Below are 72,089 nucleotides of genomic sequence, written 5' to 3'. Positions count from 1 at the left end.
CACTCCTGGCAACGGTGTGGGCATTGAAGAATTACCGCCCGTTTATCCAGGGGGAACACATCATAGTGGAGACTCCACACCAGCCTCTGCAATATCTCCAAAGTGATAGAATCCGGGCCGGAAATGTGAGTAATTGCAGAATTACTTCCTGGATTCTGTCAATGCAAGGCTTTCCTGTGGAGGTCAGATATGGCCAAAACAAGAAGAGTCCCCTCGCGCAAGGTCTGGCTGACTTGCATGATTGTGCCAGAGAAAACTGTCTCGAGGACGAAAGTCTAAAAATAAAGGACAACATGGGGGCATACCTTAATTCCCCCCACAAAGTCTTTGAAGAAGACAAGTGTGAGGGAATGCCCACTGTCTATGTGGATGGATGCTCTTACCATGTTGACAACGACGGGGAAAAGAACTGGTGGTCGGCGTAGGGAATGCATGGGTGAAGGAGTTCCCAGAACCCTCCGCTGGGTACAAAATTGGTCCCCGAAGTAGTCAGGTGGCAGAATTGATGGCTGTGCATCAGGCCATCCTCACTGCTGTCCAGCATCAACTCCACGAACTGGTCATAATCACAGATTCGGATTATGTACGGAACGGGTTCGTGGAGCACCTGGTTAATTGGAAAACCAGAGGCATGTTATGTGCTAACAACAAACCCTTGAAACATGGGAAGTTGATTCAAAACATTGATGATCTGGTCACCTCGAAGGGAATGACCATCTATTGGAAGAAGATCAAGGGTCATTCCAAAGTAGAGGGACCAGACAAAACTGGAAATGACTTAGCTGATCAGCTGGCCAAAACCGGGGCCATCCAAGGGGATCTAATTGAGATTGAGTCCCTGTTGGGGGAAATCCAGGTCACTGCTATCACTAGGTCCCAGACAAATGCTCACAATGACCTCTCAATTGCACAATGGAGCAAGGAGACCCCTGATGCTGATTTGATTACCGCTCAGAAGGGGGATCCAATAATTGGTAAATTTTACCAACACCTTGAGGACCCTGAGAACTTTCCCCTGACGGATACCGATTACATTGGGAAAGAGGACCTAAGAGTGTTGATGAAATGTCCAAAAATGTTCCGCATCCAAGACGGTTTGCTGGTAAGGAAATCCAAAGCTGGCCACGATCAGTGGGTGGTTCCTACCTCATTCCGAAGCCTGATGTTAAGTCACGCCCATGATGCGGCCACCGCCGGTCATAGGGGGTTTCACACAACATTGGAAATCTTAAGAGAGGTTGCATACTGGCCACACATGGGGCAAGACCTCGACCAATACTTGAAGGGGTGTCTTGTGTGTGCACAATTTCAGCCATCATCCCTCACGCACCGCGCGCCTCTCCAAAAGCGGGGGATGACACTGCCATGGTCAGATTTACAAATCGACTTTGTAGGCCCCGTGATTCGCTCTGCTAGGGGGAATAAGTACATGTTGACTGTGACATGCTTGTTTACCAAGTGGGTGGAATGTCTCCCAGCCCCAAATTGCAAGGCAGAAACCGCAGCTGCCCTGATGATTAACCATATCTTTTCCCGTTTTGGTCTACCTAAAAGGATTGAGTCAGACAGAGGTAGCCACTTCACCAGTGAAGTAATGACAAAGATGTGGGAGATACTGGGGGTCAAAAGGAAGTTGCATATTGCTTATAGACCAGCTTCTTCTGGGGCAGTAGAGAGATATAACCGAACCATTGTGAGCATATTAAAGAAGTTTGTGGCAGATTCTGGGCCAAGTTGGGATATCCGATTACCTCTGGTCCTAATGGCCATCAGATCTACCCCTTCATCTGCAACCAAAATGTCACCATTTGAGTTGATGACTGGACGCAAGATGGTGCTTCCGCAGCATTTGCTCTATAGGACCCAAGAGCAGACACTGATAAATGCCTCCACTACTCATGAGTATGTGGAGAATTTAAGGAAACACCTCCAACATGCTTTTGCTTACGCTCAGCGGAATCTAGAAAGATCGGCTGATAGCATGAAGACCCACTATGACCTGAAGACTTCCAGAAAGGAATATCAGGTGGGAGACCGGGTCTATCTATACAACTTCCAAAGGAACCAGGCCAAGCAGCGGAAATTCTTGCCTACATGGAAGGGACCCTTTGAGATCATCGACAAGATCTCCCCTGTGGCCCACAAAATCCACATCCCCAAAGGTCCTTTGGCAGAGGGGGAAGACAAGTGGGTCCACCTAAACCAGTTGAAATGTTGCAATCCCAGGCACGCTCTGCAACAACTGGAGGAATCCTCTGGAATCCTAGCGGGTACTGTCTCAGACTAATTCAGTTCCAACCATAAAACATACCACACCTAGTCTCTAAAATATTGTGATTTGCATGAAATTGTCTCTTAGTTATACTGTTTTTTTTTCAAAATAAGAATGTAATGTTTTGTTATGATGAAATGCATATGCTGCCCCACTATCTCAACAGTGGTGGAAAAATGTCTATGAGTAGGTATTGCCGCTCTTCCTTTGTCGTCCTAGGAGAAAGAAAACCGGGAGACGGGCCAAGGACGACGATCCGGAGACCGGGAGCAGAGACGCAATGGGCCCGGGGTACCGCCCAATATTCCCATCAGGACCGGCGAGGAGAACCGATCGATCCGACCGGATGGAGAAAAAGATGCTGAACTGTGCCATCTATTGGAAGAAGATGAGGAAACATCCCAGGTCTTGCGAGTCCCATCAGTGAAACAGAATGGCCATCGCAAGAGGGGGGCTTGTGGGATGTTTTTATCCACGCATCCAAGCCCTACCTCAAAACTGTGCAGTACTGACATGGACAACATCATGATGGCCAGAGCTTCCCAGAAAATGCATAGGGAAATGCATGAAGAATAGGCTGCCGCTCATTTTTGCCGATGTTATGGGCACAGAAGGACACTGCCTAAAACCACCATTGGACTACCCACACAGTAGTCTGAAACCATTGGGAATGGCAATGCTGATTGCCAAAAGCAAACCCATAACTGTTGGGAATTCATTTTCTTAAATCCCAAAAAGGGGTGCAGTACCAGTACTCACCACTATCAGAAAGCCGGCGTTTTAAAACCACCAGATTTTACTTTTTGTAGAAAACTGAATAAATGAACCCAAAACAGGCCAAAGAAAGACTTACTGAGAGGTGGATCCAATGTAAAGTTATATTCTGAAGTGACTTGAAGGTTTATAACAAGACTGGCTGAGCTGTGGATTTCAGCAGTTTAAGTAAATTTGGACTGAAAGACACTACAAATCTAAATGTTTAAAAGAAATGAGTGACCTACTTTGAGTGTCACATAGGTTGCAATTGTTTAAATGTCATAGTTTTAAACTTAGAATCAGCATCCTAGCTGCATATGTAAAAAAATGTCTTGACTTAAACTGGGGAACAGAAATGACATGTAGCTAAAAACTGGCTTAAAGAGATTCCAATTTTGCCTGGCAACTACCCCCCATCAGGAGTGAAATTTGAGTCACAGCTGTGTTCCCAGGCCTATCTGCCTTTTGCTGGCCACACTAAGGATATGCCATCTCTCTGATAATTGAATTAAGGGGAGCCCCCACAGAATACAAAGCCCTGTCCTGACCCAGGCAGATGGTTTATTGCAGATGTTGTAAATGTAGCTTCCTCCTGGAAGTAAAGGGGAGGGGCACTCCTGTGAGAGCAAGCTGGCTTGGCAGAACTGGAAAAACCAGAAATTCAACCTTGTGCTGGAGGAAAACCACACCCCTTTGGGGCCAGAACATAACTCTAAAAAGATGAATAACTCATAGAGCGGACATGTGAAAATTTTATAAATGATACCATAATTCTTGTGATTTTTCTGCCCACATTTTAAGAGGTTTTTAGAACCGGTGGTATGTTCAGGGGAGTTTTAGCGGAAAAGAGGATATTACTCAAAATGTGTGCATGTGAAAAATCTGACACTTCATCAACTAATGTCCATACTCCTTGCGCACATGTGTGTAAATTTGGGTTAATGTCCGGTATTGCAAACCAGTTAAAAAGTGCAAAATATTGCCATTTCTGAATGCAAGCCCCCAGGAAGAGCAGAGTTTGAACAGGGTATACCTCCTGTGATATGTGATGGGTGCGTGTAATTTTAAAACAATATGTACCTCTGCAAATATGTATTTGGTTCAAATCTAGATTTGTGTGCAAGTTGACAGGAGGAGTGGACTTTCTGCAGGCTGTAAAATGACATCACTCTGACACAACTTAGCTCCCCCAATCAGGGGAGAAATGAAAGCTTGGCCAATGATAAGTGGAGATGGGCTGGCTAGTGATGCTGCTCACACACACCCATTTTCAAAACACATAAAAGCAGAGAGACAGGACAGATAGGGACCTTCAAATCCATTTGCTGCGGGACGCTCTGCTGGAAAATCCATACTTTACCTCCATCAACCTTCAGAGACCCAGACCAGCAGAGTAGAGCTGACCTGTTAGCAGAACCAGAGAGAGCTGATCCAGACCACTGTTAGCAGAACCAGAGAGAGCTGACCCAGATCACTGTGAAGTGCAGAGACCAGAGTCCAGTCTAAAACCTGACCAGATCCGTGGCAAGGCCCAGTTAATTCAAGAATATAGTGTGAGTACATAGCAAACTGTGCAGAACCAATCTCTTAGTTAAAATAATATAATTCAATCCTATTTTAATCTAAGTAGAACTGTCTCCTAACTGTCACCTGTCATTTGTAAAGCTGTCACTTGTCATTTTCTATTTGCAAGCTGCACTTGTCTTTTTGAACTTTAACATTCCAAATCCGAAAAACGACCTTTATTTAATCGCTCATATCTCCGTAACCGTTTGTGCATTCCTACCCCCTATAGTTTTGCCGTAATCGTGAAAAACGCACTCGCGAATTTTGCCGCGATTTGCAAATTTCTCCACGTGTGAAAACAGAAGCTGCTTGCCTTCCATTTGCCAGAAATTCGTTTAACCTGCTAATTATCCCTGAATCATTGCTAGTGTGAGCCTGGACTAATATTAACTAGATACCACTCACCCTGAACCTCTAGAGGGAATTAAAAGCATTTTAGCATATTTTTCACTTTATTGCCAGCACATATCAAAGCATTTTGCCTGTGTTTTAAACTTCTGTAGTCTAAGTTGCTGGGTGAACTGAATTACATTTGAATTGCATTTCTGAGAATTGTGTGCCTTCCTTCCATTTCCCTGCATTGCATAAAAGGGGGGGTGAATTGTCCAAGAAAGTGATTACATTGTCTTTTGCTGAAATCCTATCAAGTTATTTTCTGTACTGCATTTCATTCCACATTGCATCCATTGGAAACCATAAAAGTATTGTTGCTATCTTATCCATTTCATGTCAACTCCTTAGTGATTATAAAGAAGTGTGCTAGTGCCAGATTCTCCGTTGTTAATCTTTATCATATCAGATTAAGTGTGATATTCAATTATTAATTTATTATAAAGCGTGATATATATATATATATATATTGTTTAAATTATCAATTAAACCTTTTAACTTGCAAAACAGAACTACTTCTTGGCTCAGTGGGGTCAGGAGGATTCCAAGAGAGGGGTGTCATATAGGGGTAGTCATCCAGAACGCATGAACTGGACATAAAGATATATCAATAAGGGTTTTCATTCAGTATTATAGACTAGGTGTTGACTTAGCTGTAGTGTTGAATTGAATCCTCTTACAAGTGGGATGTGGAAGAACAGAAGGTAAAATGGACGGGTGAAAACCTTGACTGCAATAGAAAGGGCTGACCTTGAGTGCAGAGTGATCGGAATTGTTGTAGGCAAACTCGGCCAGGTGTATGAGGAGAGACCAGTCATCCTGAACCTTGGCGGCAAAACAACGAAAGATATTGCTCCAGAGTTTGATTTACACGTTCGTGGCTCCGTTGGTTTGTGGGTGATAACCTGATGAGAGAGCGCGTTGGATCCCTAGAATGCGACAGAGATGTTTCCAGAATTGTGAGACATATTGTGGTCCTCGGTCCAATATGATCTTGGAAGGAAGTCCATGGAGACAGAAAATATGTTCCAGGAAGATTCCAGCAAGTTCTGAGGAGGATGGCAGCTTATACAAAGGTGTGAAATGAGCCATATGGGTGAACAAGTCTATGGTTACCATGATGGTCGTGTACCCTCGGGAAGGTGGTAACTCCACAATGAAGTCTGTAGAAATAAACTCCCATGGTCTTCTTGGCAGTGATGGTTGCAGTAGAAGACCCGCCGGTCTCTTGTTATCATGTTTGTTTTGACTGCAGACAGTACAAGCCTTGACGTACTGTTGTATGTCGGTCTTCATTTGAGGCCACCAAAACTGTCTTTGTATAAGACGGAGGGTGTTAGTTATACCACAATGACCGGAGTGAGGGGTATCATGGCAGAGGTTTATTATCTTGTGTTGTAATTTCTGCGTAGGAATGACCAGTGCATTGTCCTTGAATAGATATTCTTCCTTGACTCTTAGATTCCATGGATTCTTCCTTGAAATCTCCTTCCAGAGGTCAGAGGACTGGGTTTGAGCTCAGATTTCTTCCAGGAGGTTGATTGCCTGAGCTACAAAGATAGTTTGGGGAAACATCTTAGGATAGGCCTTATCCTCAGTGGTTGCGTAGTCTGGACGTCGAGATAAGGCATCAGCAATCATGTTTTGTGATCCGGGAACGTGAGTGATTTGAAACTGGTATTGGGCAAAGAAGTATGCCCAACGGAAGTATGTTCCTGCACTCCAAAGAGTGTAGGATTTGGAGATTCCGATGATCTGTGCAGACCTGAACTGGATATCTAGCACCCAGAAGTAGGTGTCGCCATTCAGTGAAGGCTTGGCGGATGGCCAAGAGTTCCTTTTCCAGGACGGAATAGTGAGTCTCACTGGGGGTCAGGGTTCGTGAAAGGTAAGCAATGGGGTGTTCCAGTCCATCCTGTTCCTGTTTCTAGACCGCCCCTATGGCGTAGTTAGAGGCATCCGTTTCCACTAGAAATGGGCGATTTGTGTCGGGTTGGGTCAGGATGGGGGCTTGCGTGAACTCTGCCTTCAATCGTTGGAATGCCTGATCTTGCGATGTAGACCAGAGAAAGGGGGTGTCCTTCTTCAATAGAGCTACGATCGGCTGAACAATCTCTGAAAAGGTAGAAATAAACTTCCGGTAGAAGTTGGTGAGCCCCAGGAAGGATTGCACCTGTTTCACAGGCTTTACATTCGAAGGGTCCAAGCCAATTCCTTCTGGGCTAAGGATGAATCCTAGGTAGTGAACAGAAGTAACGTGGAACAAGCATTTTTCGGGTTTGGCTAACAGTTTGTTTTCACAAAGTCGTTGTAGTACTGCCTTTACATGTTCTTCATGTTTTAGAGGATCCTTGGAAAAAATCAATATGTCATCCAGATAGACAATGACGAAGAGGAACAACATATCAGAGAACACCCTGTCCATAAAACGCTGAAAGACTGCAGGAGCATTGGCTAGTCCAAAAGGCATGACTAGGTATTCAAAGTGACCAAAGGGTGTTCTAAAGGCTGTCTTCCATTCGTCCCCTTCCCGGATTCGAATTAAATGGTAGGCACCCCAGAGACCCAGCTTCGTGAAAATTACGGCTCCTCTCGCAGATTCCAGGATATCCGAAATCAGGGGCATCGATCTTTGAGGGTGCATTGGTTTAAGCCTCGATAGTCGAGGCAAGGTCTGAGTTCCTTGGTGTCCTTCTTGGGAACGAAGAACAACAAAGCACCCGCTGGAGATTTCGAGGGTCTTATGGTGCCGTTTTCAAGATTGGTGTCGAGGTATTCCCGAAGGGCCTTTTTCTCAGGTTCGGAAAGGATGAACATTCGGCCGAAGGGAATTACAGCTGAGGGATCTGTATCTATGGCACAGTCTTCAGGCCTGTGAGGGGGTAATGCTTGGACTATGGCGGTAGAAAATACATCAGCATACTCCTGATAGGACTCTGGAACTTGTATGATATTGGAAACCATGAGTGGTGTTTGTTGGTCTCTTGGAGGTTCTTTAGGAGTTATCGAGGAAGGGTCCAGGGATAGACAGTGGGACATACAGAACTCTGAGCCCAGGAATAATGATCTTGCTGTCCAATTGATATACGGATTGTGTTTTTGTAGCCAGGGCATACCCAAAACCATGGGGTAATGGGCTGACTTAATGATGTCAAATGTTTTCCGCTCTTGATGATGATTTATGGAAAGTTGGATCTCTTTAGTCTGCAGGCTTATGAGTCCTGAAGAGAGGGGTCTTCCGTCAATTGCTTCCACCGGCTGCATGGTGTTTCGTGTCTCGTACGGAATTTGATGACTAACTACCCAGTCTTGATCAATAAAAATTCCCATAGCTCCGCAGTCCACCAAGGCCAGAATGGGGTAGGTCTTGTCTTTGGAGGGCGAGAGGAAGGCCTGTAGAATCACCAAACTATTTTGTCCAGGAGAGTTCAAGGATGGAATTGATGTGGAGCAAACATCTCTCTCCCGACACCTTGCTCCATCTAGGATCGGGAACTCGCGTTTCCCGAACGCCGTGGAGGGGCTAGAGGGCATTCTCTAACAAGATGTTTATCCGAGGCACAATACATGCACAGGCCTGTGTGGATCCTTCTCATCCTTTCTTGAGGGGAAATAGGCCCACGGAAGGCTCCGATTTACATGGGTTCCGGATCTGTGTCAGGGGTTGGGTCTGAATCGGTTTTAACAGAGGACTCAAGGGAATTATTTTGAAAAGGTGTCTTGGTCTTTCTTCTTTCAGCCTTTCTTTCCTGGATTCAAAGGTCTATCTGCAGGGCTAGATCCATAAGAGCCTGTCAGGAACTAGGACGAGCTACCCGGGCTAATTCATCCTTAATGTCCTCGTTTAGACCCCTGCAACATAGAGTGAAACTTACTTCAGAGGACCAATCCGCTTCCTTGACCAGTTGTTTGAATCTAGTAACGTATGTTAACATATCCTGGGTACCCTGTCGAAAATCAAGTAAGCGTTCTTGAGCACTAAAAACCTGTTCTGGGCGGTCGAACATAGTATTGAGTGCCTGAATGAATCCATCATAATCATCCAGGAGGGCATCCCCTGAGTTGACTAAGGGCGTAGCACAGGTTAACGCGTTCCCTGTGAGGTGCGAGATAATGAAGCCCACCTTCGCCCTAGAAGTTGAAAAATAATAGGGCTTAAAGGTAAAATGCACCAAGCTGGAATCCAGGAATCCACGTAAGGATTATGCTGATCCATCATATTTGTCCACCACTCCACCAAATAACACACTGTCCTTGTTAGCGGGGTCGCGAGACAACACTAGCTGCTTTAGCGCAGCATTCTCAGCCTTTAAGTTCTGTACTTCAGTTGTGAGCACTTGCATGCCAAGCATAAGGTCCTGGCCTGGTTTCTACATAGCAGTATCAGTGTTGGTCGTTTGGTGTCTCAAACTGTCATAAATCTCCCCCCGTCTCACCTGGGATCGCTTCTTGCTCTGTTCCGCGGGAGGATTCCTCTTGTGGACGGATAGGGTCTTGTATAGACTCGCTCGAGTCTCGTCCGGCTGCAGAGCGCGTTCAGAGTTCTGGGAAGGCCGTTGTTCCAGGATAGCCAGGGAAGTAGGAAGCGGTCACTACAAATGGGGATTCCAGGAGTCGAGAAGAGGGAAAGGAAGAAGGAAGGAGGAAGGGAACCAGGATCTTGGATAAAAGATTTGCCGAACAGCACACACACGTCGAGTCACTACCAAATGATAGCGTTGAGACACGCGGGGACGCGGGGGCGTGGCCATTTTATAGGACGTGCCGTGTGCGTCGTGAGGCTAGTCACTTGTTGCGCCCATGTTGGGAGTAATAAGGAATACAAGCCCCGGCGCGATAAGAACCAGGAGGTCCAGAAAGGGCAAGTTCTATGGCTCATGACAACAGGAAGTCATCTCCTAGTTTCAACAACCGCTCCTGCCGCCATTGGTTTGTAGCTTACGTCTGTTTAGCTAGACAGAGTTGTGATGCTCACAGGTATTTCCTCACGCCTAATCTTGTTGTTATTTACAATCTACATTAGGAACCAGCCTTAGACATCCTTTTCAGCCTTCTATTCCTTCGAGTTCAAGACCCATAATCTGCTCTATGCTATTCATCCCTGGGGCTACTGTTTGTGGGTAAGATCCCAATCTCTTATTGCATTTCTCTTTTCGCACATTGGACATAATCTTACTCCTTATATGTTCTATTAGGCGCTTTGCCAACATTAAACATCAGATTGAGATATAAAAACCTAGTAGGGAATAGGCTTGTCAGGGTAAGCTCCTTTCTATACCCTCTACTATTTCACTAGACTTGGGAAACCATATTCTTACTTACCTGCATTTCTACTCTTTTGAATTAGAATCCTTCCTGACAAGAATCCGGACCACATTAAAACTAGCGTGAGTCTTCACCAGCTGCTTGCAGGAACCCACGCACCCCAGCAGCGCATCACAGGGTTTTTTCCCCTATTGGGGTTTTCCCTGGAGATTCCACTTCTACCTAGCCTTTTGGCTGGGTTTAAGAGGGGTTTTTAGGTAATTCTCTCTTTCATCTATTACGAGACTGTTGATCATCACAGAGGTAAGTGTTATTTACAACTGCCGAGAGACATATTTGGTTTCATGTGCTTTATTATTATAAAGTAATTACATCAGGATACTATTTAGATCATCCTCGAAGGAACCTAACGGTCCAGGTGGTCTACAGATCACATAGATGGTGAGGGTACGGTTGCTGGATAGGTGAAGCTTAGCTGTGAGAGTCTTGCAGGACTGGAACACAGGGGTAGTGGTAAGTATCATGGTCAGGTTAGATTTATGGATGATAGCGAGACCACCACCTCTGGCGTTTGGTCAGTCAGCTCTTAGTAGTTGGTAACCCTCTGGTGCAGCTAACATAATGGCAGGGCCTGCGGCCTTGTGGAGCCAAGTCTCGGTTATGACCAGCAGGTCCAAATTCTCATTAGTTAGGGTGTCCGCAATATCAGTGGCATGAGCCACCATGGATCTGGCATTGATAAGCGACCCAGATAGTAGTAGGGTGCTTGTGAGTTTGGTCGTGGGGTGTTGTTTAGTTTTGGTTTGGGTAGCTATTTGGCAGTTTGTTTGGGTTATGGCCGGGAGGGCAGAGGACAGAAGGTTATGGTTATAATATTGTGTACGATTATTGGCTGATCCAGTCAGATGAGCAGCCTTACACGAGAATCCTCTAATGGTATGGTTTGTAGAGGGTTTGTGGAGGCGAGACAGTTTAGATCTCAATCTCATATTTCTATCCTTGGGTGGGCATGAGGCAAAGGAGGCAGAGGCCATTATGGATAAGGAAACCTCTTATAAGGTGGATTATGTGAGTTCTTAAAGTTTTCCTCATGATCAAAGGCATGGTAAGCAGGTTATAAATAGTTGCAGGTTCATGCTATTGCATAGTTAGGCATAAGTTAAATGCAGCGCTCAACTATCAGGCAGGAGTAGGCTAAATGGAGCATTCAAATATTGAAGGCAGATAAAGGCTAATGTAACATTCAAAAGGCAGGCAGGTAAATGCTAGATGCAGCAATCAGGTGATAAGGCAGGCATGGGCTAAAACAACATTCAAAGACAACCTCTTGTACTGCTCACTTTACTCTTGAGATAAGTCTCGCTGCTCAGCCACTGCTACCACATTACTGTGTAGTACGGGCTTGTACCAAAGGTGAAATTGTACTTGCACTTGTAGTCTTAATTGTGTGTAGTGTTCCCAAAGGTTACTGCATGTGATTCTGCCTAACAGTATGTGTGATGGAATTGAGTATTCTATGCGCACAGCCATGTGTGATGTGTGTTAGACATGGTCCCCAATTCAAAATAGCTCATAGCCTAGTAGTTGGACTCACCCAGCAGCCAGGTACACTATGCTGTTTCAAGCCCCCCCCCCAATTCAAAAGTGCTCATGGCCTGGTAGTTGGACTCACCCAGCCGCCAGGTACGCTGTCCACTGTGACGTGCCATGTACCGAGGCAGCGTGGAGTTGCGCAGCACCATGGAGTCATGGATGGAACCGGGAAATCTGGCACAGCAAAGGGTGATGATGAGGCGGGCAATCACACACCATCTGCACGTTCAGCAAATGATATAGTTTTCTGTTGTGGTACGCAGCCTCCACAACATGCCTGGCCACCAGCTCCACATATGTGCAGTCCAAGGCACCAATGACGTTCGGCATGCCTGCACGGGCATGGAAGGCTATTTTTGTGAGGTTTACCTGGTCTGCTGTTCTGGGTAGACTGATGTGGTCTCGTACGTGCCGTAGGAGAGCATCAATGACCAGGAACAGGACATGTGAAAAACAGGGTTGTGATATCCCATGGAGCTCTCCGGCTGTGTGCTGGTTTGTGCCTGTGGCAAGGAAGTGTGGCACGGACACTACCTTGAGCAAGGGGGCGTGGCTGTGCGGATATTTCATGGATTAGGTCCACTATATTGATGATGGTGTCCCGGTCTAGCCAGTACAGGGTGTGGATCTACATTTCGCTCAGGTTTAATGGAGTGGCCCTTAAACAAGGGATTGGTGGATGTCGGTGTGATGCAACAGGCTGGACAATGGGGTTTTGCTGGTTCATGATGGCCCTACTTCTCCTCATATGCCCCCACTGCACCCTCTGCCTCCCTGCCTCTTCAAGTAATAGTCCTGCAGGCATGGCCTCCAGCTCCAGTACTGCTACTGCTAGCATTGTGGTGTTGTAGGGTTGTGGGAGCGGTCCTTTTCTGCTGTAGCACTGCTGATTTGTAGTACCTGTGCTGATTATTTGCACCTGTGGCATGTTTCTACACACTGAGTCTACTTAAAGCCTGGTCCGCGATGCCAGTGTTTACGGCATCAATTTCACATTCATACCGGCATGTACATGCCGGTAATTGCCTGACCGTGCTGCTCGTAATGTACACTTTGTTACGCCATGCCCGTATGACAGGAACGGCTGCAGCGGCACTCCACAGATACCGGCAACAGTGTTGCCGGATGCGGTAGGTCACTTACGGTGCCAGTGATGCCGGCATCCTGACTTATACTGTCCTGGTCCCGAAAAAGGTGCCAGTACGGAACTACCGGCACAGTTGTCTCCGGACAGGCACACTTGTAATGAGGCCCAGTCTCTTGGTGGTACCACATCAAATCATCTTCTTCGTGACAGTACTTGGCAGGTTAGTGAACCAAGTCTTCCCAATGAGCTAAGAATGAATCAAGAGAACTTTGTAAATCATCTTCTCGTGACTGTACTTGGCAGGGTAGTTAACCAGGTCTGTCCAATGAGCTGAATACGGGCCTGGCACCCACAATTTGAAAAGGCAAGAGACAGTGACCCTCTCCCTCGTGGTTATACTTGGCAAGCCAGAGGACCAAGTGAGCTATACTGGGTAAATCTGTGTGATGAATCTGAGGATGTCATCACTCCTTTCCCAGGGGAAGCCTCTCTTTCATGTGGCCAGGAAACGGCAGCCGCTGCTTGATCCTGACCCTGGGCGTGGCTATATGAGGGAGGATCACATGGGAGAGGCAACCCTCATGGATGGTTTGACAAAAAGAGATGAGACATGGTATCCCCGTTTCCCTTTTAGGGATGCTCCTTTTAATCCTCATGCCTTGATGGCATATTGTACTGGCTCCCTTCAACCACCTAGAAAACCTACTGGTGACACCTTTCAATGTTCTGTACTGTCAAGTACATTGTCACGTTGAATATGGGTTTGTGGTCCTGTTGCTTTGCTTCTGGTTCTTCTCTTGTCCTCCAGAGTTCCAACCAGTGGTCAGTATGGCTTAGGGTCTGACCCCCGGGCACCCATCTGGGATGGGTTAACCAGAACAGGAACCTGGGGGCCAACTCTCCACACCATGAGGCAGCTGTTCATGGATTAACGTGGTCTAGAGACAGAGCTGGCCAGGAAAGCTGGTAAGAGCTGTGCAGATGATGAAGACCTTGCACCAGTAGGCAGTCACAGAAGGAAGGAGGAGACCACCTCAAGGGCTGATGGACAATGACTGCAGACCAGCAGCAGGAAGTCCTCAAGACAACAGTGGCTGGAAGCAGCAGAATCAGATAGCACAGAGAAACAGGGAAGAAGGCAGAGAAGTGACAGGCAGGGAACCGAGGTAGCCAATGCAAGAATAGAATTCAGAGATTCAAGTAGAGCGAACATATAGAGCCTATAGAGATGCGTCTGTGCCAGGGAAAGCTGGGTTTAAACAGCCCGCTGCTAGCAGGATGCAGTCATTTCAGAGGGCATCATTGCCTAGCAACATAGGACGCAGTGCACGGAGCACAGGCACAGAGAGGCAGTGTCCAGACCTCCATGCATACGCACCGCGGGTCATCATGGCAGCGCCCATGCACAGTGTTATACCAAGATGCCTGCCTCTGACTTGTGGTCTGGACTGCAGCCCACCGCCTCCAGCCTGCTGGCCGGTCTATTCATTCTGAATCCGCCAGCGTGGATGCAATCTCCAGATGAGCAGCCCTGGGCCGCAGCGGTGACGGGCCTGGGGCGTAACATATACATAGCATACCAAGAACTGCTTATAATTCACATACATGTAGAAATACTGGGACAAGGGGGCTGAATGAAGCAGTGAGGATCAACAAGAACAAAAAGCACACAATGCACTCTAGTGGTTGCGAGCGTATAATAGGTGCTGGGACATTTAAGACCCTTACCCAGCAAAGTGAAGAGAGAAGCTGCTTGGGGAAGTTTTACCCTCTTGGTGCTGACCGAGAAACCATCGAGCCTAGAAGTCCATGGAGCAGGCCGGCTGAGGTAGAAGGTAGAAGAAGGAGGACTGCGAGAGCCGGTTTGCTGTGTGGAGACCACGGGAGGAAGGAGAAAAGGGATTTCCTCACGGCCACAGAAACCTGGGAGCAGCCTCGACTAATAGAATGAATGCGAGAAATGTAAAAATTTGCAAATGTATAAAGTAAATCACATGAGAAGCCCTTGCAGGAGAGTATACCAGGCACAGTGCAATTTGCAAGTGTGAAAAGTAAATCACATGAAAAGTCCTGGCAAGAGAGTATACCAGGCACAGTCAAGATTAAAAGTGGGTAAGCAAGTCACATGAAAAGTACTGCATGGAGAGCATACAACGCACAGTCAAGATTACAAGTGTGTAAATCAAGTCACACAAAGCCCTGGCAGGAGAGTATACCAGGCACACACAAGATTTCAAGTGTGTAAAGCAAGTCACATAAAAAGCCCTGACAGGCGAGTATACCAGGCACAGTCAAGTTGCAAGTGTATAACGCAGATCACATAAGGAAGAACTGGCAGAAGAATAAGTCAGGCAAACTCAAGTTTGTGAGCAATGTGCGACAGGCATGGTATCATGAGAGAATCACAGACAAAAATGATTCAAGTTTATGAAAACCTTTCTTTTGTAAAGAAAGGGGTTTGTAGACTGCCTAACTTGCCCTACATCTATAACGGGAGTAGTCGCGACCATCAACTGAAATATAAATCCAAAGTCAGCCAGGTTAGTCAAAAAGTGTCCGTGTTAAACCTATGCTTGCCTCACACTCTATAATACGATAATGTGCATGGGATTGCACTAAATAAAAAGGAAATACCCATATTGATTGAAAGAAAATGCTTGTATTGAGCATTTGACCGAATTCAGCCACTAGAAATACATCAAAGCCGAAAAAGCTAAACATGAGGAGCAGGAGTTGCAGGGGAATCCACCGCTCCCCATGTTCGTTATTATGGCTTTTGGGATTTGCAGGGGTGTTCCCACTTCCTAGATATTGGAAGTGGGAGACCCAAAAAAAACGAAAATAGAGGGACGGAACTGATGCTGCAGGGGTATAGGAGAAGCAGTGGTAGCCAGGTAAAAGGTGAGTAGGGGCCAGGAGTTTGGAGGTTTGGTCTGTGATATGATAGGTTATTTATAACGCGCTCAATAGCCAGAGGTTTCTAAGCGCAGACCCGGGGATCGGACCTGTGTTGCTCGTGTCATCTTTTTTCCAAGGCGAGCACATTGCTGCTGAGCTATCCTCCCGAGACAAATTTGTTTTGTTTTACCAAAGTACAAACCAAATTGCAGCAAAATCGACTGCGGTCAATTCTGCAGCGATTGTTTGTACTTCAATGAAACAACCCAAATCCAATAAAAAGGTTGCTTCAAAGTAAAGGTCAGGATAGTATTGGAGCTGGTCCATAGCTCCCTTCCCCAAGTCATTACCCACTTGGGATTCAGCATGCATTGCTCCGCTTTCAAAGGCTCTGTTATGCAGGGTACACAGAAAGCAGTATATTAGAAACAGTAACAATGCTTACCGGCCTAGTATGGATCCCTGGAGGAAGCAGTTGTGCCTTTGGGAAACAACCACCTTTGACATGAATAATACCGTCACAATGATCAACTCCACTAGCTGAGAAAGTGAAAGCTAGTGCAGTGAATCACTGAGAAGGGCGTGGTTCCCTATTACGGGGAACCGGTGTAGTTGGGCTGCTTAAGCCGGCTCACTGGACGAAATCTTCTCTCCTAAAAGAAGATCGCTGCATATTACCCCACTGGATATTTACTCTAGCAAGGAAATCCAAAACCCCCTTTGCAGAACTTGGTGACTTCAAAGAAAACAAGGAAAAGAGGGAAGTTAGTAAAGAACTACACCAGTACAGCACGAGGGACGCACTAGTGTCGGGCTGGTGCACTAATAGCAGCAAAGCGTCTATGAGTGCAGCGCACAGTACAGTAGGAGGCAAAGCAGATTCCAGAAATGAAAGCCCAAGTCTCTCAAATAGTTCAAGAAGAATTCCAATCAGAAGAGAAGCAGACATTAAGCAGAATAATGTGGGTTGCCATTAAAAGGTTATACCCAAAAAAAGTAGCGACCAGTGGTTGATATGCAATGATGTCGGAAACACCAGGAAGTGGCTTGCCCTTAATGGCTATGCAGCAGATTGTGAGTTGTAGCAGTTGCAGAAATCCGGAAACAAATCACTTACTTCGTGCAACGTTATAACAACACAGACGCGGAATGAACAGTCCGCCTTGGAGATCAAGATGACTGATACCCACGTCCTCTGTGCCATGTTGAAGTGTCTGTCAGGGTCGATGAAAGGAGCTGCAAGCTGCGGTCTCCGTGCAGCGTGGGAATGGGCTGCAAGCTCAGTTCGGTGCGGGAATGGGCTGCAAGCCTCAAGCTCCGTGCGGTGATGAGCGGCAGCTGGATGCAGAAAGGTGGAAGAGGCTGGTAAAGACGCCAACCGAATTTGCTAGCTTCAAAACTGGAAGCAAACTGCTAGCAAAAGCAGAAAATTGAAGGAACAGAAATGCCGTAAGAAAACCACAGAAGCAACGGTGGAATGCTACTTCGCTGGAGTGAGGGGAAAGGTTCAGCACAAATTAACACTGATCAGAAGCACTGGAGTAGGTTACCATGGTGCTTAAATGAAGACAGACACGCCCCCAACCATGGGACACTAACCCACGTAACGTGCTGATACAGAAAACTCTTAGCAGCATTTCCATGGAAATCTCCCAGAGATTCTATACCGGGAGTGGAAGGGTCTAGCAGCCATTTTGGTTGCAAAGTTCTGTTTGGGTTGCAACACCTTAACTCTCCTTACAGGTGTTGGAGCATGGACAAATGCAGCCTGTCTGGACAGTCTGGTAGGCATGAGAGGCACTGCATACAAGTCCTTTTTACAAAGTTCAAACGGTTCTGGTCGCACAAGTTCAAAGTTCCTGTAGGCAACAATTTCCTGTGTCACTTCTCCTCAGGAAGTCTGCTACTTATCACTACTTCACAAGATTTTCACAGTTCACAACCGGTTGGTGTATTGGGGTATCAGAGCCTTTCAACAACGCCCAGTATTCCTCAGCCCCAGGTGGGACCACTCTGACACCTTGGCTCTCCTCACATAGTTATTCAGCAGTTCAACGTACCAGAGATTTTCGATGTACACACAGTACTTCCGGCCCTGTGTGAGACCACTCTGATACTAAGGCCTATCGTTCAGTTTTCTCTTCTGATCGTGCCCCCCCAGCTCCTTTTTGCTTGGCTTACTTTCATCAGCGTGCCCCTGGCACCTTTTACAATTCAACTTCAGCTTTTCTCAATATTGTGCGGCCAGCACCTTTTTACAATTCACAACCAAGTTTTCACAGGGTTTCCGGCATGCCTTTTCCCTCAAGCATAGCCCCCCTTTATTTGCTTCTATATTCGCTCTCTGTGAGCTTCACTCCTGTACACAATGTCTCTTTTCACTAAAGCTCCTTTCACCACGTGTTAACATACACGCGAACGTTCGCTACTTTGTTTCCCTCATCTTTCAACTTTCACAATGGACAATCAAAGCTTTCCTCTTCAGCGCGCTTCTTATCCTACGGTCATCCTTATAGTTATCTTTACTTCTTGCTAAATGTTATCCCTCGTGCTTTGCCGCTATCATCAGCCGGGTTCCCCTCTGGCTTTGAACTCACTGGTTGTGCTTTCTTTAATGTTACTGTTGCGGTCTCATCGACTGAAGACCAAGGGCTCCTTGCAAGCTCCTCCAACCCTTGTGGGCGGCTTTACTGGCCCAGGATAACGAACTTCTGTCCACGGACTTCACTCTGGAGAACCGCTTTGCACTTAACCCCCTTCTGGCTCCTTAGAGACACAGCTACCTTGCCATTCTTTTGTTAACCCTTTTACATAGTAGGCTCTCAGCGTCTTGATGCTTTGTTCTCTCCCAGCAGGTTTCGGGTTCTCAGGGCGTCCCAGTTCGCCTCTGCTCTCATACTCCGACGCGTGGACCTCCTCGGGCTCCAGCTTGCTCCTTCTGTTTCTTTGTCTCACTCCTTTTATACACCCGTGGTGTGCTAATAGTCCTCATGTGTGTTTGTTTTGTATTTCAGTGACAGACTTTTCCTGTCCTTGTTAATGGGACATTGATAGAAATGGAAAAATGACTCTGTTGGTTTTCGCTGTGTTTTAGCATTTTGTCAAAGGGAAAAGTCTTCATTCATGTAATAGGAGGGAATGTCGGGTAGGGGGTTATTGGAAAAAGGGGCGTTCCATGTCTCACCTTTGGGCAATCCTTCCCCAATCCCAAGGGACCCTTCACCCAGGTGAACCTCCATCGCTCGTCCACCCCCATGGTCGGGATCCAATAGCAATGGCCCTCCCCTGGCCACCTGTGTAGAAGATCCCCCAGGAGTAGGGCGGGAAATACTCTCAGGTTTTTCAAAGCAAAGACATATTAAGGTGAAAAGAAACCTGGCAGGGAATTATACCAGGTATCCTATGAAGTATCTTGAAGAGAAACCAGGGGAAGGGAGACAATCCCAGTAACTGTAGACACTATCTAAGTGGATTACAAATTGCATGAACTGCTTAAGAAAGTCCTGGCAGGGAAGTATACCAGGCAAAATCATATCTATAAAGTAATCTGCAAACATCAAGAGGAGGGAGTAATCTTCTGGAGTTGTAGGACATTCATTTATCCTGTGGAACTCTGTTTCACTGGAAAGAAACCTGGAGAAGGGGGACAATCCCAGGAACTGTGAACATTATCACAGTGAAACCCTTTTTGTTGGAATTATCGCTATTGTTGAACTTGAACATGCATGCACATTTCAAGCCCAAAGACATTACCCATAGCACATTAGAGTTACTTTTAGAATGTGAGGGCTAGGATAGGACTTTAGACACAGGACATATTTTTTTACATCTTGACATTGGACAGACCCTTAGTTGTTATTGAGGTAAGGGAATACCTATTAGAACAGGGAAAGTGAGGCCTTTTTCCAACCCCTTTTATTTTGAATAAATGTTAATAGCCAAAACTATGAGATATCTGTGTCCACGACTCGTTCCTGGCCGTTGACACTTGGGTCAGGGATCATACTGTACATAAACTGTTGTGAAAGAAGAAAAATAGTGAAACAAGTATCACCAGGGGAATGGAGTCATTCCCCCTGGTTTTGTGTGAGAAACAGTGAAAGCCAGAGTCATTCTCCTGGTAGTTGAATCTGCAAAAAGGATCAAAGCACTGAATATTGTGGTCCAGGGGAAGAGAGTCATTCCACCTGTTTAAGGGCTTGCAAACCAAAACTGTGCTACCCAGTCCAGGAGAAGGGAGTCATTCTCCTGTACCCAGACCATTGATGCAACCTTCTAGTTCAGTTATAAGTATAAGGGGCAGAGTTAGAGATGTTGACACAAGACGGTGGACTCATTAGTTTGCAAGGACATTCTGACAGACCCCTTTAGTATTTTTAGTTGAGACACGGAAACCCCTCATAGAAGTAGGGAAAGTCAAGTGTTCTCTTTATTTTTCTTGGCTAATAAAATTCTATAACAAGCACTATTCCCCCTGTGTTAGTCTCCTCCTTCTGCACTCTTACAGCAGGCAGAGTGCTGCTCCATAGAACCAGGGTGTCATGACTTGAACCTGGGAAATGGGCGCAGCAGTGAGTCACAGTGAGGTCTGCGTTGCATTTACATTGAACATTCAGGCAATGGTACTGTTTCCCGTTTTGGAAAACATGCTCCGATACCTGGGGTGCCACCAATGAAACATGTGTGCAGTCCACAGCTGCTATTACACTGGAGAAGTGGGCAGTGGCGCAAAATCTGGCCTTTCGTGGCATGCACCTCTGCAGGGGTAGTGGGTAGAGAGATTGGCTGGTATACATTTTTCAGTAGTGTATCCAGCACTTGTTCCAGCACTTAAGAAAACGTTGGTTATGACATGCCAAGCAGCATGCCAACAGTGTACTGATATGTCTCTGTGGCACAGAAGTGCAGGACTGATACTAGCTTCAGCAGCTGTGGTATGGCTATTCGCATATATTGAGGGCACTCTTAATATCAGGCTGGATAAGGGTGAGGAGGTCTGCAATGGTTTGCCGGTTATGGCGATACAGTGTTATCAAATGTGCATCGGCCAGTGTCCAGGGCGATGGTTCGACTGCGAGTATAGGCACTTACCTTCCCACGCATCTCCTCCGCATTGGTCCTGGTGGGTTCCTTTGTTGCTGCTGGTGTGCTATCTTCTGAAGGTCAATATATAGTAGGATTCCCTGGATCTCATAGTTGGCAACTGCCATGGGCTATACTGTGCTTGTGAGTTTGGAGAAGTTGTGTCCCTTACAGACCGGTTGATTGAGATGGGTGCACCTGTGGATTCATTTTCTTCACCTAGATGCATACTTCCACTTGTTTGGTGGAGGTAACTGTACCCATTTTCTGATAGAATTTTGGGTGTTAATTCAGCAGTTTTTGCACTTGTAATGCAGGCCAATTACTGTTTTTATTTCTGTTTTTTCAGTGGTAATTCCACCAGCGGTAATTCTACTGGTGATTATTCTGCTGGTGGAATTAGCACCCCTTTTTTCTGGAATGCTTTATTCGGCAGACTGTTAACAGTGGTGGTAACACAATTCCCACCACTTTTTCCATTTACCGCCGTACTCGTAATGGGGCACATGGTCTTCAATTCTTTCTTCTCTTTCTGGGTCAGAGGTTTCTGCCTGATTGGTAAACACACTCAGATTTTATTAAAGTCCTGAGACCTCCTTTCTTGGTCTAGTTCATTCTTTGCTGATGGAGAATCTTTAAGGTTACCACATTGGTCCTCATGGATTCTCCTACCAGGTAACGTCACCTCAGTACCCTTCGATCACCTGATGGGGTCTTAAATCCACACTGCAGAAACTGTTAGACCACAGGAACTTCAACTTTTTCTTAACTTGGGCTACATTAGAGGTCACCTCCACTATCCTCCTGTTGTCTATTTCCTCTGCACCTTGGTCTGTTCCCATTTTCACTGGTTTAGAGGCCCCTTTCTTACCCAAAGAAGTAAAGAACACTCCTTTCTCCTTTCTCAATTTCTCCTCCTGGTTTCTCCGCCCTCCAGTTCCCCTCTTCTTCATTTCTACTTCTATCTGTTTTGTAATTTAATTTGCCTCTCTTTATGTGCTCCTCATCTCAAACTATCTTCTTCCTTGCTAGCAGTTTTTCTTCCTCTTCATCTCCTTCCTCTCAAGGTGTTCAATATCCTCTCCTTCTACTTTGGGTGTTTCTCCACCACCTCCTTGCCTCTCTCTTGTAAAACTCGCTTTTCTCCCTTGCACCAGGATAAGTCAGTTTAATACTGTACCCAGCAACCATTTTTTGTTTAATTAGATTCCTTCACTTAGGCCCTACAGGCCGCTCCCGAGCAGACAAATGGGAATCGAGTCAGTTGCATCCTGCTGCTTCTTTTTACAAATAATCACCTATTCTAGTGCCAGATACCTGCATCAAAGACAAAACTTGGTGCTCCAACATTCAACAAGCTCTGGCCGACAAAGTCACCACCCTCCAAGAACAAATTGCAAATAAAAAAGCCTCCAAAGACATCAAAACTCCACTTAACAAGACCCCGGTGCCCTTGCACAACCCATTAACTTGCTTCAGTTTATCCAAAATCCCTACACTCGAAGTTGAAAAAGTTATACTCCCAATTAAACCATCCATCTGAAAGGGGATCAATGTCCAGCCCAACTCATTAAAGATGCTGCGAGGTAGCTAGCACCTTTTATATTTAAGCTCATCAATGCCTCATTCACTACTGGCACTATCCCAACTAATCTTAAAAAGTCATGGGTTCTCCCACTCTTATAAAAACAGACATTAGACCCATCCATTCTAACCAACTACTGGCCTATTACTACAGTGCAATTTCTTCTCAAAATATTAGATAAGGTTGCCTACATACAAATTCAGCAGTATCTGGAATCCCAACATTTACTTGGAGCCCGCCAATCATGTTTACGCCCTCAACATGGGACGGAAACGGCCTTAATCAACCTCAAGGCTCAAATTGGCAAGCTGAGGGATAAGGGTAAATCTGCCTTACCCCTCCTCTTTGACCTATCGGCTGCATTTGACCTGGTAGACCATAAGGTCTTATGCAGTCACTTAGACTCAGCCGCTCACTTGTCCAATGAAGCTATAGTTTGGATTGAATCATTCTTAAGCGATAGGACCATGAGAGTCTTCTCACTCTCAGCTGCTGCAGACCCTGTCCCTATTACTTGTGGAGTGCCCCATGGATCCTGTGTCTCACCTACTCTGTACAAGATATTCACCAAGCCTCTGTACGATGATCTGGACCATCTTGGTATCACCTACACTAATTATGCAGATGATACACAGATACTCCTACCACTTTCTGGGGATTATGGCAAGGATTTGGCCTTGGTGAACAGAGTCTACCTCATCATCCAGATATGGATGGCAACTCACAGTCTATGCCCGAATAATGATAAAACCGAACTCTTCATCCTGGGCACTACCTCCAACCTTAAAAAGCTAGGCCATGAATACACCTCCTTCCTGATCGACGGCAACTCTATCAAAGTTGCCAATGAAGTAAAAACCATAGGTTTTTACCTTGATTCCACCCTCTCATTCTCCAAACAAGTAAACTCCATGGCATCAACCACTGCATATACATGCAAACTTATTAGAGCTGGCAAACGATTTCTTTCCAATAACAGCTGCATGACCCTTGCCAGAGCTCTCATATTGTCCAAACTGAACTACTGTAACTCCCTCTACCTTGGATCCAATAAACATATCATTAAAAGAATCCAAACATTCCAAAACCCCGCCCTTAGAGCCGCCCTGGGGATAGCACAGAAAGATCACATCTCCGAGATCAGGAGACAAAATAACTGGCTTTCAACCTATGATAAGATCTGTCTGAAAACCGCTTCAATCATCCACAAAAGCCTGAACAATGCTGTGCCTTGCTACTTTGCCGAAAGATTCCACAGAATATCCACACTTAGTCCTACTAGAACTACCAACACCAACTGCCTCATTGTCCCTAGATCTAAGCTATCCAAGGCTGGAGGCAGTAGCTTCTCAGTCAAGGCTGCCCAGATTTGGAACTCCCTACCTCCACCACTACGAGCAGATCAATCATGCATTAATTTTAGACGTAAGTGCATCAATTGGCTCAAAACAATGACCACTAATGTCTTATTACCACGCACAGTGCGTGTCGTACTTACAGTGCATTCCTCTTACGTGACTTCTTGCAACTGCATTACCCTACATTGTACATATTGTATAACTAATTTGTATTTAAGATTACTTGTAACTATACTGCCTTGTTTTTGTATATATGACATGCATAACCTGTAACATGTAACTAAGCTGAGAACTGTCCTGTAACATTGCGCCCTGATAACCTTGAGTCCTGCGTGCACTACAAATTAATAAACTAACAAAGAAACAAAGGTTAACTGCAGCAGAGGCTAATTATACCATTTTGGACTAGTAGCTCCTGACTATCAAAGGTTGCGTTCCAGGAATGGAGACTATCTTCTAGCAGCGTTGCATCCTCTTTCCAACTTAAAATGATTACCGGAATCTCCACTTTCTATCATCTGACCAAGAGATTGACCTCCAGGTATCAGCCAAGGCCATTTATGTGCAACCCGGGGCAACAGAATGGTATAGAAGACACCTAATTGCATCAATTTTAGGGCAGTGTGAAGGTCAAGCAGATGGAGTCAGTGCCAACGATACCTTCTGGGCACTTTGTGGAGAAAGTCAGTTTTAGATGAAAGTCAATCCATTAAGGCGGAGATGAGTCCAGAACAAATGCAAGAATCGGAGGTGAAAGAACCCGAGAGAAGAATTTGAGGCAGTTTGCCATTTGGGTTCTTATTGATATTTGCCTCTGAAAGATAAACATCATAGAGTTTTCAGGGAGCACTGTTAGGTTGACATTTTTCTCTTTCTACATTCTATCTTATATCGCTCACATAAACCTGAACAATGCTGACACTTTGAAAAGTTGTTTTATTAGGAGCGTTTTAGTGACCACAGGTTGAACAAGACCCGTGGGCACTCTAGAGTTTAGCCGAAGGCAGGACATATTTCTTTTTTTTTTAAAGTCATTAATTAGGGTGACTCAATTATTTTCAGAAACAGTAAGTTCAACTTAAGGCCAGGCATCTGTTTCTTAGATAAAAATGACAGTTACGGTGACTCGTATACGTCCTTCAGCTTTTCTCCTTTGAAAAGTTCATCATATGATGGCTGCTGGTGGAAAGGGACGTTGTCTATCTTGTCTAAACATGTACCTTCCCTCTGCTGTTTTTGTGTATAGATATGGCTGTGAAAAATAAAACACAGCTCACTTACCCTTGTTATCTGTGTGTAGTGGTCGTTATTACAGGTTGAGCATGTAGCCGTTTCTCTAAAGAAAATTTCCTCCAGACAGAATATTTCAGAGAGAATTGGACCTGACAGTAATTGTAATTGCAATTGTTTATTTATACAGCGCTTATACACTGGTGGAGGGGTTCAAAGCGCTTCAAGGCTGGAAGGGAGCAAGGGAATACAGTAGTCATTCTTAGTCATTCTTAGGCCTTGAAGTTTCTGAATGATCTAACAGAGAAACTAGCATACTAGGCCTGACAGCATTTCTTTTTATTTATTTTTATTTATTTTACATTTATAAAGCGCTCACACAGCCCGCAGGCATCGAGGCGCTGTTACAGGAATTGTTTTTTTTTTTTTTTAGTTGCGTAATTGTGTTTTTTTTTTTCTTAGTTACTGTATTTATAATGCGCTTAAACACTCAGAGATTTGTAAGCGCGGACCCGGGGATCGAACCTGTTTGTTGCTTCGTGTCGTCTTGCTTCCAAGACGCGCACGCTGCCGCTGAGCTATCCTCCCAGCATTTCTCCTAGTGCAAGTGCATGAAATGTTACAGTTGCGGCCATGCTAGTGAGGGGGGACAAAAAAAGGGGTGAGAACAGGACAGACAAACATACTAGTCCTAGTACATTAGGTCTTGCAAGCGTACAGACGAAGGTGAGGAAGGGGTGGTGGGGGGAGAAATAAATGCGTCCAATCCAGCAGGGACCTGGGTTAAGTGCAGATAGAGGTTGCTCCACTCATGGAGCATAAACTGAAAGTCCAGTAATGCTGAACATAGTGCAGCGGCACAGAGGCAAGTGCCAAAGACTGGTGGGACCTGTAAGGCTCTGCAGGTGAACCAGGCAACCAGTCAGCAAAAACTGAACAGAGTTAGGGAGGAGAAGGAGGAAGCAGGGTGGATAAAAAAGAACAGATGTATGCAATGGAGAGGGAAAGGGAAGGAGGAAGAGAAGAGGAAGGTCTTGAGAAGTTTCCGGAGCTTAAGGTGCGTCGGCTCAAGATGGAGAGAGGCAGGGAGGCTGTTCCAGAGGGAGGCACCAGCAGAGGATAAGGGTCTACCCGCAAATCTCGGTTTGTGGAAGTGGCTCACCCGCAGAGAGTTGGAGGAGGACAAGCGGAGGACTCTAGATGGATAGTATTTAGGAAGAGAGTGTTGATAGTGCAGGCCCCGGCCCCAGAAAGCCTTGTGGATTATGCGCAGGGTCTTAAACTTGTTCCATGCAGCCACGGGGAGCCAGTGGAGGGATTTCAGTGCCAGAGAGATGGGGCCCCTGGGCTTGAAGTCAAGGATAAGTCTTGCAGTTCTGTTCTGGATTAGTCGTAGAGGGTGGAGTGTAGAAGTAGGAAGACTGAAAAAGAGACAGTTGCAACAGTCTAGCCTAGAGAGAATCGGGGCTCTTGAGGTGGTGAGCGTCTAGGGGAAAGTGAGAAAAGGTAGAATACTTCTGAGGAGGTTCAGTGGTGCCTGTGGTCCAGTGAGGAGGTGCAGCGGTGCCTGTTTCCCGGATAAAACAGGCCAAGCCAAGTTGATGCTGGGGGAAGCAGGAAGGGTGTACTCCGGTCAGGCAAGTCATATCTGCTGGCTTTTGCGTTGTTTGTGTGCACACCTTATTTTTAATCCCTGCTATCTCTTTATTTATACAATGCCCTCTAAATCTGAAGGGAATGCCCGGGCTAAACAGGAAAAGCATTATATAATTGGGAATTATTTTGGTTTAATAGTTATCTCACTGCCTATTTTATATCTGGGGTGTTTTCTCCCTTCAGCCCTTCCCCTTGTTGTCTCTGGGTCACTTTTTGCCAGTGTCTTCCATTTTAACTATGGGTAACAGAGATCCACACATACCTTCTAGGCACTGTCAGCATGACACACCTGCTGGACAGATGGAGACAGTCTATGGGGAGGACACAGTTAAATGTGTTCCTAAATGGCACAAACACACTGATGCTGCTGCTGCTGCTCTTTGTTAGGAAGGATTTCCATGTATGGGTAGTTTTCCCTCCAGTTATGAACCCGCCAACTTTTTGCTGTTGTCTGACCATGTTAGCCTGACTTTTGCCAGTGGAGCCCAGCCTTCTTTCTGTACTCCGCTGGGCTTTTTCTCATTTTGTTATGGGGAGCTGACATGCCCTTAAAACCGTCAGTACTGGGACACTTTGTTTGCCTTAGTCTTTCCCTTTGTTGCTATCCTTTAGTGACATTTTATCAGCGCACAAAGTACCTTACAGTACAGTGCGCCGGGGTCCCTTTTAAATTTTTAAGACCCTAGACACCCCCGTAGGATTTTTGGTGAAAGTACAAGTGTGCCCTGGACAGAGCTGGTGGCAGCTGTTACTCTTTACGTATTTTAAACTATTTTCTATGGTCCAAACTGCATTTGCCACGTTTGGCCCAGGACAGTGGACAGTGCCTAAAATGGGCATGAACGAGGTCCTTTGTTCTGTCCCTTGGCTATCTTGTCCCTTTGACTTACCCAGGTCGAGCAGACCCGGAAAATTCCTTATTTGGTCATGCAGACCCCCCGTAAACCGAGGTTTTTGCAGGCTTCTGCATACCTTGTGTGTGTGCGCCCAGGATGTGGGCTGGAGCCGTCTAGTTCCAATGCACATCCTGGGTGCCAGGATGACTGGTGTGCTGGGATGACTGGGACACTGTGGTCTGTGATTGGTCCACTTCTGGGATGAATGTATGTGAGCAGATCTCTTATTGGTTTCTCTTCGTTTTGACACAAAGGAGATTTTGGATAAGAGAAGGCATTTTACACCCATTCCAGGTCGAACTTAGTAAAGGAGCCAAGTATCCTGAAATGAAGACCCGCTGTGGAACCGCTGGTTACCCGCTGGAAGGTTTGGCACCCTGACCCCACTGTTTTCCCATCAGACCCCCTGTTTCTGATCGAACCTAGAAGGCCTGCAAAGGCACTTCGACCCATTGGAATAGTGGGACCAACTATTCTCGGCACCTCCTGCTTGACCTGTAAGCGAGCCTTTTTGGGAGTGTTCCTGGGCTGGCCAGTGAACTGACCAGCTCGTACGGGACCTTTGCCCTGGAATCACTGCCGCCTCGAGTTTCAACTTGAGCCTTTGTAGACTGTAAGCTCTGGGTATAAGCTACTCTCTCGCCAAGTGTTGTACACCTAGCATTCATAAGTCTGGAATTAGGAGAGTACGTCTGAACCCGAGCATACGCGGTCACTGTGTCGCCTGCTGTAGTGAAAAACGTTGTGGGTGCCTTGCTGATGTGCCCCCCCTGTGCACTCAGATGCGCTGCATTGGAAATGGCCTGATCCCTTCATCAGGAGCAGAGAAATCACCACTGTCCCGCCACAGAATCGATTCCGGAACTCAGCCCCTGAAAGCCGCAGAGGCGCGCAACTGCAGGATTTCTACCTGTGACCGATCTTGACTTGCCTGGCAAAGTTTGGTCTGGAGTCCCCCGAGGGTCGGTCAGTACTTACATCCCTTACCGGTGGCCCCTGGCACATCCAAAGACTTTTACGCATGAGTGTCCCCTGAGGGCCACTCTTCTTTATCGAGGTAGCCTACGCTACTGAGCAATTCCCAATTCTTGGATCCTGTTCTGCCCTCTTGGGGAGACCCTCCTCGAAAAGTGGGAACTTATTCTTCAATGCCTCACCCACCTTTCTGAGTCGCTACAGCCCCTTGAAGAGACCCTGTTTTGAACTTAACTGCGCAACCGCTTCAGCAGCACCGAATGTATTTTTGAGCTCAAGGCTCCACACATCTTAAGCACTGGACTGCCTCTTAGCTAGGGTTTGAATTGTGAAGGACTGCCTACAAGATATTCGCACTGTTTGACCCCTTTCTTTGCAGGTTGTGGATCCGTACTGTGTAATATCCCATTAGGCTGTTTGTTAATGTATATATGTTTAATAGTTAGTGTTGTGTTGGTTTTGTTAATACTGCTGAATGTTTACTTTGTGTTTGACTTAAAAGGCCTTTAATAAATGTATAGGTATTTTAAATATATACACCTGACTGAGCGTAATTTGTCGTGTCTTTTACTGTGTGTGCTCATTGTCAGCTTTCGATCACTCTCACCACTCCTGAGACCTAGTCTTGACCGTCGCCAATGCTACCTTGATTGGTCTGGCTTGTCCAGAAGGTTACCTTGTTCCAATAGCTCGGAAATCCATCTTAACAAATTGGTGTACAGCGGTGCGATAGGATCAAAGGTACCCAATGTTGTGCACTGGTAAAAGTACCCAGATTATACTTACCCAGGACACATAGTGACCTTAGTAGTAACTAGACTGTAAAGGCTAACAACCTATCTTAAAATATGGAAACAATAACATAACCTTGAATGCTTCCAAGTCTGAAACACTGATTATGTTGTGTACCGAGGGGGGTTTATCTACTCTAAAGTAAAGGCTAACAACCTATCTTAAAATATGGAAACAATAACATAACCTTGAATGCTTCCAAGTCTGAAACACTGATTATGTTGTGTACCGAGGGGGGTTTATCTACTCAAGGTACCAAAAGTGAAATGATCCAAAGGATCATGGATTGGCAAGATGTGCAACTCAATGCCATTACCTCGGATGAGTGCAGAAGGTGGTAGGGCTGCTCACACTGACAGTCTAGATGAGTGATTGCTGCACGCATCCATGGGGTCCATGAAGACAATCCTAGTTTCCCTGGGTTCCTGGGAGCCTGAAGTCTCTGAGGCTTATGCTAGCATTCCAGACAATACCAAGCACTACTTTAAGGACAATCAATGGAGTAGATACCCCTGCCCTTAGGGATAGTGGGGCCAGAAAAACTGTGGTGGATTCCACTTTGGTAAACCCAGAGGAGCTTGCCAGAGCTCCCCTGATGCCCACCAAGTTAGTTGATGCCCCCCCCCTCTCAAGTTCCCAGTAATGCCTGTAAATCTTACTATAAATGGTACAATGGTCAGGATTGCAGTGAGCATTCAGAGGCAAGTGCCAGGTAAGGTCCTGCTGGGGAATGATCTCATAAACGTAGTCTTGTGGGTGACAAGTCAGAGAGACCATGCACAAAGTCACAAACAAGGGCTGCCCTAGCCAAGACCAAGTCAAAGCCCAAGCCAAAGGGGAAACCCAAGGCTAAATGAGTCAAAAGGGGCATGCAAGGGTAAGAAAACATTCCCCTTAACTCACCTACCACTGAGGTGGAGGTAATTGGCCAAACACCTGCACATGGCGAGGAAAAGGTGTTGCCTGAAATTCTCAATCCCCATGACCATCCTCAACTCCAAAGTGTATTGGTAGAAGGTGGTCCTGACAGGGTTGAGTTTAGTAAGGGCCAATGTGAGTGCCCATCTTTGGAAGGCCTAAGGAGACAGGCCTGCTCCCAGTTTGAGGGTGAACTTCCTGGGAAGCATAGGATTTATTGGGAAGCTGGGTTCCTGTACAGTGAGCCCACAGAGACTACGGAAGGAGGCCATAGGAGTTTGGTGGTTCCCCTTCATGTAAGACCCTTCCTCTTGCAGCTAGCACGTGAAGTCCCCCTTGCTGGTCACCTTGACATCAAGAGAACCAAGCAAAGGTTAGCCATGCACTTCTACTGGCCCAACAATGGGGGTCCAGGTAGAAGGTCACTGCAGGTGTTTTGCCACCTTCCAGTTATCTGGGAAGAGTGGCACAACAATCCATGTTCCATTGGTACCACTCCCAGTTGTGGGGTACCTTTTGAGAGGGTAGGTATTGACATTGTTGGTCCCCTTGACCACCACACATCCTCAGGCAATATGTTTATACTGGTGCTCGCGACCATGCTACCAGGTATCCTGAGGCCATCCAATTAAAGACTGTAACTGCCAAGTCAGTTGCAAAGTCTTTGCTTGGCATATTCACTAGGGTTGGCTTTCCTAACGAAGTTGTGTCTGATAGGCGCAGCAACTTAATGTCCAAGTACATGCAAGCCATGTGGAAGGAGTGTGGGGTTACTGACAAGTTTTCCTCAGCAGATCACCTCAAACCAATGGCTTGGTTGAGAGGTTCAATAGAACCCTAAAAGGCATGATTGGGGCTCTGCAAGAGCCCCGGTATAGAAAATAGGATCTCCTTCTTCCATGCTTAGTTTTTTCCTACAGAGAGGTACCTCAGGAGGGGGTTGGCTTCAGCCCCTTCAAGCTTCTTTTTGGTCACCCTGTCAGGGGAACCTTGGCTATAGTCAAGGAAGGGTGGGAGATGCCCACTCCCCCTATGACTACCAATGTAGTGGACTATGTTCTAGGCTGAAGGAAGAGAATGGTCCTCCTGATGGCTCAGGCTAGTGATAGGTTGAAGGCTGGGCAAACTCTGGTTAAACATTGGTATGACCAGACGGCTTCCCTTGTCAACTTAACACCAGGCCAGCAAGTCCTGATTATGGACCCTATAAGTCCTAGAGCTTTACAGGATAAATGGTCAGGCCTTTAATCAATAGTGGGGACACAGGGTGACGTAAACTATTTAGTGGACATTGGAAGGGCTGGACAGGCTCCAAAACTGTTCCATGTGAATAGGCTGAAGGCTTTCATCCCTAGGGTTGAAATAGCTGCACTGCTGTTGGCTTCATATATAGAGGAGGAAGAATCAGAACCTCTTCTTGATCTGTTCCAGCGCAGTCCTTCAGACAGCTCCATTGAGTGTGTCAAAGTGGCCCCTCACCTGAATTCTGGTTAGCAAGATGAGGTGAGATGTTTGCTGAGGCAATTAAAAAAAATGTTTTTAAGCTATATAGTTTACCAGATAAACTTTTAGCAAAGCCCAGTGCCATGCCACAAAGGTTAGTCACGATCCCAGTCACTTCATCCAAATTCCATCGATGACAGCAGAAAAACCAGATATGCTACAATAATAGTAAGTCTCTAGTACTTTCTTTTCCATCTCTTTTTCCAAAATGGATTTGTAAAAGTCAACCATAGCCAAAGTTAATGAGATTTTAGTCCCAGCCAGCAGATGTGACCACCATATTTTAGAAGTGACTTCAATATTTAGCCAGGAAGTGACCAAAGAAACGGGGCCTTTACTCTGTGAAGAAAGGACAGACCGTGAAGAGGTGCTTAAGAGATTCCGTACTGTCTTTGCCCAAGCAGAATCTACAGGATAAGCTCTTCCCTTGGGTAGGATCTTGTATTGTTATAATCTCCCCCGCTAGGCAAAGGTTAAAACTGATTCTCGTGAAGCATCTCCAGGACCCCGGATCAGGAAATTTTATTACATAAGAGTGGAGGAAACCCTATCTCATTCATTGTTCTTATCAAATCATCTAATCTTAGTTTCTTTTTCACTGATGCTGGAGAGATCAACAAGTCATCTATTTGATTTTCAAAGGACTTTTTCATTTCAATGCAGTCTTTTTCCCAGGCATTAATCCCCAGATTAGATCTTGTTGGAAGTTCCTGCTGAATAGCTTTGATCATGGGTGCTGCAGGATCTGTAAAACATTTCACATATAAAGATAGTTTTTGCCATTGAACTGCCATAAAAAGAGTGAATTTAGGGCTAGTTCTTTATGTATAACTTGAATCGGCATGGAAGATGGAAGCCCAAGCAATTTTTTCCAAAACCGACTTTCCATGCAGGGCCACCATTTTTCTGGCAGGTTGAAAAGGGCTTCAGAACCGTAGGTAAGAGTTGGAATTACCTTTGCTCTGTAAAATTCTATGATGGGTACCAGAGAGAATGTAGAGTACTTCCTTTTGTTGATCAGTGCTTGACTTGTTAATGTTCATACCTTTATAGCTAAAAGTTCTACTGCTTCCAGTTCCACTCTGCTTGAAGAAATAATTATACCCAGATATCTGAAAGACTGACCATTCATTACCTCTTCTTTGTCCAGGTTCCATCTGAATTCCTTAGTTTTACTTCCTAAAAGCCCTTTTTCAGTGTTAGGATTTTTGTTTTTTGGTATTGATCTCTAGATGGTTGTCCACAGCATATTTGTGTAGGCCCGTTAACTGGCGCTGCAAGCCAATTTCAGTAAGATCCAGCAAGACGAGATTGCCAGCGTAAAGTAGGTGGGTTATGATTGTATTACCCAACTTGGGCAGGAAAGAAACATATTGATGCCAAATTCAATCCCAGATCTGAAATATAGAAATTATATAAGACTGGGGCCAAGGCACAGCCCTGCTTAATGCCTCCAAATGTCTGGATTTCTGCACTCAGTTCTCCTGCTGTTGAGAGATGCACTCTGATGGAAGTTTTGGTGTGAAGGCCTTTAATTTGTTCAAGTAAGTTTCCCGGGCAGTTTTTCTCTTTCACTTTAGCCCAGAGACGATCTCTGCTAATACTGTCAAAAGCTTTGGTGAAGTCAACAAAGGCCAGATGAATGTTGATGTTTGAACTCACAGTTTTAGCATGGAGATAAGTGCTGACGGGGCCGTCCTTAGGCCCTTTACAAATCCTGCTTGGAATGGGTCCTGTAGGTCGTTACGCTCCAGCCATTTCCTCAGGCTCTCTTTTAGTAGCAATATTTGGATCCTTGAAGAGTTTTGAGTAGTTTTTCATCCATGCTATTTCCGATACTCCAGTGGCTTGTAAGTAATGGTGTGTATGCCAAGGTGCTTTTAAGAGTACCCACATCTGGGCTGTCGATTTCTCTTTCATTGCTTTCATTGCTTAATTGAATCATGTTTTGTGCATTTTGCACCTCGCTCTATAGTTGGATTTGATTTGTTTCTTTTACAGTTCCCGGTCCATGATCGAAATACGAATAGCTTTTCTCATTTCTTTTCATTTTAGAACAAGAGCAGAATCATATGTATGTTGATATGTATGTGTTGGTCAAGTCCGTCCATTAGTCTTCTTTATTGTATAGCAATCCAACAATTGTGTATAGTCCACCATCATATTTGAATTAGCAGCCCTAGATATTACGAGCACTTTAGCTAGATCCGTAGCAAGTTGATCTACTTTTTTTGCATCCAAACGTAAGCGGTTACCTTGACTCGTTACTGCAACTGGCGTTGTTCAGGGTAGACGGGGGGGGTGGGGCTACAGCCAGAGCTCGTCAAGATAACTTCAGCCAGTTGTGGTCAATTTTGTCAGTCAGTGTGACCTCCAGACTAGATATCAACAGGTTCAACTCTCGAGAAACGAAAATGTGGTCAAGAATGGATGACGAGCCTCCCCATTTCCACATTGCATGGCAAACATTATCATGCTCAAAATGGCCGTTAGGCATGTGTAGATCACGACTTTTCACAAATTCGTGCCAAAGCCTGGTTTTACCATTTATATCAGTGGATATCACTCTTTCAACTTGGGATTTACCTAAGGAGGCGTAAAGAGGAATATTAAAATCACCACATATGATGATAGATGGATTGCCAAATGATAATCCCACATCAACAGCATCAGTGTTCTTGTCCAGCATCACAGATGGTTCAACGTCGGAGTAATTCCAATAAATATTAAGTATAGGGGGGGCGTGTCTAGAGGGCCATGGAGTAGGACGTGTCTTCCGAGCTGCTCCCGAATATCCAATATGATCCTGCGTGAAAATAAGTGGAAAAAGGCATGACCGTGCTCAGAATTACACTATTGGATGTGTAAAGGCGTGGGGCAAGTTTGATGGTGAGCTGAGTCCTCGATGACTACAGGAAGATTGGAAAAATCAACTGAAAGTTTGTGGCCGCGGTGCGACAACTCAGACAAAATGGCCGGCGCGCTAGAACAAAGGAGGCAGAGGTAGGCCCAGCAGCCCCACGGCAGACGAAGGTTGGCAAGAAGAGCGCAGTGGGTGGAATGTGAAGCGGGAAGCTACTGCGGCAGAGAGAACTGCACTGGGGATATAGAAGAGTTCGCTGGGAGCAGTCCACCACACAGTGCACGAGCTGCTCACGACACGCGTGAGCTGCAACGGACTGCCCGCGAGAGGTATAGCCCTCAGAAAGTGGACTAGTATAAGGCACAAGAGACACACAGGCCTGGCAGTGCCACAGCACGCTATAACTACAGAGAAGGAGGAACAGGGAAGCAGGGCCCGCACGCTACAGAAAAGCTGGGCCCCGGTACACAGGCAGGACTGCACAATGTCGGTGAGAGGAGGCAAGACCAAGAGTAAGCAGCCTACTATGGACATATTTGCCAAGACGCAACAGACTCCAACCACCCGGGTACAGGGTGCGTCAGCGGCACCTGCAGAAATATCCCACACAAAAGAGGATCACTTGATCCTAACAGCCATTACGGAGTTCAAAGCCTCGTGGGGTACAGCGATGGCAGACCTAAGAACCGCTTTTGAAATCAAAATAGATGCGATTGGGCTAGAGGTCAACCTGCTAGGACAAGATGTGAGAGCGCTGGCTGACAGAACAAGCGGCCTAGAGAGTGCAGTGAAAACCAATACGGAAACCAGCACAAGCAACGCAAAGGAGGTCCACATTTTGAAGCAACAGGTTGCCAACTTGGAGAACAGCGTGGAGGAGGCTGAAGGGAGAGTGAGACGGAACAACATACGGGTGGTTGGCCTACCAGAGGGAGAGGAAAGTCAGGACCCCACGGACTAAGGATTTGCTGTTGAACAGGCGCACAGGGCCCTGTTGAGGAAACCATGACCTGGAGCCCCCCCTCGGGCGATAATAGCAAAGATCTTGAACTATAAAGATAGAGAGAAGATTCTGGAGTACTTTCGCAAAGGTGGAACGATCTAAAGGGCACCTGCAACCATTACAGCATACCCTGACTACACCATGTTGGTACAGAGACAGCGGTATAACTATGTGGCGATCAAGAGGAGATTGCGTACGGCTGGAATCAAGTATATGCTTTTGTATCCCGCAAAGCTCAAGGTCTTGCACAAAAGTAAGGTGTACTTTTTTGACACCCCGGAAGACGCGGCAGCATGGTTGGATATGCAGGGTTGTCTGGAACAAGGCGAGAAGCAAGATCACGAGGATCACGATAAGTGTGGGGTTCACATTATGTACAATGCAAGGATGGAGAAGGGGAGTCCCTGGTGAAAAATAAAAGAAATGTCGCATGGGTAGCAAGGGCGGGGCGAGGACAGATAACATTGAAAATTGCAAAAAGAGACATTTGGACTTGTTGGACTAGAATATAAAAAGTGAATGTAAATTGTGTAGCATTAAGCATGCTCACATGGAAGCAAATGGGAGTGGCAAGATGGAAATGACCTACCCCCAGGAGTTAGAGTAGTAGGGCCGCCATTAGGGCGACTTCACCCTGCTGAGCCGTGAGTAAAGGCAATTGCCAGAAGAGGGCTAGATGCAGGGTGCCTGAGATCCAGGGATGGAGCTGGGCAACAGTTGGGTAGGGTGTTGGGGCGGGAGGAAATGGAGGGGAGTGAGTTGGGGCAGGGAAGGGAGGCGGGAGGGAGGTTGGGAAGTTTGGAGTGTTTGTTATTTGGGGAAGTTCGTGTTGGGAAACGAGCCCGCATAGAATGGGAATATATTTGGTCATGGGCTGCACTTGTGGGGGGAGAAGAGGGACCCTGATATGCCATGGGGGATTGTGAGGTTCCCTCTCTGTAGATTCAAACAAAAATAATCACAATGAGACTGAAAGTAGGTCAACTTGTTTCCGAAACAACTTTTATTCACATTTAAACTTTCTTTTCTTTTGTTTTCTTTCAGAAAAGGATACGGGTTCTGACTCTTGACGATTGTTCTTAGGGTGAAAGAGATCCTTAAGTGACTCAAAGGAGATATCTTCAGGTAAGTTGTTGTTCAGGTTTGTTTTATCTTTGCTTCAGAGTTTTTATACATCTATCTTGTTTAGATTTTGTTCCATATAACTGTTCTATTTCGATTCATGTGTCTCCTGTTTTATTATTATTATATTCTTCTCTTCTCAGATCTTCGATCACAGAACATTTATGGACTTTCAGGCTGCTGAGTCTCTCTTTATATGGGATTGCTCTTTTATGACTCGCTTTACATAAACGTTCCTCTAATTCCTTCAGACAGTTCTTTGCAAACTTTCTTCTCTCTCTTTTCAGTTAATCAATTTCATGCAAGTCTCTCATTCAAACTTGTCTCTGTTCTTATAACTCTCCTAAAATACTTGTTATGCTTTATCTTCAGTCTTTGCCTCTTTCTTCACTTCTCTTCTCACTCTCTCACCCAGTCACATACCTTCACTTTCTTTAACACAGTGGATCTCTTCTCGTTGCTCTGGTGTGATCTGCTTCGGCGCTCTTCCTGTCGGATCAGCTGTTTGTTCCGACACAGCTACTCACCTCCTCCCCCTTTCAGCTGCTCTGTGCGTCGCAGCTGACCGCCATAAACTCCGCCCCTCGAAACGGCTTCTCAGGCGTTGAGCTCAAGTGCCGGCATCTCGTTATCTCTCACCTTCGAGACTTCCCAACGGCGATTCTGGTGTCTGCAGAACCTGAATCGGCTGTTTCCTCGCACCCGGAGCCTCGGCTTCCTCTCTCACACCAACGGGTCGCCTTGATCCGATGCCGTGGTTCGTGCCCTCGACTTCACTCAGCAGTATTCACTGTTTCTTTACAGCGTTCATAAAAAAGGACAAACGATCCAACTACGGAGCGATTTCAGAACTATCGCTTGCAAGAATAACTTATAACTTTAGAGCGTAACTTAGTGCAATGACCTAATGAGCTTTCTTTCAGCCCGGCAAAACGCTCCTCTTCATCATGTTTGTTTTTAATAAGCCCATTCGTAACCATCACCCTTCAATTCCTCCGCTTCTGTCTCCTGGCAACACAGTAAAAACAAACAAGACCATCATTTGTTGACACAGACCTTCATTTTTCCATATAAGCTAGTCTCTGATTGGTTCAGTGACTTGTCAATTACTCTTTTCCATCTGACAGTCTGATTAACCCTTCATATGGCCTTTCTGCCTGGTATTGATGGAGCCTGAGCCAGCTGGTATCCTTTTTGTGCATTTTATCTGATATTTATCAGAGGGATCTTAAAATAATTACCTGGAACGTCAGAGGGCTCAATAGTTATCTAAAAAGGAATAAGGTCATGCTATACCTACGCAGACAGAAAGTAGACATAGCCCTGCTGCAGGAGACCCATTTTACACAAGACAAGATGGAGATGATCCGGAAGAAATGGAGGGGGACCGTGGTGGTTCATCATATTCGGCCTATGCCAGGGGAGTGATCGTTTGGGTGGCGCCACATGTCCCTTTCTAACTGTTACAGTCCACGGTGGAGGCAGACAGGAGGATGGTCATGATGAGAGGGCTGGTGGAAAACAGGGAGATAAGCATTATAAACGTGTGCGCACCGAACCCGAACACGCCGTCATATTTTAGAACCTTATGCAACAAACTTAGTACGTACTTGGGGGGGGGGGGTGATCTGGGGAGGAGATTTCAACTGTGTGTTAAACCCCATGGTAGATAGGTCAGATGGAAAAATGGATAGACCCACCCCAGCTGCTAGAGCACTGAATACGCTGTTGGATGATTTCAGTTTTGTGGATGTATGGAGGTCACACCACCCCCAGGAGAGGCAGGATTCGCACTACTCAGCTCTGCATAATTTGCACACTAGATTGGATTATATGTTCGCCACGCAAGAGTTGATGACTGAGATAACAGAAACGGAATATAAAGCGAGGGTCCTCTCAGACCACTCGCCACTAATCCTGAGATGGCAATACCGACCCCGAGAGCAAAGATCCCGACATGGCGCCTCAGAGCAGAGGCGCTGAAAGACACTGTCTTCCGGGAAGACATGAGAGAGGAAATAATAAACTACTTTGAGATAAATACTAGCAGTGTAGAGACAGCGGGTATGCTTTGGGAGGCCTTTAAAGTAGTAATGAGGGGGGTAGCTATAGCTAAGTCCAAAGGGCTACAAGGAGGGATCCAGGCTGAACTGCAAGATACGGTGATGGAACTAGAAAGGGCACTAAGGGAGGGAGGTAACACCAAGGAAGATAATGACATAAAACTTAAGCTGCAGCAGAAATGTGCGGGGCACTGGGAGAGAGGGTGCAATCTTAGCTATAAGAAGTATATGGAGAGACAGCATGCGGGGAGATAAACCAGGTAGGGTCCTGCAATGGCTATACATGAATGAGGCCCCCAAAACCACAATCAGAACAATAACGAGGGAGGAAGGGAGCTTAGTGGACACCCAAGAGGGAGTTAACCAATAATTTGTGGAGTATTATCGACTCCTGTATGGAGATGATGAGGACAGTGACTGCACAGAAATAGTAGAAACACTGGAAGATATAGGACTGCCGCAGATCAGTGCCGAAGAGCGGGAGGAGCTGGATGCCCCGATTACCTTAGAGGAGTTAGAAGAAGTAGTGAGCCAGTTGCCTACTAGCAAGACTCCGGGGACTGACAGACTCCCAAGTGAATTTTATAAAACATATAAGGATGAAGTGCTTCCTCCGCTTTTAGAAATGTTGAACGAAGCGTATTTATTTTATTTTTATTTTAGTATTTGTATAGCGCGATGCAACCTGTGGGCATAGAGGCGCTGAGAAGAATACACATGCAGGCTTGCTTGAGGGTTACAAGATATCGGCCCAGTACAGTTGATAGAACAGTTACATCAAATACAGTAGGTTACAAGTCAGGTGCAGTAAGCATAGACACTCATAGACTGAGACAGTAGGGGGAGGCAATTTAGGTAAAAAGCTTGGTCTTTAGGGCTTTACGGAAGGTTGTGTGTGATTCAATCATCCTGAGTTGGGCAGGGAGGGTGTTCCAGTGACTTGCAGCCAAGGTAGGGAAACTGGAGCCACCGGCTCTGACTCTTCGTGTATGAGGAACAGTGAGGCGATTGGCATACGCAGACCTGGATGGTCTGGCGGGTGTTTTTATGGAGATCCTCTGAGCTAAGTAGGTAGGTGCCAGTCCATGGATGCATTTGTGTGCAATGGCCAGTGTTTTGAAAATGATCCTTTCTTTGACGGGCAGCCAGTGGACCTGCCTTCTTACCCCAGAGATGTGCTCTCTGCGATCAATACCCGTTGCGGCCCTCAAGGCATTGTTTTGAGCAACTTGAAGTTTTGCAAGGTTTTTTTAGGAGGTACGGCATAGAGTACGTTGCAGTAATCTAGCCTCGGACCTATAATGGCCCTTGCAATGGTGATGCAGTTGTCTTGTGATAAAAAAGGCCTCACTGCATTAATTAGTTTGGAGTGGTAAGCAGTTGAGGAAGCAATGGCATTAACCTGTCTGTCCATGGTCATGCTCGGTTCCAGGTATACGCCTAGAGCATGGGTGCACAACATACGGCCCGCGGGCCAGTTGCGGCCCACAATGCTGTTTTTTCCGGCCCGCGAGGCACAAAGACTTTCCTCATGGAGGGCGGCCCGCAAGCAGCATTCGCCGCCCTCCATGAGGAAAGTCTTTGTTGTCTTCAGATAGTGTTTGGTTGGGGATGAGGGGGCCATGGGGCATAGTGTTTGGTTGGGGGTGGGAGCCATGGGGCATAGTGTTTGGTTGGGGATGAGGGGGCCATGGGGCATAGTGTTTGGTTGGGGGTGAGTGACAGGGGGCATAGTGTTTGGTTGGGGGTGAGGAACAGGGGGCATAGTGTTTGCTTGGGGGTGAGTGACAGGGGGCATAGTGTTTGGTTGGGGATGAGGGGGCCATGGGGCATAGTGTTTGGTTGGGGGTGGGAGCCATGGGGCATAGTGTTTGGTTGGGGATGAGGGGGCCATGGGGCATAGTGTTTGGTTGGGGGTGAGTGACAGGGGGCATAGTGTTTGGTTGGGGGTGAGGAACAGGGGGCATAGTGTTTGCTTGGGGGTGAGGGACAGGGGGCATAGTGTTTGGTTGGGGATGGGAGCCATGGGGCATAGTGTTTGGTTGGGGGTTGAGGGAGCCATGGGGCATAGTGTTTGGTTGGGGGTGAGGGGGCCATGGGGCATAGTGTTTGGTTAGGGGTGAGGGGGTCATGGGGCATAGTGTTTGGTTGGGGGTGAGGGACAGGGGGCATAGTGTTTGGTTGGGGTGAGGGACAGGGGGCATAGTGATTGCTTGGGGGTGAGGGACAGGGGGCATAGTGTTCGGTTGGGGGTTGAGGGAGCCATGGGGCATAGTGTTTGGTTGGGGGTTGAGGGAGCCATGGGGCATAGTGGTTGGTTGGGGGTGAGGGGGCCATGGGGAATAGTGTTTGGTTGGGTGTGAGGGGGCCATGGGGCATAGTGTTTGGTTGGGGGTGAGGGACAGGGGGCATAGTGTTTGGTTGGGGGTGAGGGACAGGGGGTATAGTGTTTGGTTGGGGGTGAGTGGGCCATGGGGCATAGTGTTTGGTTGGGGGTGAGGGACAGGGGGCATAGTGTTTGCTTGGGGGTGAGGGACAGGGGGCATAGTGTTTGTTTGGGGGTGGGAACCATGGGGCATAGTGTTTGGTTGGGGGTTGAGGGAGCCATGGGGCATAGTGTTTGGTTGAGGGTGAGGGGGCCATGGGGCATAGTGTTTGGTTGGGGGTGAGGGGGCCATGGGGCATAGTGTTTGGTTGGGGTTGAGGGACAGGGGGCATAGTGTTTGGTTGGGGGTGAGGGACAGGGGGCATAGTGTTTGCTTGGGGGTGAGGGACAGGGGGCATAGTGTTCGGTTGGAGGTTGAGGGAGCCATGGGGCATAGTGTTTGGTTGGGGGTTGAGGGAGCCATGGGGCGTTGTGGTTGGTTGGGGGTGATGGGGCCATGGGGAATAGTGTTTGGTTGGGGGTGAGGGGGCCATGGGGCATAGTGTTTGGTTGGGGGTGAGGGACAGGGGGCATAGTGTTTGGTTAGGGGTGAGGGACAGGGGGCATAGTGTTTGGTTGGGGGTGAGGGACAGGGGGTATAGTGTTTGGCTGGGGGTGAGGGACAGGGGGCATAGTGTTTGGTTGGGGGTGGGAGCCAAGGGGCATAGTGTTTGGTTGGGGGTTGAGGGAGCCATGGGGCATAGTGTTTGGTTGGGGGTGAGGGGGCCATGGGGCATAGTGTTTGGTTGGGGGTGAGGGGGCCATGCGGCATAGTGTTTGGTTGGGGGTGAGGGACAGGGGGCATAGTATTTGGTTGGGGGTGAGGGACAGGGGGCATAGTGTTTGGTTGGGGGTGAGGGACAGGGGGTATAGTGTTTGCTTGGGGGTGAGGGACAGGGGGCATAGTGTTTGGTTGGGGATGGGAGCCATGGGGCATAGTGTTTGGTTGGGGGTTGAGGGAGCCATGGGGCATAGTGTTTGGTTGGGGGTGAGGGGGCCATGGGGCATAGTGTTTGGTTGGGGTGAGGGGGCCATGGGGCATAGTGTTTGGTTGGGGGTGAGGGGGTCATGGGGCATAGTGTTTGGTTGGGGGTGGAAGCCATGGGGCATAGTGTTGCACTCCAAGAGTGAACTCAATAATAAAGCTAAAACAGGCAGTTAGGAGATGTACATCCTTTGCTTTTTTGAGGAAACCTGACTCAACGAAGGCCATACTCCTCTTGGGCAACCCAAACAGCAAACTATAGCAGTCCAAAATAACTGAATGTCCAATCAAGGGTCAATAAAATATATATAATTTAATTAAACAGACTATATACAATAACTAAATCGAAATAAATGATAACAATGGAAAATGTGTAGTACAAAATGTAAGTTTGAAATGCAATAAAAATCGTTATCCCTCAGAAACATATTCTTTTTCCATGTGTTTAATACAAATTGGGGTTTGAAAAAGCCTCCTGACATGTCCCGCCTACCGCCCCGCCCACTTTTACTTTTCGGCCCACTATAGCCCTCATGTAAGGTACTTTCGGCCCTCTGTCAAAATCAGTTGTGCATCCCTGGCCTAGAGTCTTGATGGCTTGGGACATGGTAATGGGGATGTTGTCTATTGTGAATGCGCTGTATTGCGCATCGAGTTTACTGAGTGTGGTTGTAGATCCAATTAGCAAGAGTTCTGTTTTCTCGCTGGTTAGGCATAGCCAGTTTTCAGCCATCCAGGACTGGATTGTGGAGTAGATGCGATTGAGAGTATTCGTGTCTGTCTGGTAGTCACCAGTCAGAGGTATGAGCACCTGTGTGTCATCCGCATAGTTGGTATATACGATGCCCATGGCGTCAAGAAGTTGGAACAGTGGCCTCGTGAAAAGGTTGTAGAGAGTTGGTGATATGCAGGACCCTTGAGGGACACCGCATTTGATAGGGCTAGGGATGGCATTAGAGGAGTCAGAGAATACCTTCATCACTCTCTCTTTGAGGAAGGATGATATCCATTTGCAGGCTTTTGGGGAGAAGTTGGCAGTGGAGGACAGATGATGACATAGGGTCTTATGATCTACCAGATCGAATGCGGCCGACAGGTCAAACAAGAGAAGGAGAGCAGGCCTGCCGGCATCTCTTAAGTCATCGGTATGAAGTGGGTAGGCTGCCAGAGTCCCTTAGCGAAGCGATAATTATATCGTTGCCCAAACCCAATAAGCCCGGTCATAACTGTGGATCATACAGAACCCTGTCAATGCTCAATCAAGACAGTAAAATATTGACGGCTGTTTTGGCAAATAGAATGAGGAGGGTTATTGCTACACTAATGCATCCCGACCAGACTGGCTATGTTCCGAATAGGAACATATCCAACAATCTCAGGCGACTCCATCGAGTCGTTGAGCACGCAAATGAGGATGAAGGCGAACTGGCAATTGTATCGCTAGACGCAATAAAGGCCTTTGATACGGTCAAATGGCTGTGGCTGATGGCGGCCTTGGCTGGCTATGGAATAGGGCCTGGGTACTTACAGTGGGCCAAAATGCTATATAGCGCGCCTTTGGCTAGAGTTAAAACAGGGTCGGTGATATCAGAGAGGTGGCAAATTTGTAGAGGTACTAGGCAAGGATGCTTGTGGTCTCCTATGTTGTATATTCTTGCCCTGGAACTCTTGGCCATATACCTGAGGCAACAGTATGACCCGATAGGCATTGCTGTAGGAGGGGAACCGCATCTAATCTCTTTGTATGCGGATGAAATGTTGTACTTAAGGCACCCAGACGAAAACCTCCAGTACATTCTGGAAATGATGGAGAGATATGCAAAGCTGTCTGGCATAGCTGTGAACTCCCAAAAATCTAGTATATTTCCACTGGGCAGGTACAAAGGGACCCCACTAGAACAGCTACTGGTTCTACAGATACCATGGGAGGTGTGCACGTTCCGATATCTTGGAATAGATATATACCATACGGTGGAAGAAGAACAACAGTATAACACAGAGGAGGCGATCAGGAAAATTGGCAATAGTATGAAGTTTCGGGTGAAACTATCTCTAGCGATGATGGGGCGAGGGGCAATGTTGAAAATGGTGGTCCTACCGAGACTCTTGCATTACTTTGGAAATATTCCATATCTTATAACAAGGCGGATCTTTGCTAAGATAGAAAGCATGTGCAGGGACTTCCTCTGGCATGGAACGAGGAATAGAGTAGCCCTTTGGAAGCTACAAAACTCATACGAAAAAGGGGGTGTAAAACTGCCAAACTACGAAATTTACTACATAGCAAGCCAGCTGCAATATGTAGCTAAATGGCTCTCTGAAGAGTCAACCTCAGAGTCCAGGCTATTCCGACAGGACTGTGCCCCATACTTCCAAAAGGAAATGATGTGGCTGCTGTTAGGCAGAAACCTGTGCATTTCCCTCTGGGACCACTGCAAAAGATTTAGGACTACAGGTGTTTGTCAGTAAACCCACTTGGTAGCAGTCTGTACCACACAGATTCACTTGGTAGCTGTGGCTGAGCAGTCAGACTTCCCTCAAGAAGAGTTAGGCAGTATACGGAGTATTCACAATAGGTCAAGAGAGCACAATAGAACAAGTAAACACTGACCAGGGCTTGGTGTAAAAGAGATATAATTATTTATTTAAAACCACATCTAGAAAAACACACAGGCACTAATAGTCAGTAATTCAAAAACACGGTCACTAAAAGATATACACTCCCTTAAAAGAATATTAGACAAGTCTTAAGTAAAGCCCCACTTATTTTCAGACAGCGGTAAGCGCTTAAAGTAGATGGCACTCTAATACTTCATTTTAAAAAGGGGAGAGAAAAGCAGAGAATAAATTGAAACAGATCCCAACACTTTTTCACGAACACAACAAGAGAGGAAGGCAAAGTAACACCGTGAATTCAGAGTCAGTAGGCCGGATCCGCTTTAAGAGGATCAAAACGAAATGTGTCCAAGGTCACATGGTTGCAGTGCACAAAAGTCTTGTAACGGTTCAAAAAGGAGTTGGACCAAAGAAAGGGACCAGTTAGAGGGTCAAGGCGGCCAGCCCAGTCCAGAAGGTTAAGGGGTTATTATTACCTTGTAGCAATCTTTAGAAAGGGAGGCCTGGCGGACACGGTACCTTAAAGTGGTGAGAACACTCCAGCGGGGGCAGTTGTTCCTGGCAGCGGATGCAAGTCGGTGCTTCGTCCGGGGGAAGAGAGGATCTCGTCGGGGAGGCAGACAGGAGTCCGTTGCACTGCCAGGGAAGAAACCAGCCGCGGAGTTTCTCAGGTACAAGGAGCGGTCCGTTGATTCGCGGTTCAGTGGTGAGTGGCTATCCAGCTGCCGGGGTGCTTGGCACGAGCAGTTCGACCACAAACCGGTCTGGGGTGCGAAGAAAAGAAGGTAAACTGGTTGTGCCTACCAGTCAGGGGAAGAAGCCTCTCCAGCCGGGAGATCTTCTCTGTCGTCGGGAAGTGGTGAGTCAGTTCCGCAGGGCTCCACCGGTGGTGTCGTCGTGGTAGGTCGGCTCAGCTTCTCCCTCGTCGGATTCTCAGGTCCTGTGCCGACTTCTGAAGTTCCAGTCCCCAAAGCCCTGCTTTTATGCAGCATACCCCCATTCACTCAGCCTAGCTGTCAATCAAACATGCTAAGTGGTGAGCCGGCCGGCTCACCACTTGGGCCAATCACACAAGAGTGCGACTTGAGCTACCAAGGTAACTCAGTCCAGGGTGCCTAAACCCCCTCCCACACCCCCTGTGGTACCCAGACAGAGTGGCACCACTTTTGGAGGCTTCTGTGGAGAAGCCCGCCAAAAAATGGAACAAAGGGCTCGACTTGGGTTGGAGTCACAGAAGAAACACAAACACCATTTCAGAATCGAGTCCTGGCAAAAAATACCAACCGGCGAATTAATATTAATTAAATGAACCGGCGGTATGTTCGAGGCTATGAGAATTAAATAATTAAAGTTGGTAGCCTCGAACAATGGGAAAATCCCATAGGGAAATATTTGCGGTCGAATATAAAAAGTAGTTTCCACTGCCACCAGCCAAAACTCGATCGGGGGGACGGAGATGTGCCCCCTCAACTAACAGACCCCGGGGCAATCGAATCGCCCCGAACAGTACGTCCACAATATGATGGTTTGTACTGGTTTCTGTTAATAATTTGGGACTAGTAAAGCCAATAAAGACTTTACATTCCCTGGGAGACAGTAGTCCGTCCCAGGGTATGGAGTCTATGGTGGGGTGTCACTATGACACCCCTGTGTTACTGCACGGAGGGTGCTGTGTAACACACATAGTAAAAACACATGAGACCCTATGGAGTAAAGGACCCCATAGCCCATAAAACACATTAACAGTCAAAGGAACACCATAAATCATGTCCAAGAGTGGGAGAAAAAGAGTCTCACTCTTGGCAGGAGAAAAAAACAAACTCCAGAAATCCAGCAAAGCTGCTGGGGGACTCACTAGGTTAGGAAATTCAGTCTAAAGAGAGAATTTTCCCTAACACTCGCCCCCCCAGACTAAGGGACAGGAGGATTTAATCCACTCCTGGATGAATCTCATACCTCTAGTCGATGACATACTTCCTAGAGAGACCATCAGCATTTTGGTGGTGACACCCTGACCTGTGTTCAATGGTGAAATCAAACCCTTGCAGGCAGATTGACCATCTCAATAGTTTTGGGTTTTCCCCTTTCATTTGCATTAACCATCTCAAGGGTTGGTGGTCAGTCTGAATGACAACAGTAGAACCATACAAGTATGGCCTAAACTTCTTCAGAGCCCACACAATAGCAAAACACTCTCGTTCAATGGTTGCCCACCTTGTTTCAGGATCCTTCAGTTTTCTACTGATGAAGCAAATGGGGTGCTCCCTACCTTTCCCATCCAGTTGACTGAGGACTGCACCTATTCCTACATTTGAAGCATATGTATGCACAATGAAAGTTTGGTGGTAGTCAGGAGCTCGGAGTACTGGGGCTTGGCAAAGAGCCGTGTTCAGGGTTTCAAAGGCCTGATTGCATTCCTCATTCCACCTAACCTTTTTTTTTTTTTTTTTTTTTTTTTAAACTTTAGTTTTATTGGCATTTTAAAGAGTATAACAAGCAGGCAATATTTGTAATCAGCAGTTGTTCACGGTGCACTTGCCCAGCAAACTCCCCCCCCACCCACCCAACCGCCCCCCCCTTCAAACCCCCCTCCCCCCACCCCTCGTTTTACCAACTCGAACCATGACATCGGGAGATTTGGACTTTTCTTTTGCGTCCATTACTTTGGTAGTGAGTGTGAGCGTCGGCATTCTCTGGTGGCTGACGGCCGACCGAATGTCCCCGGGCCGTGGGCGCCCATTCCGTCCATGGGGTCCCTGGTACTTTATAGTACAGTCTTTCGGCCTAGTCCCCCCGAGCCCCGCTCGGCCCCCCCCCTCAGGCCTCAGTGCACATCCCATCCCCAGGCCTCCCTTACCCCCTGCCAATTTTCAAGGAATGACCCAGAATCGTTGTTCACCATGGCCGTTAGTTTCACCTAACCTTTTTAGGGAATTTAGGAGAGGAGATGACATTCAGTGGAGAAGCTATGGACCCATAGTTCTCAATGAAATTCCTGTAATACCCAGTGAGACCTAAGAAGGCTCTCACCTGGGTCTGAGTAGTAGGTGTTGTCCAATTTTGCACAGCTTCAATCTTACTGGGCAAAGGCCTTATTTCTCCACCTCCTACTTCAAGTCCAAGGTAGACCACTTTACTCTGTCCAATCTGGCATTTACTTGCCTTTATGGTCAGATTGGCCTTTCCAAGAGCCTGCAAGACATATCTCAAGTGGTCCACATGTTCTTCCCAGGAATTGCTGAACACTGGTATGTCATCCAAGTATTCCATGTAGAGGTCCTCATCCCATTCAGAACCTGGTTTACCATCCTTTGAAATGTAGCAGGTGCATTTTTCAATCCAAAAGGCATAACCTTAAACTGGTATAAGCCAACTGGGGTAGAAAATGCAGTTTTCTCCTTGGCATGGTCTGTCAGGGCTATTTGCCAATAGCCTGACGTCAAGTCAAATGTACTGAGGAACTTGGCTGCGCCAAGTCTATCCAAGAACTCATCTGTCCTTGGCAAAGGGTGGGCATCAGTCTTAGTGACTGCATTAAGAGCTCTGTAATCCACACAGAATCTAAGTTCTTTAGATCCTGCCTTTGGTACTAACACAACTGGGCTAGACCATGGACTAGTAGAGGGCTCTATTACCCCGAGATCAAGCATCTTGTTGACCTCACCTTTGATGTGGGTTCTTACATTTTCTGACATTCGATATCCTCTGCTTTTGACTGGCAGACAGTCACCAGTGAGTATGTCATGCTGTCCCCAAGGGGTCAAGCCTGGTGAAAGTGAGAACAGAGAGGCAAACTGATTCAACATAGATTTGCACTCTTCCTGTTGCTCAGGTGTCAGATTTGAAGAGAGATTTACTCCTTCAATCTTTTCATCTAAAGGTAAGCCTCTGAGGAGATGATCAGGGAGAGCTTCACTCTCTTCTCCTTCCTCTGATGACGCTAGAAGCAAAGCTCCTACATCAGGTCTGGAGACATACACTTTTAGTCTGTTGGTGTGGAAGACTGTTGGAGCCTCCTTGGGGTTGCCCAAGTCCACCAGATAGTTGACCTCTTCAAGTTTACCCACAACTTTGAAGGGTCCCATCCATTTGTCCTGCAAGGCCCTCTGCCTTGTTGGAATCATAACGAGAACTAGCTGGTCCTGAGTAAACTCAACCATGTTAGCCTTTTGGTCATGCCAGTGCTTGACCAATGCTTGTCCAGCTTTCAAGTTATCACTTGCTTCTGCCATCATTTGTGACATTCTCCTACGGAAACCTATCACGTAGTCAGTCACTCTGACTGGCTTGGGGAAGGAGCACTCTCCAACCCCTCCTTGATCAGGGCCAATGGACCTCTGACCGGATGACCATAAATAAGTTCAAAGGGAGAATAACCTACTCCCTCCTGAGGGACTTCTCTATAAGCAAAGAGAAGGCATGGCAGTAGAAGGTCCCACTTTCTTTTAAGGGGGTCCTCTAAAGCACCCATCATGCTCTTCATGGTTCTGTTGAACCTTTCAACCAGTCCATTTGTCTGAGGGTGGTATGCGGTTGAGAACTTGTAAGTAACTCCGCAGCTTTTCCACATGGCTTTCATGTAGTGGGACATAACATTTGACCACCTGTCAGAGATGACTTCCTTAGGAAACCCAACCCTGGTACAAATACCAAGGAGGGCTTTAGCCACAGCCGGAGCTGTAAGAGTCCTCATAGGAATTTCCTCAGGGTACCTAGTAGCATGGTCTACTACAACAAGTATAAACCTGTTGCCTGAGGAGGTTGGAGGATCAAGGGGACCAACAATGTCAATCCCTACTCTCTCAAATGGGACTCCCACAACTGGGAGAGAAACTAAAGGTGCCACATTCTTGGAGCCAACCTTACCAGAAGTCTGGCAGGTGTGGCAGCTCCTGCAGTATTTATCTACTTCAGCCCCCATCTTTGGCCAATAAAAGTAGAGTGAGAGCCTTTCCTTAGTCTTCTTGAAACTCAAGTGACCAGCCAAAGGAATCTCATGGGCTAACTGCAAGAACTGTGGTCTGTTCTCTTGGGGTACTACAAGTCGTTTGTTGTCCCCAGGTGCAGACTCGGTTGGTTCACTGTAGAAGAGGCCATCTTCCCAGTGTAACCTATATTTCCCAGGCTCTTGCCCTTCAGCCTGAGCATCTGCCTGGTGGTGAAGACCTTCCAGAGTTGGACATTCTCTCTGTCCCTTACTGAAGTCTGCCCTGTTGGGTCCACCTTCTGCCAGTAAAGACTGCAGCTCAGGATGGTCAACAGGATCCAGATCTCCAATGAGTTCCTGGCCTTCCACTAGCTCTTCCTCAGAGTCTAGTTCAACCACACAGGGTTGTACCTCCCTCTCAGCCTCAGCTAGAGGGGGAGTTACTGGTGTAACTTTGGACAACCTAGGGAAAGTCCTTGTTGGCTGCACTGGAGTGCTGACTGCGGGTTTCTTGTTAGAAGTCTTAGGTTTCCCCTTTGCTTCTTGTTGCTTAGAGACAGCAGCTGACATCTCCAGTGGAGAAGGAGTGATCTCTTTCTTCATCATCTCCTTGGGAGTACCTCTCATGGTTCTCTCCCTTGCAGGTCTGGTTGGCTCCTGTAACCTTTTACTTGGAGGTCTGGGGGTATGTGATACTACTCCAAGAGTTTTCAAGTCATTACCCAGCAGAACCCCTCCTGGCACCTCCATCTTCAGCAGCGATCATCCGGATCCGCAGCCACTTCCCAGAGCCTAGAGAGAAAAAGACAAGAACACAAGGTGAGAGAAGGAAGGGAATAGGAAAAGCTCAGTTTCCTTCTAAGACTTACCTGTTGGGTCACTCCCATTTAATTTCGGGTCCTGTCGCTTCCTGGCATTCCGGACCGCGGCCCCTATGGGGAAAAAAGACAAAGATATTGAATGAGCGAATGCAAAGACATTACCCGAACGCTCATCCAGAACTTACCTGTCATTTACTGGAACTGCACGTTTCACTTCGGGTCGTCGCCATATATCCGGCATTCCGAACCCCGGCCCCTAAGGGGAAAAAGACATAAGCGTTAGCGCTTGCTGCAATAAGACAATGAACATTATTATTAAGCTTGAACTTTTGAACTTGCTACAGAACTCTTACAGCGCCTTACCTGAATAGTCAAGCTTATTTGAACTCCCATCAAACCTCAATCCAGTGAAGTAACTGGGTTTCAACGCGCCCCTGCATCAGAAGCAGGATGGAAAACTCATCCTTCCAGACCCTAAGGTGAGACTTCACGGGGAATCGAGGAAGGGTATCGTGGAGGGTTGGAAGGGAGTGGCAGGCTTGAGCATTATTCCGTCAGTAGGTAATACTCCCTTTTCACGCACAGGGGAATATTCCTGCGAGCCATTGAGTCCATCTTCAGAGTCCTGCGCTTCACCATAGAAGAAGCATCAGCACTCAAAGCCAGACCTGCGCCTCCGTGGGAATCAGGTGAGCGTGACAGAACGCGAAGCCTACCCACAATTTCCCACCCGGGCGCTATGGAGACTTCCGAGACAGATCAGCTGGCCCAGCTTTTGGGGGAATTACAGGCAGAAGTGCACTCAGCCCGCCAGGAGACTAACGCTCTCAAAAGAGAACTGATCCTATCCAAGGAAAGAACAGATGACCTGGCCAAAAGGTTATTGCAGGCCCAGGCAAGGCACACTCCTTTACCTAATTCCGGAGATACTTCCACATCAATGGGTTTGAATAACCCGGTACAAATCAATCTACCTGGACACATGCCTTTGGCCCCGCCTGAACGTTTTGCGGGGGATCCCAAGAAATATGCCGTCTTTATGAACCAATGTCATTTACACTTTCTATGCAGACCCGGGGCCTTCCCTAAAACGACCAGACCAAGGTAGCCTTTATACTATCTTACCTCAGTGGCAGTGCTGCCGATTGGTCTATTCCATTGGTAAATCAGGATGATCCCATTCTCCAGAATTTTCAGGGTTTCCAGGCCAGCATGGAAAGATTGTTTGCTCGACACTCTCAAGGACAGGCCCTTGATAACAAACTGCTATCCTTACAACAAGGTAATCAGGATCTTCTGTCCTACGTTGCCACCTTTAATAGACTGGTTGTGGAAACTGGATGGCCAGAAAACAAAAGGATCACATTGTTTCATCGAGGCCTGCGCGGAGAGCTTAAGGATGTTCTAGCTCAGATAGTAGATCCACCCCAGGTCTGCGCAGACTACATAGACTTGGTGGTTCAACTTGATCACAGACTTCAAAATAGAAAAGCAGATCGGTTCAAGTACGAAACCCGAGTACCGATCAAAACCCACGCTAACTCCAAGAGTACCGACGTATCCGAACCTATGCAGATCGGCGGTGTTAAAGGACCATTAACACAGAAGGAACGAGAGAGAAGGCGGCAAATGCAACTTTGCCTTTATTGCAGAACTTGGGAGTACCTCTCATGGTTCTCTCCCTTGCAGGTCTGGTGGGCTCCTGTAACCTTTTACTTGGAGGTCTGGGGGTATGTGATACTACTCCAAGAGTTTTCAAGTCATTACCCAGCAGAACCCTTCCTGGCACCTCACTTTGTATGCTGACAGGTATCTTCACAGTCATTTCATTACACTGGATGAGAACTGGTAATTGGGGAAGCATCTGCACAGGCCCTCCAGCTAACTTGGTGAGGCGTTTGGGTGCCTTAGCAACATCCTCAGCCTGAAAAAACGATTTGTCCACCACAGTTATGCTGGCCCCAGTGTCCCTAATGGCAGGAGTCTCCTGACCATTCACCTGGACACTGTCCTTATAATACTCTTTAGAATTATCTGGGATAGAATTATAGACCTCTAAATTATGTTGTTCCCACAAACCCAGAGACACTAAAGAAACACTGGCTGAGACTCCAACGGGTTCATCAGCCAGTAATAGAAAGTTTCCACTTGCCATTTGTACTTCCTCCTCTGGAGCGAAGGCTAAGGAGACAATCTGGACTCCTGAAGGTTTACCCTTACATCTGGGATCTCCTTTCACATGGTCAGTAGAGCCACAAACGAAGCATTTACCAAATGCTTTCTGGAATGGTGGCTTTTTCTGACCTCTTTCTGGTTTGGCACCAGGAGGTACACTAGCCTGATTTGGTTTCCCTGGTGGTGTCATGATGCCTACCTCCAAGGAGCCAGGTCCGACCCAGCAACCCCAGAGGCAGGCATCATTTCCCCCAGGGAAGTGCCAGCGGGCCCAAGCTGAGGCCCTTTGGACACAGTCCTGGCGCCTTAGGCGCCAGGCTCATGTTGGACCCCTGTCCTGGCGCCTTAGGCGCCAGGCTCATAAAGCTAGGCATGTGTTCAAGTGTTTTAAGGTGCACTTACCTGATGCAGACCATGCTGCTACATCCAGGCCCTCTTGAGGCCTGAATGGAACTACTTTACCTGTGGAACTACTTTCCCCTGGGTGTGGTCGGGGAAGGATACATACCTGATCGGTGGAAGGATACATACCTGGAACTTCTTATTAAACCACGCCCGATCAGCAACTCACGCTTCGCGTTGTTCTGCTCCTCGCAGCTTGACGCTCACCGTGTCAGCTCCTGCATCTGGACTTCAGACACGCCTGTCAGCATCCTGGGTCACCTGCTAAGAGAGAATTGGAGAGAAAGAAGACCTTACCTGCTAAAGCTGCATCACGGAGACTTCACACCGACGATCCTGAAAGGGAAGACATCATTTTAAAAGCATTTCGCTTCGATCGCTGCAGCGCTGCATTTTACTCACCTTTCCTGGGCACTGTTGGGGGTCTGTCCTTTGCCCCCAGGCGTGCCCGTGAGCCCCCAACCCAACAGAGCTCACACGCACACGTCCGCCAGGTTCGGGCTCCCCGGTCGCTCTAATGCTTCCGGGAACGCCCCGTTTATTTAAGCCGCACGCGGCGACGTGCAACGTCACGCCGCCGCGTGCGCAGCCCTTACGGGGCAACGCCACACTCCTCCTTTTTCAGGAGGACACACAGTTACATTATTAGTTAAACACAACATATCACACAACAAACAACTTGCCCGATCTGGGCCCAGGCCCCTTTAATGTCAGCCACCCTCACCCCGGACGACTCTCCAACTGTCCCAACACATACTCACTGAGGTAAGCGGGTTTCCCTCGCCCAGTCCTCTGGGGGTACCTCCCGCTCACCTCCGGCACCGGCAGTGCATCACCAGTAGCCTCCCGACCCGGAGAGGCCGGGACACCGAGAGGGGGCCCATCTTCCTCAGGGATCTCGGCGACACCAGGATCCAGAGGGGGTTCAGTTCTCGAGTCCCCCATCTTCTTGAAGAAGCTGACGTTCCGGGTGACAGCCGTTCGCCCATCGGAGGCCGTCACCATTGACCCCTTCACGGCGACCACATCCAGAGGCGCTGGTTCATAAGGTAGGGACAACTTCCCGTGAGGATGGCGGTTCCGGATGAGCACCTCATCCACGGGTTCCAGCCGCTGGGGCCGCAGGCCCCGGCGCACGTTCTCTTGGCTGATCCTGGCCAGTCGGTCGGCCTCAACCTTCTGGTCGTTGATAATCCCGGGTTCTCTCTCCTGTACCTCTGGCAGTAGACCCCGGGGGCATCGCCGGAACAGCACTTCCGCTGGGGCGACACCAGTGGAGGCATGTGGGGTGGTGCGATACACTCTCAGGAATTGATACAATGCCCGTTGGAGGGGCTGGCCTTGTCCTTGCGCAATCCGAAATGTCTTGTTTAGTGTTCGCATCAGTCTTTCCGCATCGCCGTTGGCCCGAGGCCACAGAGGGGATATCTTTCGATGTTGAACTCCACAGCTGGCCAGGAACTCTGAGAAACGTTCGCTTTGAAATGGCGACCCATTGTCCGAGCATAGCGTCAGGGGAATTTGGGGTTGCAAAGATCTTTTCCACGCCGACTACCACATGTTCGAATGCCACCGATTCCACAAACACCACTTCGGGGTACCGGGAGTACTCATCGACTATGGCCAGAAAATGGGTGCCCACGGACGTGGACCCAAAGTCCGCATGCACGACCTCCCAGGGCCTGGTCCCTCGAGGCATTGCTTTGATAGCCGGTTCCCTCTGCACCGGGGAGGCTGCCTGGCACCATACACAGACTGCCCCAAAGTCATCGACCCTTTTCTCCAGCTCCGGGAACCAGACCTTCATCCGCAGCCTCGCCTTCGTCTTGGCAGCACCCTGATGTCCGTGATGGGCCAAAGCGATCACCTCACCCACTTTGGAGTGGGGGACCACTATGCGATCCCCCCGGAGCAGGAGCCCCATCTCCGAGAAGCACAGCTCATCTTTCACCTTCCACAGCTGTTCAAGGGCGGTCTTCGCCTCATGGGTCCGCCCTGCGAGAGCTTCCAAGACGCGCTTCCAGGAACCGCTCTGCATCGACTGCTTCAGTATCTGGAAGCACCCATCCTCGGCCGCCGCAGCCTCCAGCTCCGACAGGGGCAGTGCATTTGGTGTTGCTCCCTCCACCACCATCCGGACATGGTTGTCCGCTTCTTCTGCGCAGGTGTCTCCCGCCACTCCCCCACGCACTCCGGGATGACGGGAAAGGAAGTCCGCTGCATTGTTGGCACCTGGCCAGTATTCCAGCGTGACCCCGTACTCAAGCAATGCGAGCATCCATCTCTCAATTCTGGCTGGGGGCTTAGATGACGAGCCTGCCGGAATCGGGAGCAGGGGTTTATGATCAGTCACCACAGTCACCGGGCGCCCCAGCACATAGAGGCGAAAATGTCGGCATCCCCACAAGACTGCCAGGGCCTCCCTCTCGATCTGGGAGTACCGCTGCTCCGTTTCCGAGAGCGCCTTGCTGGCGTATGCTACGGGCCGGAGGTTTCCATCCCGGTCCACCTGGGTCAGGACCGCCCCCAGGCCGAACGGACTGGCGTCGACCACAATCTCCGAGGGTAGCGCCGGGTCGAAAAACGCCATGGTGTCTTCCGTTGTTAGGGCGCTCTTGATGTCCTCGAACGCCGACTGTTCCAGTGGCGGTCTCTTTCTTGGTAAGAGCTCTGAGCGGCTCAGACCTCTAGGCCAGGTTTTGGATGAACCGACCACAGTAGGTCACCATGCCCAGAAAACTTCTCACTTCCGACACGGATTCCGGGGGCTGTGCACTCTTTATGTCCTGAACCTTCCGCGGGTCGGGTGACACCCCTCCCTCCTTGAACACGAACCCAAAGAATTCTATTGATGGGCGCAAGAATTCGCACTTGTCCCTATGGAGGGTGAGGCCCAATGACTGTAGTCTCTCGAAGGTCTTGGCCAGGCGCTTCAGGTGGATCACCTCCGTGTTGGCAAACACCAAAATGGCATCACTGATGTTGAGTACCCCTTCAAGATCAGCAAGTGCACCCCTGATAATGTTCTGAAACACTTCAGCAGCCGACGATACCCCAAAGCTCAACCTCTTGTACCTGTAGAGTCCCCGGTGGGTGGTAAATGTAGTAATGTACCGGGACTCCGGATGGAGGACAACTTGATGGTACCCTGCTCTGAGGTCGAGTTTGGAGAAGAATCTGGCCCCCTGTACCTCAGCAATTATGTCATCGATGGTCGGGGTCAGGTGTCGCTCCCTTTTTATGGCCTTGTTGGGTAGCCTCATATCCACACAGATGCGAACGGAGTCCGGCTGCTTTGGTTTCCTGGCCACGACAATGGGGGACACCCATGGTGTGGGGCCTTCCACTTTCTCGATGATGTCCAAGGCCACCAGGTTGTCCAGTTCTTTGTCGACTTGCTCCCTCAGATGAAAAGGAACTCTCCGGTGTTTCAGGGCAATTGGTTGTACTGAGTTGTCAATGTGTAGCCGGACTGGATCACCGGTCATTCTCCCAATGCCGTTGAACAGGGCTACGTACTTTTCCAGCAGATCGTTGATATCTTCCAGGTATACTGAGTACGCAAAACTCACTATCCCGAGTGCCTCCGCAGCCGCACAGCTCAGCAGGGTGTTGTTGCTTATGGGGGTCACATAGAACCGGGCTCTGATCTTCGAGCCTTCATGCTCCACCTTCGCCACGAACGCTCCGTCCAGCGGTATGGGCTCGAGTCCACCGAAGGCAAAGATGCGAGCTCTTGGCACAGCCAGGTTCGGTAATGGGTCAAGAGCGTCATAATGTCCCCTCGCCATAACATTGGCCGATGCCCCGGTGTCCACCAGCACGGGAACAGGCGAGCGGTTCACCTCCACCACGCACCTTGGCTGTCTCCTGCTTTTGCCTTTCAGGATCCCCATGCTTGAGACGAAGAAGATGTTTTCCTCCTCCTCTACTTCAGCCTCCTCTGCCTGAGCCTCCTCTTCCGCTTGATCCACCTGGGCCACGTTGGATGGCCGGGTTTGGTGCGGAGTCCAGATTCGGGCAGGACCTCTGGGTACCATGACAGGTAGAGCCGACTTACACACTCTCGAGAAGTGATCCGGCAGCCCACATCGGCCACATGTTCTTCCTGCGGCTGGGCACTCTGTGGGGTGGGGGAGGTCATAGCCACATTTCTGACATGACTCCCCCGATCTTCCTGCCCTGTCTCGGGGGGCTCCACCAGGCCTTCTTGTTCCTCTGCCGCCCCGCCACACAGCGCACACTTCTTCGGTCTTGATCGAGCGTGAACCCGCTTCCATCTTGTTTGCCCGTGCCTCAGCCACTTCGTGACATCGACCCAGTTCTAGTATACGGGACAGAGTGATTCCCGGCTCTCTGAGGACCTGTCTCCTCAGTTTGCCGGAGGAGCATGCTTGGATCAGCATTGTCCGTATCATGTCCTCTGCGTCCCCCCACGCGCACCCTTGGGAAAGGCGGCGCAGGCGGCCGTAAAACGTGTCCAGGGTCTCATCATCCTTCTGCTTGGCCGACAGCATCACAAATCTCTCAAAGTCCACGTTGGCAAGTGGAAGGAAGTGTGCGAGGAGAGCCGCTTTCGCCTCACCATAGGTCGGGTCCACCGGAGTCAGCGACTCGAAGATCTCCTGAACCGCTGCTCCCACCCAGTACAGCATGGTGGCTACCATGCTGTCATCGTCATCCACTCGAGCAGCCCTGAAGTACATGTCCAGGCGGGCCACCCACCTCTTCCATCGGGGCCCCAGACTGGACGGGGGGCCCGTAGGATCGAATTCTGATATCGGTTGTAGGGCCGCCTGGGCTCTAGCTTGAGCCATAATGGGGGGCCCCTGTGGAGAAACAGGCTGTGCCCCTAGTGGTGCCTGTGGTGCAGGCCCCTGATTCCCCGGTGGCAGCGGTTGCAGAGCTGCAGGCTGGGCCGCCTGACCTTCGTCCTGAGATTCTTCCCCAGGATCTGCGGTGTCACCGTCCTGGTCGCTGTCGGACATGGGACTGAGCGCACAGGCACCCCACTACCAGACCTGGGGCCGCAACTCAGATTCCCACCATCACCATGCGGAAGGATGCACCCCTCTGCCACACACAGCCTGGTGCAGACACACGAAGAACTTCCCAGAACGGCCACCACCTCGTGATGATGAAGAGGATCAAAAAGAGTGTCCTGATGATGAAGGGGGCGAGGAAGTGCCTTGTTGCCGCCTTGCAGCAAAGCACTGCCGTATAGAAGTCCTAAAAATTGAGCCGCGTGTATGGACTGGACTAAGCAGGCCCTACCATATTAGTCCTTATCCTGGCTTACACTCGACGTAACAGTCCCAAAACCTGATGAAAACACACAAATTGGGTATGGGCGTGCAGGTCATGCACTCAGCAACCACAAAATCCAGAAATTAGACCCGGATCACCTTCTCGGTCCGAACCGGAGCTCCGAGAAGTTCCGCGGCCTCGTATGCAAAATGGCCGCCAGCCGCGTGTGCGGTCCGCAGCCACGGCATGAAAGGAAACGTCCGTGAACGTTCCGTTCGTTTGAAAAATTCCGGAGGCCTTTCACCGCCGGGCCCGGGCCTCCGACATCACTCGTCGCCACTGTTGGGGGTCTGTCCTTTGCCCCCAGGCGTGCCCGTGAGCCCCCAACCCAACAGAGCTCACACGCACACGTCCGCCAGGTTCGGGCTCCCCGGTCGCTCTAATGCTTCCGGGAACGCCCCGTTTATTTAAGGCGCACGCGGCGACGTGCAACGTCACGCCGCCGCGTGCGCAGCCCTTACGGGGCAACGCCACAGGCACCTCCATCTTCAGCAGCGATCATCCGGATCCGCAGCCACTTCCCAGAGCCTAGAGAGAAAAAGACAAGAACACAAGGTGAGAGAAGGAAGGGAATAGGAAAAGCTCAGTTTCCTTCTAAGACTTACCTGTTGGGTCACTCCCATTTCATTTCGGGTCCTGCCGTTTCCTGGCATTCCGGACCCCGGCCCCTATGGGGAAAAAAGATAAAGATATTGAATGAGCGAATTCAAAGACATTACCCGAACGCTCATCCAGAACTTACCTGTCATTTACTGGAACTGCACGTTTCACTTCGGGTCGGCGCCATATCTCCGGCATTCCGAACCCCGGCCCCTAAGGGGAAAAAGACATAAGCGTTAGCGCTTGCTGCAATAAGACAATGAACATTATTATTAAGCTTGAACTTTTGAACTTGCTACAGAACTCTTACAGCGCCTTACCTGAATAGTCAAGCTTATTTGAACTCCCATCAAACCTCAATCCAGTGAAGTAACTGGGTTTCAACGCACCCCTGCATCAGAAGCAGGATGGAGAACTCATCCTTCCAGACCCTAAGGTGAGACTTCACAGGGAATCGAGGAAGGGTATCGTGGAGGGTTGGAAGGGAGTGGGAGGCTTGAGCATTATTCCGTCAGTAGGTAATACTCCCTTTTCACGCACAGGGGAATATTCCTGCGAGCCAGTGAGTCCATCTTCAGAGTCCTGCGCTTCACCATAGAAGAAGCATCAGCACTCGAAGCCAGACCTGCGCCTCCGTGGGAATCAGGTGAGCGTGACAGGTGGCTTACCCTTTTGGTTCTGTTTGGGGCCCTCTTTGGAATTGGAATTATTAGAATTCTCTTTGGAGTCCTTCTTTGGCTGTTTTCCCTCATCCTTTTTCTGAGTAGCCCCAGAATCCTTATGAGTGGCCCTGTTGGCAACCCACAAGTCAGCAGCCTTAGCTAACTTCCTGGAATCTAATTCCTTTGAATCAGCCAAGTGCTGTCTGAGCTCAGGAGAGAAGGCATCATAAATTGACTCCAACATTACAAGATTCTTCATTCCTTCATAAGTGTTAACTCTGTAACCCTTAATCCATCCCTCTAGTTTTTCAAACTTTCACTCACCCAGGTAGCCCAAGGGGTACCATCCTGCTTTTTGAGGGGCCTAAACCTCTTAAGGTACTGGGAAGGGGTCTTCCCAAATCTAGCTGTCAAAGCTAGTTTCACACATTCATAATCCTTCGTATCCACCTCCCCAACTCATTACCACATCAGTTGCAACAGGGGAAAGCCTAGAGAACAACCAGGGAAGTAACTCATTCCCTGTGATGTCCTGGAGCCCATGATTATACTCAAACATTTTCAACCAATCCAACACATCCAATCTAGGTTCATACATACCCACTAATTCCTTAGGCATCCGGGGTCTTTTGGGACTGGAGCTCCTAGAAGAACCAGAGGGGAGAGAAGCATTTTCCACAGACAACTTTTTCATTTCTAACTCATGATTAAGCTCTATTTCTCTGAGTCTTAACTCAGCTTGCTTCTGCTCAGCCTGGGCATTCATTCTTCTGAACTCTAGCTCTTGGTTTCTTTCAGATTGAGCAATAAAACGTTTGTACTCTAATTCAAGCTTCATTTTTTCAAGTTCAAAATAAGCAGGGTTACATGTGGGACCTGGTATAGGCCTAGTAGGTACAGTAGGTAAGGCAGACAGAGGCTCATAGTGGCTAACTTCATTAGGTTCACTTTCCTTTTCTGGCTCATTATCAAGACTTTGATTCAGATAAATACCATCACTGTGTTCTACATTTGCTGGGGGTGTAGATTCCTCTGTACCACCCAGACTTTGGTTTTCTAACAATCTTTCTATAAGTTCCATTTTCTTGCCCTTCTCAGAGAGATTCTTATGTATACACAATACTTTTAAGCAATCAGCAGTTTTGGCAGACAATGATTCTAGGGTATAACTCTCCATAGCAGACATAGTTAGAAAATCAGCTTCTTAGTGCTAAGCTCTGTGTTTAGTTGTCCTAAAGTGTTCAACAAGCACTCTAAAGTGTATACTCAATACAAATCCCACCGCTGTACACCAGTGTTAGGCAGAAACCTGTGCAGTTCCCTCTGGGACCACTGCAAATGATTTAGGACTACAGGTGTTTGGCAGTAAACCCACTTGGTAGCAGTCTGTACCACAAAGATTCACTTGGTAGCTGTGGCTGAGCAGTCAGACTTCCCTCAAGAAGAGTTAGGCAGTATACAGAGTATTCACAATAGGTCAAGAGAACACAATAGAACAAGTAAACACTGACCAGGGCTTGGTGTAAAAGAGATATAATTATTTATTTAAAACCACATCTAGAAAAACACACAGGCACTAATAGTAAGCAATTCAAAAACACGGTCACTAAAAGATATAAAATCCCTTAAAAGAATATTAGACACGTCTTAAGTAAAGCCCCACTTATTTTCATACAGCGGTGAGCGCTTAACGTAGATGGCACTCTAATACTTCGTTTTAAAAAGGGGAGAGAAAAGCAGAGAATAAATCGAAACAGATCCAACACTTTTTCACGAACACAACAAGAGAGGAAGGCAAAGTAACACCGTGAATTCAGAGTCAGTAGGCCGGATCCGCTTTAAGAGTATCAAAACGAAATGTGTCCAAGGTCACACGGTTGCAGTGCACAAAAGTCTTGTAACGGTTCAAAAAGGAGTTGGACCAAAGAAAGGGACCAGTTAGAGGGTCAAGGCGGCCAGCCCAGTCCAGAAGGTTAAGGGGTTATTATTACCTTGTAGCAATCTTTAGAAAGGGAGGCCTGGCGGACACGGTACCTTAAAGTGGTGAGAACACTCCAGCGGGGGCAGCTGTTCCTGGCACCGGATGCAAGTCGGTGCTTCATCCTGGGGAAGAAAGGATCTCGTCGGGGAGGAAGACAGGAGTCCGTTGCAGTGCCAGGGAAGAAACCAGCCGCAGAGTTTCTCAGGTACAGGGAGCGGTCTGTTAATTTGCGGTTCAGTGGTGAGTGGCTATCCGGCTGCCGGGGTGCTTGGCACAGGCAGTTCGACCACAAACCGGTCTGGGGTGCGAAGAAAAGAAGGTAAACTGGTTGTGCCCACCAGTCAGGGGAAGAAGCCTCTCCAGCCGGGAGATCTTCTCTGTCGTCGGGAAGTGGTGAGTCGGTTCCGCAGGGCTCCACCGGTGGTGTCATCATGATAGGTCGGCTCAGCTTCTCCCTCGTCGGATTCTCAGGTCCTGTGGAAACTTCTGAAGTTCCAGTCCCCAAAGCCCTGCTTTTATGCAGAATACCCCATTCACTCAGCCTAGCTGTCAATCAAACATGCTAAGTGGTGAGCCGGCCGGCTCACCACTTTGGCCAATCACACAAGAGTGTGACTTGAGTTATCAAGGTAACTCAGTCCAGGGTGCCTAAACCCCCTCCCTCAGCCCCTGTGGTACCCAGACAGAGTGGCACCACTTTTGGAGGCTTCTGTGGAGAAGCCCACCAAAAAGTGGAACAAAGGGCTCGACTTGGGTTGGAGTCACAGAAGAGAACACAAACGCCATTTTAGAATCGAGTCCTCGCAAAAAATACCAACCGGCAAATTAATATTAATGAAATAAACCGGCGGTATGTTCGAGGCTATGAGAATTAAATAATTAAAGTTGGTAGCCTCGAACAATGGGAAAATCCCATAGGGAAATATTTGCGGTCGAATATAAAAAGTAGTTTCCACTGCCACCAGCCAAAACTCAATCAGGGGGGATGGAGACGTGCCCCCTCGACTAACAGACCCCGGGGCATTCGAAATGCCCCGAACAGTACGTCCACAATATGATGGTTTGTACTGGTTTCTGTTAATAATTTGGGACTAGTAAAGCCAATGGTGACTTTACATGCCCTGGGAGACAGTAGTCAGTCCCAGGTTATGGAGTCTATGGTGGGGTGTCACTATGACACCCCTGTGTTACTGCACGGAGGGTGCTGTGTAACACACATAGTAAAAACACATGACACCCTATGGAGTAAAGGACCCCATAGCCCATAAAACACATTAACAGTCAAAGGAACACTATAAATCATGTCCAAGAGTGGGAGAAAAAGAGTCTCACTCTTGGCAGGAGAAAAAAAACAAACTCCAGAAATCCAGCAAAGCTGCTGGGGGACTCACTAGGTTAGGAAATTCAGCCTAAAGAGAGAATTCACCCTAACAGCTGCCTAAGGCAGATTGGAACGGTGCCCAAGGATGATGATACTAGAGTGGAAGATATGGCGCAGGGCCTGCCAGCTGATGGTGAATTCATTCCTGTGCTCCCCGCAGGTACCACTAGTGGCACTGGCGGGCAAAGACAATCAATTACGGATGATGATTAGGAAACACTGGGAACCGGTGGGGATAGCAACCATGAGTGATATATGGCAGGTGGGGAACATAAGGGACTTTGCAGTGTTAGAGGAAGAAACTGGGTTACATACGGGCCAGTATATTACATACCACAGGGTGGTGCGGAAAATCAAGGAGACATGGTCCGAACTAGTACTAGAAGAAGAACCGGACACTACCATAGACACAATATATGACATCGCAGAGGGGGGACACAAGATATCCAGAATATATGAGCTGCTGATGTCCATGGTGGGAAAGGAGGTGGCACAACTGAGACAGGACTGGGAAGAGGAAGAGGGAGCCCCAATGAGTGATGGGATGTGGGAATGAGCCCAAGGGTACCACAAAAAAGTGTCGAGGAATGCAAGACTGCAACAGATACAACTGTACATAACCCCTAGGGTGTATATGACGCCCCAGCAAATAGCCAAATTCAAAAATGTAGGACGACAAGCATGCCCCAAATGTGATGAGGAAAATGCCGGAATGGTGCTTATGTTTTGGTCATGCCCAGTCGTTGAGCGTTTTTGGGGTGAGGTGGCGCACAGGGTGGCTGAAAAAGGAATCAAAATTGTGGTAGATACGGTGTGGGCTTGTTTGATGGGATGGTTTCTGAGACCGCGTAAACTCAAGCAAGTGAGTAAATTAAAGGACTGAGAGTATGCACTTGCAAAGAGGAGAATTGCTATGGGGTGGAAGGCATGCCAGAGACCACGAATAGAAGTATGGTGGAAAGATCTACAAAAATGGGCCAAAGCGGAATCTGCGGTATGGCAGGATGCAAGTAATGTCGGGGGGAGGAAGAGGCTGAGACCCTGATAGCCTGGAAACAATTAATTATTAGTTTAGTTATTTGGGTTACTACGAGACCCAATGGAAAACATGGAGGATGAATCCTTATCACAAGATGCAGAAACAGAACATGGAAAGGAATAGGCTTGTAAGGGGGGAGGGAAGGGGAGAAGCAGTGGACATGTTGAAGTGATGTATGTTTATAATGTTATTGTATGCACTGCAAGTTTGGTTTGTATTGTGTGTTGAAATAAAATTAAAAAACTAATTAAAAAAAAGAAAAATGTTAAATATGGACAGATGGCTTTTTACGGACGCCCCTTTGTGAGCTGACGTGTCCTCTTCCTTTAAGATGGTATGCTGTATGTAAGGGGACAGGTTCCGGGATTCAATGATCTCAAATCCCACCTGTACACTGATAAACATCAAGAGGCCTGCTCTAGGTCTTCCTAATACCCCTTTGATGGCAGGGTTAACCAATACTGTGAAACCATTGAGGAATGGTTCCCCTCGTAACCAGGTCTCTTGTAAGCATACTATGTCCAACTCCCTCCAAGGTAGAGCTTCCTTATGGGTGTTAGGGAGAATTCTCATTCTATGGCTAATTTCCCTTACCTAGTGAGTCCCTCAGCAGCTTTTCTGGATCTCTGGAGTTATTTCTTTCTACTTGGTGAGAGTGTGAGCTTTTCCCCCACTCTCACACCTGTTTTGCTATGTGCCTTTTACCTGTTTTTAAGATTGTGAGCTCTGGAGTACACCACTTCAGTAGCCCCCTTCTTGTGTGTGTCACACAGCACCTTCAGTGCAGTGACACAGGGTTGTCATTAAGACTTCCCACTGACTCCATTTCTGAGGGGACTACTGTCCCCCAGAAAAGGGTAAAGTTACCATTAACTTTACTTAGTCAAATTTAACCACAGATCCAGTACACACCATCTTACATGGAGTGCTGGAAGGGTTAACTCTTAACTCTTTTATCTGTACCTCCTAGAGCATTGTTTTGCTCTTTTAACATTTAGACATGGCTGGTGGCAGTGGTATCTACCCTAAATTTCTACCGCTGTTATCTTATATAACCGTGGTAATATTGTAGGCTCTTGTGTTAGCCTCAAACTTAAACCCGCTTGACCAAATTCTTTTTTGTTTGGCTCCTGTGCGGTTTATTTGCCATTTCTTTTTGTTAAACTCCTTCTTGTGTTTTACTTTGCGCGGCAAACCAGGTTTGCCTTCTTTGTTCACTGTCTTTTGGCGGGCTTCTACCTAGAAGCTCTCCTCAAGGTGCCTGGGTGTCTAGGTGTGCTGAATGTGGGGGAGGGGTGTAGTCACCCCCTGCACAGGGTATCCTAGGAAACCCAAGTCGCACTTTGTCATGATTGGGCAAGGTGGTTGTCCGGGCTGGACAACCCCCCTGCTGGGTGATTAACAGCCAGGCTGTGTGAATGGGGGATTTTTGCATAAAAGGCAGGTCTCTTGGGCTGGAAGTCAGAGAGTCAGCACTGGAACTACAAGGAACCGACGAGAAGTGGAGGAGAGGTCGACTGCTGCAACTACCCCGTATCAGTGAAGCACTGCTGCAATCCTGAGCTATCCACCCTTCAACGACTAAGAGGAGATCCAGTCCGGAGTCTTCTTCCCTTGAGCCTGGTGGGGATAACCAGCTCATCTTCTTCAGCCAGAGGTCGACTTTGTGGTCGAAATCGCTGCACACTGCTGTAGTGGTCCGGATAGCCACCTGAAGAACCTCTCCTGTTTTAAGGAGCGCACCTTTTATTAATTGTCGATGCTGCCGGCCTCATCCCTGTGTGGTGTGGACCCCGTCATCGTCCTTCTTCATGCTGAAGCTGCAGGAAAGCGTGGGTCTGCAGGAAACCAACAGGAACAACTGCCGTGGCACCAGCTTCATTCTTTGAGAAGGGTACTGTGTCCTGTTTGAGGAATTTTGGGTGAAATCCCTATTTCTCTACTTTAAGGCTTGTCCTTACTTTTCCCTCCTTCTTATAACTTTTGCTCCCGAACATTGACAATATCAAAGTACTCTTGGCAACTTTGAATCTCGAACTGTCCGACTGTGTGATCCTCGACTACAGGCACGCAGTGTCACTTGACTTTGCCTCCGGCCCTTTGACTCTTGAATTCCTGTCTATGTGTGTTCTTTGATTCTGTCTCCCTTACCAACATATTGCCTGTGATTTTTGCCCCCAACTCGCTCTGGGTATCTCGGGTGCTAAGTGTGTTTTTGCCCCGGTAGCATTTCTTGCCATGGATAGGCGGTTATCTAGTAGACCGAACTGTCAAAAAGTGATCGCAATTGTATTCACGTTAACATATTCTGTTTCGTAACACCGGTCCATTCAAACACAGAGTAATTACCTAGAATAGTACTGTACAAAGTGAATTGGTCAGTTGTACTATATTTTGCGTGTGGTTTTTGAATTAATAGAAGTGTTGTGTTGATAAGAAATGGTTTTAAAATAAATGTACTTATATTTTTTACCTAAAATCTTGAGTCAGTGTTTGTTTGAGTCACAGTAATTGTGGTCCCTTTGTGTAATTTCTGCTACTGCTCATATACTCTTGAGATAAGCCTGGCTGCTCCACTACTGCTACCACTTTAACATAGTAGTACAGGCTTGTACCAAAGGTAAAACTTGTATTGCCACCTGTGATCTTAATTGTGTGTAGTGGTCCCTAAGGGCACTGCACAGGATTCTGCCTAACAATGGGTCAGGTGGCTGAATCCTCTTGTGTTCCACGAGATTAGGTTATGAGGTTTGATGACCCTATGTTTATCTGTGATTAGTTCGTTTTTTTTTAACTGCTAAGGCTCCAGGGAGCCATACCCAGAGGTCCTCTGAGGTTATGGATTTCCTAAACACCAACTTGCTCTTCGATGTTGAAGGTAGATACCTTGAGGCATCTCTATTTATTGTCAGAGTGAAATTAGAGTGATGCTTTTCTGGGGTTTATCATCCATCCTAAAACATTTCTCTTTCTTACCAGATATATGTACTTCTCTGGTTCTACTATTAGGAGAACTTTCAGGGGAAAACTGAGTCACGCCCTGAGTCTGATCCTGGACTGAGTTTGGTTTAGCATCCCTACTAGCTGTCTTCTTATGGCGCACCGTAGAAGAATTCTTTAAATTTAGTTCAGTAATGTCAAATCCCATTGACAGGAATTTGTGAGTCGCTAATAGGAGAAGGTTTTTAATCACCAATGAGTGGAAATTAATATGCATAAGGTCTGCTCTGTCCTCACGTTTGAGCTCGATTATAGCAAAATCTTCAGTTGAGAGATGTTTTACACATGGGATCAGATGGCATAGACCAACTGTTAGGGAGAAATCTCCAGAATGGCTAATTTCCCTTACCTACTGAGTCCCTCAGCAGCTTTGCTGGATTTCTAGGATGTATTTGTTTCACCTGGTAAGAGTGTGAGTCTTTTTTTCCTCACTCTTACACGTGTTTTGCTGTGTGCGTTTAACATTTTTGTGTTCATAGACTGTGGAGCCGCACCTACTCCACAGGCATCATCTTTTTACTGTGTGTTACACAGCACCTTCAGTGCAGTGACACAGGGTTGTCTTTTAGACTTCCCAACTCAGACTCCATTTTCTGGGACTGACTACTGTCTCCCAGAACATGTAACGTTGCCATTGACTTTATTAGTCTTTTTAAAATCCACAGACCCAGTGCAAACCATCTTACATGGAGTACTGGAAAGGGTTAATACTATCCCTTTTTGTCTGTTTCTCTTGGAGCATTGTTTTGCTCCCTTTTCATCAAGATTTGGCTGGTGGCAGTGGTAACTACCCTATTTTTCATACCGCGGTATCTTAAAATTACCTTGGTATTGTTTTAGGCTATCTTGGTAGCCTCGAACTTAAACCCGCTAGACCATATATGTTTTTATACGGTTCCGGCTGGGTTTATTTGCCATTTCATTTGGAAAATGTCTTTCTCGTGTTTTACTACTCATGCCAAACCAGGTTTGGTTCCTTTGTTCATCGTCTTTTTGCGAGCTTCTCCACAGAAACCCTCCTTAGGCGCCTGAAAGTCTGGCTAGGCAGGATGTGAGGGAGGGGTTTTAGGACCCCTGCCATGGGTTCCCTTGGTAACCCAAGTCGCACTCCTGTTTGATTGGTTAGGTGACTGTCCTGCCAGGACAGCCACCCTGCTGTGTGATTGACAGCCAGGCTGTGTGAATGTGGGAAAAATACATAAAAAGCAGGTTTTGGGGATTGTAAAGGCAGAGTCGCCACTGGAACAAAAGAACCAACGAAGAGCTGATGGAAGAGGACCCCTACCACGACTGAACTGCCTGGTGAAGCCCTGCTGCAGGTCCGAATCTTCAAACTCCAACGACAGAGGCGATCCTCCAGGAATCTTCTTCCCCATGAGCTGGTGGGATCAACCAGTTTGCCCAAACTGCAAGCCAGGACTCCCTCCTCTGTTCGAATTTGCTGTACAGAGTTACAGTGAACCGGATAGCCAGGAAGGTCGGACCCTGCTTGGGTTTTAAGGAGCGCACCTTTTATTTGTAGCTTTGCTCTGCTGCTGGTTTCTTCCCTGGGCAGTGCAGGACCCTCCAGTCTTCCTACTTCATGTCAGTCCAACAGTCACTTCAGGAACCGTGAGCCTGCAGGAACTGCCAGGAACGTCCGCCTCAGCTACAGCTTCTTCTCCATTTAAAGGTACTGTGCAAACTTGGGTGTTCGTTTCGTTCAGCCGCGGGGCAAGTGTGTGAAATCTTTCTCCAATCCGAGGGCTTGTCCTTCTCTACTCTTTGAACTAACTTTTCTGCTGACCACCTTCATCCGGAAATCTTGGCAAAGACTTAACCATGAACTACCCTGAACTGTGTGATCTTGAGCAAAAGACTTTTGTCCTATTGACTTTGGCCCTAAGCCTTTTTGATTTGGTTCCATCACTAGTTCTTCTTTCTGGATTGCCTTGCTTACTTTGCTGTTGCTGCTGCTCAATTTCTGCCTAACTTTGTCTTTCCCTCCCTTTTAAATTACTAGAGTGCCATTTTGCTCCCACTTCATTTTGTGAGTTTAACTTGTCAGGAAACTATTGGGAGTGGTGTTGTGTATTAAGAGTGTGTTTTTTTTAACTGCTTTACTTTAGTGAGATGTTATACAACTGATGTGTAAATAAATGTACATTCTTTTACTCAGAAACCTAGAGTCAGTGTTTGTTTGAATCATAGTAATTGCTGCCCTTTGTGTAACTATTGATACTGCTCACTTGCTCTTGAGATAAGTCTAGCTGCTCAGCCATCTACCACTTTTACTGTGTAGTACAGGCTTGTACCAAAGGTGAATGTGTACTGTCACTTGTAGCCTTAATTGTGTGCAGTGTTCCCAAAGGGTACTGCATATAAATCTGCCTAACACCAACCATAGTCCTTCGGTTATGAATAAGGCCATCTGACTTATCAATCACTCGCTCCAATCTGAGACATTTGTGATGCTCTCTCTTTGTGTTAGATGACTGTTTTACTGCCCTTGAGTGAAACTTGCTTTGTCTTTTGTGCTTATATTTGTAAGTAGGATAAATGTGTGATTTATTATGATTATCTCTTGGGTTTAAATTTTGTGAGCTTTTTTTCTGGTCATTTTCACTCTTGCAAGATTGTCGTTTATCCAGTCGGTTCACTTCCAAAACCTTACTGTTGGTTCCAGCAAATGATGGGGCATATTCATCTTTGGACTTCCCTGCTCTTTGATGATTAGGGAACCTGGGGGTTTTAGCGTGTTTTTGTAGTTTAAAAAGCAGTCTTTCTGAAAGAGTGAGAAATGGTGAAACATCTGAGGGAGTTAACTCCTTCTCAGTTTCCGATGGAGTCTTTGGAGGGGCCAGACAGCATAGACCTCAGGTCACTCCCACTAGGTAAAGGCCTTGATTGGGGCCCAGTCCTTCCAGAAGGAATATCAACTGCATTATTTTCCACTGAGTAGGTTGAAAGGTCCAATAGTTCAGAATTCGACTGATCCTGCTCCAAGAAAGTTTGCAAATTTTCATCCCTGACAGACATGCCAGCCTGGGAATTGTCCATTGTTCTGTTTTCTTTAATAGCCTTTGTCTGCACGGACACATTTTCAAAATGTGAGAGGTTTTTCAGAATCTTTTTGGAGCTATTTCTCTGTTGCCGTAAGTTGGATTGCCCTTGGACTGCGGGCACACCTTTCCTTGGCTTAGCAAACAAGGGGTAACTCTGATCTTTGGTCATTTTTTCATGAGTATCTGTAAGAGGTGCCCTCCCCTCTTTCTGATGACTTACTCTCATTTTCCTTGAGTGCGGCGGGGCAGATAACAGGATTACAGGGGGCGGGAATATCCCCACAATCCCTTCTACATCCAACGTCCCAGTACTTATGTTCTGATCTGCAGTTAAACCCTGCAGGCAAGATCTAGTGGTTATTGAGGATTTTATAAGAGCCTTTGATATGATTAGGTGTGTTGCTGGGATTTGCCCAGTGTTTGTAGATAAGGGTGCCCATTCTGGCTGCGGATTCTTTGGCCGTGATAAACCCCTCCAAGAAAATCAATTTGGTGTGGAGCATAGCTAGAAGTGTTGTGTGGTCCACCAGGGTATCATGAAGTGCTTCATAAAGCTTCATGAAAGGGGCCATGTCTATTGTCACGATCAACATCTGCGTGAATGGATCTTGTTTAGGAGCTTTCGCTTGGTTAGAGACTTCATGTTGGAAAGGTCGCCTTACCTCCTGAATCTTAGCATTGTCTTCGAAATCAGTATTCTCAGGTATTGGTTTTAGGCCAGCCTCAGGCGGCTGGTGCGGTTTCGGAGTACCCTGAGGGCAGCTCACTGGAATCAGTTCAACCACCTCACATTCACTGGTTAAGTCTAGGGCCAGTATGTTTAAGACAGGGGAGGATGACCCCAGTACACCACATCCCCTAGTGACCTCATCCTTCGTGTCTAATAGGTCTCTCTGGGATAATAACTTTGCGTTCATTATTTGGACAGGTAAAACCAGAGAGAGTGGTAGATTCGAATTTCTCTTACTAAAGTAGTCCCTCATCGAGACATCTGTTTTTGAGAGACCCCACCCAGAAATAGATGAGTGCCTGGCACGCTTCTTTGGCGGTGTTTGTGTTTTAGTCACTTCATTAGACCGAGGGCTTGATGGCATCAATCTCTCAAGAGATGGGAGGTCTGATACTAAGGGCTGCAGTCGGACAGGGTCCTCACTTACACTTTCCAATTATTCGGCATCCAACAAGTCAGATTCCGCTTGAGGTCTTAGTCTCTCTGTTACCCCCATTGCTGGCCTGAATAGATAGCTTAGCACTATCCCCTGATCGATATGATGATGTAGGTTTGTCCCAGTCTTGGTTTTGGGTAGGCTAACTGTAGATTTCTTTGTTCCTTGGGGGTCCCTCCATTTCCATTTGTGGCGTGATAAGGCGTGGGTTTGCGAGGGTGAGTCAGGGTTATGCAGATTACTATGTTGCCTCAACCTTATTTTAGAAGGTTGAACAAATGAGGCCGATTTCATTGGGCGGCATACGGTATCATGTCTTAAATGGGTGTCTGGAATGGCATTGTCATACATTTCCAAGTTGCTGCACTGTTTTCCTGGTAATATCATTAGGTTCCGCTCCAAAGTCGGTGAGGCCAGTGTCATGAAGGTCGTAATGTTACACCCAGGTGATTTAGACCCCCCATTATGTATGGCGTAGGCCGGGCCCTGATTTGCATCGGCCGTGAGAAGCCCGGCCCGCATAGTAATGGGGATGCTCCGGGACTCCGAACACTGAGACACTTCACATGCCATAGTACTCACGCCACTCAGGGCTTCATCCGGTTCAATTGAGATTTTGTCTTGTGAGGCAGTTGGCGAGGTCGGCCTCGAAAACAAACCACCGTCTTCCACCATGACCGCTATC

This window comes from Ambystoma mexicanum, chromosome 11, assembly GCF_040938575.1.
Source record: "Ambystoma mexicanum isolate Mex_15411 chromosome 11, UKY_AmexF1_1, whole genome shotgun sequence".
Lineage (NCBI taxonomy): Eukaryota > Metazoa > Chordata > Amphibia > Caudata > Ambystomatidae > Ambystoma > Ambystoma mexicanum.
The sequence above is the reverse complement of the archived record's forward strand: the minus strand, read 5'-3'. Positions refer to the sequence as shown.